The sequence below is a fragment of the Lissotriton helveticus genome, chromosome 5_1 (genome assembly GCF_964261635.1).
Source record: "Lissotriton helveticus chromosome 5_1, aLisHel1.1, whole genome shotgun sequence".
Lineage (NCBI taxonomy): Eukaryota > Metazoa > Chordata > Amphibia > Caudata > Salamandridae > Lissotriton > Lissotriton helveticus.
The window spans coordinates 1,659,999,671-1,660,071,759 of NC_136065.1; positions in this window are offsets into that span (position 1 = coordinate 1,659,999,671).

The window sequence follows — 72,089 nt, forward strand, 5'->3', positions numbered from 1 at the left end:
CTGCATTACCCCTAACATGTTTTAAATGTAACCGGAAAGTACATTTTACTACAGTATGTAGATCTTCGCAGCTGCACAAGGTGGTAGTATCCACAGTGGATGATCAGAATGTATGTGGTAGTGGTAGTGATGTTGTTCTTTTCATTGAGGAAGAGTTAGAATGTGACGATGGGGATTTGCAAAGTATATATTTAATGAAGGCAGTCTGGAGAAAGTCTTCCTAAGGTAATATATCTACTAATGGTATGGAGGTTCGAATAAGCGCTGACTTTGGGTCACCATTTACTTTAATAGGTCCTGACACCTTTAAAAAATTTAAACCGTTAAATTTGAAGAATTCTGTGGTACAGTTGTTTTCCTGTGGTGGCACAGAAATAGAGATAGTGGGTGAATTTAAAGCTACCTTGTAATTTGAAGGAAAAAATGCAGTTAGTAATATTTATGTTGCAAAAGAAGAGTCAGATTTATCAGAGGTTATTTCCACTAATAAAATGCACAGGGTATCTAGTTTGTAAAATACGCATGGATTAGTACAACGGGTGTGTAGGGAAGTGCCTTTTTTGACATGGTCACCCTCACTTTTTGCCTGGCACGTGATGTGATTTTGACTGAAAGTGCACTGGCTTCCTGCTAACCAGGTTCCCAGTGCCAGAGCTCTTTCCCAAAACAGTACATCTGTCCCCCCAATTGGCAAAGCCTTTAGCACCCTCTGTAAGTACCTAGTAAAACACCCTCTGCATGATCTTCAAGTGGATCCCCACCGAAACTAGGAGGACGGTCACTCAGGCCCTCGTCAGCAGTAGACTGGACTACGGCAACGCACTCTACGCATGAGCCCCGGCCAGACTCCTAAAACGGCTCCAACGCATCCAGAATGCCTCCGCACGCCTGATCCTCGACAGCCACATCACACCCCACCTGAGAGACCTGCACTGGCTCCCCATCAACAAGAGGATAACCTTCAAGCTCCTCACCCACGCACACAAGGCACTCCACAACACCGGACCTGGTACCTCAACAGCTGACTCAGCCTCTACACCCCCACCCACCATCTCTGCTCCTTAGACTGCGCCCTCGCCACGGTCCCCGGCATCCGAAGAGTGACAGCCGGTGGCAGATTATTCTCCCACCTCGCCGCCAAGACTTGGAACACCCTCCCCATCTGCCTGCGGCAGACTGAAGACCTCCTAACCTTCAGGAGACTCCTCAAGACCTGGCTCTTCGAACAGTAGCAGCGTTCCCCCCTCCCCCTAGCGCCTTGAGACCCTCACAGGTATGTAGTGCGCTTTACAAATGCTATGATTGATTGATGGATTTTTTACCTAGAGCCTGAGGTGCTAAAGATGGTCCCTATTGGCTGCAGCACGAATTGTAACACTCTAAGGGACCCTTCACCAAGCACATGGACGACTGCCATTGCAGGCTGTGTGTCATGGTGCAGACAAAAGTGAAAACACAACATATCACACATCCCTGTGTGTCATCTCCCCTACCACTGCATGTGATATTTGTAAGCCACCACAACAGGCCTGACAGCTCTATAGCAAGGTGCTTGAAATTTAATGTGAGGGCATACCTGCATGAACAGATATGCCCGTGACTTGGTCAGTTTGATTATTGCCAGTGCAAGTGAACAGGAAAGCCATTTTAAAACATGTGCTGGGCACTGGAGAAAACGAGTTCCCCAACTACATGAATGCTTCACTAAAAATAGGGATGTTCGATATCAAGCATCTCGTTTTGAGGAACCCACACTGACTGAGTCCAGTGTTGTATTTATCACTAAATGTACCTAGAGGGCACCTCAGAGGGGCCCCCTAAAACCGTACCAACTGCTGGTGGGCTGAATGACTGGTATTAGCCAGCCTAACGGCAGAGACAAATTCCTGACCACCAAGGGATTTTAGTCTCTAGAGTCTAGAAACCAGGACAGCTCTGGCAGGGGATGTCTTCCACCCCCCCCCACCCCCCTCCCACGAGATGACCTGCCGATTAGCCTGCCAAGGCAAGAGGGCTTTAAAGCAGCCCATCTGCCTTTGGTATGCAACGCTGGTTTCTCTCATAGGAGAGGAGGCCAATTCCCACCCGTCCCCCAGGCCTGGTCCTGCCCAATATTTGGCGGGAGGACAGGTGGAAAAATGCGTTAGATTGGGAGGGGTGCCCACATTCGGTCAGCACCACCCCTAGGGTGGGGCATGTAATGTGGTCCATTCTCTTCAGATTCCTCCATCCTGTCATGAAGAGAATAAAACAACCAGGGTCAGGGTTATGACCACTTCCTAACTGATATGAGAGTGAAGTCACCCTAAAGATAAGTAACCCATTGGCTACTACATGGCACTCCCTCTAACGCCCCTAAATTCGGTATTTAGAGGAGCCCCTAGCACGACAGAAGCAGATCCTGATGACCTAAGCAGAGAGAAGACACAGAGAGCTGCAAAAGCATAGAAGACTGACTTAGCCCCAGCCCCGCCGCCCTGTCTGCAGCCCTCGTCAAAAACTGCGGCAAAGTCACCTTGTAATGCAGCTGTGACTCCAGAAACTTGGGAGGGCTGCATGCCGTCGAAAAAGACTCAAGACCTCCTTTAAACAGTGGCCCTGTGCAGCAGAAACTCCAAACAGAAAGCTCTGAGGCCTGTGGAACTGCCAAAACCCGACACCTGAAGCAGCCACTACACCGATTGCCTCCGGCCCCAGTTTCAATGGGCCAATGGTGCCAACAAGGTTCCCCGCCCTCCAGAGCTCGAGTCCATTGTGGTTTCATCCCTCCTGGACTTTCTGACATCAACTGCAGCCTCTGCACATAGGCCCCCTCTACTGCGACTGCTCTGGTAACAAGGTGTCCCGCATATCGCAAGGCCTGAGCCCATTTGCTGGTTTACTCTGACTGCCATCCTGGCCAGAGCCTGCATCCTCTTTTCACATTGACCAATCTCCATTGAAATACATTAGGCTACAGACGTTGTTTTACACCCTGCACCCGGCTGCCCTCTTGCCGGTGGTGGTGCTCTGTTGATGCTGCCTTGTACCTTGCCCACCACTCACCTAAACTCCTGAAGATTGGTCTTGTAAATCAGTGTACTATACCTGTTTGCATCACGTGCTCTTCCTTCCGTAGGATAACATTGCAAAACTCAGAATTTGCACAGTGTCCACTTTTTAAAGTGAAAAAAATTATATTTAAAAATGTACTTACCTTAATGATTGTACTCTGATGCTTAAACATACATAAAGATACTTGCTATTTATATAAATTGGTGTGGCTCTCCTTCTTGAGCCGTGTTGTCATTTATTAATCATTGTGTGCATTTGCAAATGTCTTAAACTCCTCTGTGTTAAGCCTAAGGCTGCTTGACCACACTACCCCCTAAAAGAGCACTTTGGGATTGTATAGCAATCCCCTGTCCACTAGTAAGGGAAACCCTGGACTCTTTACATTGTATATCAGGTAATTGATATAGCACAAAATGACCCAGCTTCCTACACGGTGAGTCAAGGACTTCCCTGAGGTGTTCTCTGAACCTCTAGGTAGGCTCAGAAGTTTTCAACACAAAATCATCTTAAAGCATGGTGCCACTCCTATGGTCCATAAAGTAAGGAGAGTTCCATTATGTGTCAGAGATGAATTATGGAAAGAATTGAAGAAATTATGTGACATGGATATAATTGAACCTATTGAAAGTTAAGACTGGCATTTCCATGTAGTTTTGGCATGTAAAAGTGACAAGTCACTTTGTTTGGTTGTTGATCAACTGGATCCAATCGTAGCATTTGGGTTGACCGGTCCTTTTGCCAAATATCTCGGAAATATTAGGTGCAATTAAAGCAGCTGTGATATTCACTACCCTCAACATGTCTGTGGTATATCATTAAATGCAGCTGACTGAAAATTCTAAATTTCTTTCCTCCTTTGTTACACCAGAGTGTGCTTATCGCTACAAATGCATGTCATTTGGTTTGGTATCTACATCCTCAGTGTTACAAAGAACTATGAGACTTATCTTCAGGGATGTTGAGGGTATCCATTGTTTCCAAGACAATGTGTTAGTGTACAGTATGGATGTAGCTGAAAATGTTGTTAGGTTGTCGGGTGTATTGAAAATGTTGAGCAAGCATGGATTGACCCTATGTGTGCATAAGTGTAAGTTAAAAAAAGATGGTGGGACTGATGTAAGTCACCATATTTCCCAAAAGGGTATGGAACGTAAAACGAACGTTTTGAAAGCAATTGAGAGGCCCCTGCATCACTGGATAAAGAACAACTTAGGTCATTCTTCGAGCTGACTGAATTTTGTTCTAACTTTGTTCCGCATTTTGCTGACAAAACTTTTCCTTTCAGAAAATCGCTAAAAAAAACGTGAAATATGATTGGAATGATGAGTGTCAGTTTGCTTTGAAAAGAGTGTGTGGAGATATCATTCATGCTAACTTGCTCAAGCCTTTTGACACAAGAGACCAAAGCATCATAGTCACCAATGCTAGTAATGCTGGGATAGGTGCTGTTTTAATGTAGAAGATGAGTGATAGCAGGGGAAAAGTGGTGGCCTTTGCCCTTAGGCCACTTTGAGGTTCTGAAGTTTACTATTCCACTATAGAAAAGAAAGCTTTGGAGCTGTGGTGGGGAGTGTAGTATTTAACAACATATATTTGGGGTGCACATTTTACTTTACAGACAGATTACAAGCATTTGGTGAATCTCTTGACAACTATAGGATGTGGAATGCCACACTGCCAATTGAGAAGTGGCAGTATTATCTGCAAGAATATGATTGTGAGGTTCCAAATGTCCCTGTCCCATAGAAGAATGTTGTGGCAGATTTTCCTTTGCGTTTATTGTTGGATGATGTTTCCTGCAGTATTGGACAGAAGGGGAACATATATGTTGTTTGTGCCACTGAGTGTCTGTCAGTAGTTTCAGAGGGAGCTTTGCTTGAAGAGGAATTGAGGAGTGCTTTGGAGAGTGATGCATTGCTTATGCAGGTGAGAAATTGAGTGGTGTTGATGGCCAAGTGCTAAAAGTGTAAAATATGAATTTTCACCATACCTTCAAGTTTCTCACAAAATGACGTGTGAGCAAGGGCTGTTGTGGTGGGTCCAACGGTTGGTAGTACTTTTAAGTTTACATAATAGGGTGTTGGAATTAGCACATGAAGATCATGTTATTATCCCTGCAATGTATCAGAGGCTACTGGAGTAATTCTGGTAGCAAAGCTGTGGAGTATTGTGCCAGAGTGCGGTGTTTGCTTTTTAAGTAACAAATCACAAGTAACACATCTGTTACCTGTAACTCTTGTGGCAGTCCCATTGATCCCTTGGAACAAATTGGCTTTGGATATTTTTAGTCCACATACAATGCTTCTGGAGACATCTAAATATACTTTGGTTTTGATAGATTATTTGACAAAGTGTCCTGAAATGAAATTCGTAATTAGCGTTAACACCCAAATAGTCATTCAATTTGCTCAACGTGTTTAAGAGAGAGGGTGTGTTACAGACAATAGGACTCAGTCGGTATCTTGTGACATGAAGCGATTTTTGGAGAAGCCTGGCATCAAGCATGTGAGAACTGCCCTTTATTATCCCAAAAGCAATGGTTTGAGGGAAGGTTTTAACTGTACCTTAAAAAGGCAGTTGCCATTAGCCTTTATTAACATACTTGACTGAAAATAAGTAAGTGGGAAGTGATATGTTGTGGGCAATAAGGACTACTCCCAATTATAGCACTGGAGTTTCCCCATTTGTTTTGTTAAGGGGACGAGCGCTGGGCACCAAGTTGAATACAGAATGGATAGGTGTATCCGCCATTGATCCTGCACGTTTACATGGTATAGAAGGTGTCAGGAAAGTGTGCAAAGGAAGTATGATGGTAGAAATTAAATGAGTGGATGTGATGCACTCAAGAAGGATTTTGGGTATCAAGAAACTAGGTCACATTATATCTGGTGGATCCAAGTTGACATTTCCTATTCAGGTTGTGGATGTATGGTCTTATAAAGTATGGACTAGTGATGGTAGATTGTGGGACTAGAAGAAGGTAATAGTTCTGGATAATAAAGCTGATTTTGTACAAAAGATCTGTCAGGTACTGGTTGGCAGGCTTGGAGAGAGGACTACTTGTTTTTTATCAACAATCTCTTCTAAGCGTTCAGCCTATCTACAGACTTTATGTGGCATGATCCCACATCAAAGAGGAGAGAGGAGTTGGCCTAACGGCAAGGGCGCTCTACCTCGGACCTGGGTACCTGGGTTCGAGTCTCGGTAACGACGCCAAAACCTCCTGTGATTCTGGGCAAATCACTTAATCTCCCCGTGCCTAAAATGAATGTGTGTCCGTCCTCATGTAACGTAACTGGTGCTATGTAAAGCGCTCTGATACCTGATTGGTTCAGTCTAGTTCGCGCTGTATAAAACTCTTCAAAAAAAAAATTCGTAGACAAGTTGCCTGTGTGCCAAACCGTGCTGACTGGACTACTTCAAACTCATGTTCTCACATATCAACCAAATTCTTTTTGTTGTCAATGAGGTAGGGATTCTCTCAAGATGGCACAGGAGAATACTACAGCCTAACAACCGGTACCTGATAGACCTGGAACACTCTACCACATTCCACCCTAAGTGTTGCATGATGTATTGCACCAAGGAACCTTTGAGAGTCACCACAGAGCTTGGTAGGTACCGCATATCGTTTTAAAGGTGCCTCTAAATTTCAAGGGTAGCCATCTGACTACAGCAAGAATATGGAATATTTGTGGTCATTTTTTTTATTGTTTTTGACAAGAGGTGTTGATGAGTGAATAACCACTTTCCGAGGATTTAATCATACTTAAGGTTAGCCAGTGAGCACACCACAGTCTGTACAATCAGTTTTAAATTAGACTTAGAATGGAAATGTTTAATTTCATAAATCAGTTTGGGTAGGATTCAAGCAACCATGTCCATGGCTTTAACATGGGAATTAAGGTATAGCAAACAGTAAAGAGTGAAAGGAAAATACTTAATTGTAGTACGGCTTTAAGGCTCCATATTCAAAGATTTAACATTATTTCGAAAGCTAGAGGGAAGATTACCATTAGATGTGGGGAGAGCAAGAGGAATTCATGCCCGTATTTTGATTAGACATGGGGACAGAGTGAAAAAGTATTCAGCCAAGCAGATCCTCAGCTTCACCAAAGTGCCATCAGCATACTGGAGAAGATAACCTCAAGGAGCCATTTTGGTGCCAAGAGCTTCCACATAGTGGTTAAAAAGTAAGGGGGTATTATAGATCCTCAAAGGGCACCACAAGGAACACTGGAGGATTCAGGTATGGAGTTCCCTCTCTTAATTTGTTGGGAAGGAAATCCTTGAACAAACCTAAAACTGCACCATCAAATCCAATTTATTTTATTGAGTAAATTCAGATGGAAGTCATGAGTAACTATGTTGAAAGCAGAATAAATATCGAATAGGCACGAATCCAAGCAATCGAAGCGTGAATGACCTTTGTCAAAAAGTTGCTGGATGGCATTAACAATTTGAAGGAGAATGTTTCTGTATTAAGGGCACATCACAAACCTGAATCGAACTTGCCCAAGGGATGAAAGTATGTGGTGCACTCACTCCATTAGTTAGCAATACACATCCCATGCATCATAGTAGGGAAGCGTTATTCAGTGTGAGTTATGTAATTCTCTAACGTCAGGATCAAAGTCGTGTTTTTAGCAGTAAGCTGACATGCCCTACTTTTTTAGGATTCAAGAACAGGTTCCAGAGGAGCATTGATGATGGGCAATCAATGCAAAGAGTGGACTGACTTGGTGTGCTTGGCTAGGTAAAAAAATATCAGATCAGCTGTGTGTTCAGATGGTTTGGTGTCCAAAATGACTTTGATCAAGATGGCGGGAATGTGAGTGATATTCCGGCAGGACGCAGAAGCATTTTTTCAGTCAATTTCCCTCGGTCAGGCAAAGGGGGAAGGAATCAATTTTATTTGTGATATCCAGTATTTTGGTAGAGAAATGTCCTGCAAATTTGTTAAATATACATTGGCAAAGCCAATAGGTCTCACCATTTTGACATATTGGCTTTGCCAATGAGTTTTAGCCACGCTGCACAGCATCCTGAACAGGAACGGACTGGGACAGAAAATAGGCATAGGCACCAAAATTAAATTTGCCCCTATTAGTGAATTAGAAAGCGAAAAAGTGGCCCATGTTTGGAACTTGGGGCAGTTTTGAACTTGTAAAAGACACGCTGTATAAGTGTTTTGCAAAGCATGGAAGACTGCATGGATTTGAGTTTGTGCAGGTAATGTTTGTTTTAATTTCAGGGAAATCAACAATACAAACCAGTCCACCAGCCCATAAAACATGAACACAACCAGCCAAAATAAGCATTGGCACATCCAATAGGTGTCACCTACGGGAGAGCTATTGGCTTTGTCAATTTCTTTTAGCCATGTTGTACAGCATTCGTTGTCTCAAGAGAGACCTAAAAAGCCAAGATAATGGGAGGTGGTTTTGTCCAGACCTGCAAAAGGGGTGAAAGGCCTTTAGAAAGAATGTAATCTCCTCCCAGGCTTTAAACAATCCTTGATACTGTGTATGAATTTAATTGTGCCAGATGGAATAAATGTATGAAATTCTTTATTCTGACGCGAGTGCTTTCACATCATATGTTTTTTTTCTCCAAGTCACTCCAGGAGTAAAGGTAAAAAGACATACAGTTGAGGACAAACCCTGAAGAAAGGCTAAAAAAAACTGTTCTAGGCCAGTCGAGACTGCATGAAATAGCTGTGCAGTCAGCTACTGTGGAGGGGACTTTTTTTAATTTAATATAGTTTCCTTAAGTTCGCTGCTAGGCCTTTTCCCCTCCTGTGCTAAGCCTTTTTTGAGCTATTTGTGGTAGTGCGCGCTTAGGCCCCTGTAACTTTTTGACCACATAAGGTATCTACGCCAATTATGCGTCCTTTTCTTCCAACATCATGGGGATTGTAAAGGTACCCAGGGTTTGTTGATTCCCTTGGAGGGGTCCCAGAAATTAAGCAAAATACAGTAACATTTTTGGTTTTTTTCAGAAAAATTGGAAAAATGGGCTGCAAATGAAAGCCTCTGGGTTTTTAACTGCAAATGTTATCAATAAAGGGTTTGTGGGACTGAAATCACCATTTTCCCAGCTTTTAGGGAATGACAGTCTTTTGTTAGAGAATCAACATTTTTCACACAGTTTTGGCATTTTTCTGGGACATAGTCTATTTTTGCTATTTTTAGTGCTTTCAACCTCCTTCCAGTTAATGGTAAAAATGAGTATGAAAGCAATAATAGATCCTGGAAAGCTATACATTTTGGAAAAGTAGAAAAAATTCTAAATTCATAAAGGGGTCATTTGTCTAAATCCATGAAGGTTTCTTTATAGAAACTAACAGTTAAAAATTGGAAAAATTGAAAATTAGTTGAAAAAACAGCCTTTTGTGTCAATGTTTTCACCTGTAACTTCTTGTAATTATGACAGCTCTTTGAAAGCAATATACGTTACATCCACTGGACCTTCCTGGTTGTGTGGATATATAGGACTATAGGACGTGTAGGTTCACCAAGAACCCGACGAACCCAGAGGCAAAAACTGAGCAGCAACTTGCAATGGTATTTTATTATGTTATGGGTTTAGAGCAATTATTCTTGGAAAATGTATACATGGAAAAATCGGTATGAAAGACACCTATGTATTTCTGAAATGGGTACAATTTATAGAGTTTAGAAACAGTATATATTTGCACATTTTCAAAATTGGGAATACTCATACTAGCATGAGAATTATTGGTCATTTTTCAAAATGACTTCTTTTTTACACAATGTCTTTCATTTGGAAGGGTGAAATGCATGAAAACTCAATAGGTAATAACAGTTGATTTACAAATAATCTGAATTACTCTAAGTCTCCAGAGAAAAATAGTACCTCACTTGTGTGGGTCGGCCATATGCCCGCGACAGGAAACGGCGCAAAACGCAACGTGGTCACACCTCAATTTCGCAGTGAAAAATGACCCTTTTTTGGCACAATGCCTAGCTGTAGTTTTTGCACCCTAACTCTGCCGGCACCTAGGTAAACCTAGCAAACCTATAAATTTTTGAAAAGAAGATACCCTGAGGAATTCAGGATGGTGCGACTTGACTACCTCCCATCAGGTTCTGTGACCCAGAATCCCTTGCAAACCTAAAAATGTTTTTAAAAAAAACAAATTTTTCCTATATCTACATGGTGGAAAGTTCTGGAATCTGCGTGGATCCACAAATTTCCACCCACCCCGCATTCTCCAAAGTCTTCTGAGAAAAATGGTACCCCACTTGTGGGGGTCGGCCTAGTGCCTGCGACAGGAAACTGCGCAAAACTCAACGTGGTCACACCTCAATTTCGCAGTGAAAAATGACCCTTTTTTGGCAAAGTGCCTAGCTGTAGTTTTTTAACCCTAGCTCTGCCGGCACCTAGGGAAACCTAGCAAACCTATACATTTTTGAAAACTAGACTCCCAGTGAAATCCAGGATGGGGTGACTTGACTGCCTCCCACCAGGTTATGTTACCCAGAATCCCTTGCAAACCTAAAACATTGACAAAAAAAACACATTTTCCCCACATTTCTGTGGTGGAAAGTTCTGTAATCTGCGTGGATCCACAAATTTCCACCCACCCCGCATTCTACAAAGTCTTCTGAGAAAAATGGTACCCCACTTGTGTGGGTCGGCCTAGTGCCTGCGACAGGAAACGGCACAAAATGCAACGTGGTCACACCTCAATTTCGCAGTGAAAAAGGACCCTTTTTTGGCAAAGTGCCTAGCTGTCGTTTTTGAACTCTAGCTCTGCCGGCACCTAGGGAAACCTATATATTTTTTTAAACTAGACACCCAGGGGAATCCAGGATGGAGTGACTTGACTGCCTCCCACCAGGTTCTGTTACCCAGAATCCCTTGCAAACCTAACAAATTGACAAATAAAACACATTTTCCCCACATTTCTGTGGTGGAAAGTTCTGGAATCTGCGTGTATCCACAAATTTCCTTCCACCCTGCGTTCCCCAAAGTCTTTCGAGAAAAATGGTACCCCACTTGTGTGGGTCGGCCTAGTGCCTGCAGCAGGAAACGGCCCAAAACGCAACGTGGTCACACCTCAATTTCGCAGTGAAAAATGACAGTTTTTTGGCAAAGTGCCTAGCTGTAGTTTTTTAACCCTAGCTCTGCCGGCACCTAGGGAAACTAGCAAACCTATATATTTTTGAAAGCTAGACACCCAGGGGAATCCAGGATGGGGTGACCTGAATGCCTCCCACCAGATTCTGTTACCCAGAATCCCTTGCAAACCTAAAAAATTGACACAAAAAACACATTTTCCCCACATTTCTGTGTTGGAAAGTTCTGAAATCTGTGCGGACCCACAAATTTCATTCCACCGCGCGTTCCCCAAAGTCTTCTGAGAAAAATGGTACCCCACTTGCATGGGTCATTTGAGTGCCTGTGACAGGAAACTGTGCAAAACGCAACGTGGTCACACCTCAATTTCGCAGTGAAAAATGTCCCTTTTTTGGCAAAGTGCCTAGCTATAGTTTTTTTACCCTAGCTCTGCCGGCACCTAAGGAAACCTAGCAAACCTATACATGTTTGAAAACTAGACACCCAGGGGAATCTAGGATGGGGTGACTTGCTTGCCTCCCACCTGATTCTGTTACCCAGAATCCCTTGCAAACCTAACAAAATTGACAAAAAAACACATTTTCCCCACATTTCTGTGGTGGAAAGTTCTGGAATCTGCGCGGATCCACAAATTTCATTCAACCCCGCGTTTCCCAAAGTCTTATGAGAAAAATGGTACCCCACTTGCTTGGGTCAGCCTAGTACCTACGTCAAGAAACGGCGCAAAACGTGACGTGGTCACACCTCAATTTCGCAGTGAAAAATGACCCTTTTTTGACAAAGTGCCTAGCTGTAGTTTTTGAACCCTAGCTCTGCCGCCACCTAGGGAAACCTAGCAAACCTATACATTTTTGAAAACTAGACACCCAGGGAAATCCAGGATGGGGTGACTTGACTGCCTCCCACCAGGTTCTGTTACCCATAATCACTTGCAAACCTAAAAGATTGACAATAAAAACAAATTTTCTCCACATTTCTGTGGTGGAAAGTTCTGGAATCTGCATGGATCCACAAATTTCCTTCCACCCTGCGTTCCCCAAAGTCTTCAGAGAAAAATGGCACCCCACTTGTGTGGTTCGGCCTAGTGCCTGCGACAGGAAACGGTGCAAAACGCAATGTGGTCACACATCAATTTCGCAGTGAAAAATTACCCTTTTTTGACAAAGTGCCTAGCTGTAGTTTTTGAACCGTAGCTCTGCCGGCACCTAGGGAAACCTAGCAAACCTATACATTTTGAAAAGTAGACACCCAGGGGAATCTAGGATGAGGTGACTTGACTGCCTCCCACCAGGTTCTGTTACCCAGAATCTTGTGTGGGAGGCCCAAGTACTCACAACGGGCAAGGGTCAAAAACATTTTTTATTAGGCAATGTCGATGTTGCCTCAAAATGTTTTGGGCCCTTGCCTGTTGCTGGTACTTGGGCCTCCCACACAAGTGAGGCACCATTTTTATTCGGAGACCTGGGGGATCGCTGGGTGGTAGGAAATTTGTGTGAGCCCAATGAAGCCACACTTTCCCACACACAAATGTGTGAAAAAACAGATTTTTTCAGCTAAAATTGAGGTTTGCAAGGGATTCTGGGTAAGAAAACATTGGGGGATCCACGCAAGCTATACCTCTAGGAAGTCCCCAGGTGTCTACTTTTCAGAAATGCATGGGTTTGGTAGTCTTCCCTAGATGGCCGTCGAGCACGGGGCCAAAAACCCAGGTGACCCCCTTGCAAAAGCAGGTGGTTTTGACATAGGCAATTTAGAAGTCGCCTCACTACGTATTGGGCCCTTGCCTGTCGCAGGTACTTGGGCCTCCCACACAAGTGAGGCACCATTTTTATTGGGAGACCTGGGGAAAAGCTGGGGGGTAGGAAATTTGTGTGAGCCCAGTGATGCCACACTTTCCCACCCAAAAATGTGTGAAAAAACTGATTCTTTCAGCTAAAATTTAGGTTTGCAAGGGATTCTCGGTAGGGAAACGTTGGGAGATCCACACAAGCCATACCTCCTTGGAAGCCCCCAGGTGTCTACTATTCAGAAATGTGTGGGTTTGGTAGGTTTCCCTAGATGGCCGTCGAGCACCGGGCCAAAAACCCAGGTGACCCCCCTTGCAAAAGCAGGTGGTTTTGACATAGGCAATATAGAAGTCGCCTCACTACGTATTGGGCCCTTGCCTGTCGTGGGCCTCCCACACAAGTGAGGCACCATTTTTATTGTGAAACCTAGGAGAACGCTGGGTGGTAGGAAATTTGTGTGAGCCCAGTGATGCCACGCTTTCCCACACAAAAATGTGTGAAAAAAACTGATTTCTTAAGCTAAAATTGAGGTTTGCAAGGGATTCTAGGTAAGGAAACGTTGGGGGATCCACGCAAGCCATACCTCCTTGGAAGCCCCCAGGTGTCCAGTTTTCAGAAGTGTATGGGTTTGATAGGTTTCCCTAGATGGCCGCCGAGCACAGGACCAAAAACCCAGGTGACCTCCCTTGCAAAACCAAATTGTTTTGACTTAATTATGTTTTTAGTTCTACAGCGTGAGATTTTTGGGACAATATTGCATGGAAATTGTGACAGACATTTTCAAGTTTGCAGGACATTGTGGATAAAAAAATAACTTGGAATTCACAAGAGAGACATCACCATATACTCCCATGGTTTAACAATAATATCTACATTTAGTAAGTTATTCTTAGCTGTAATGTACACCTTAACAGAGTTACTCAAAAGTCAAACATTCCAGCACAGCTATCTATGCCTCAAACACAAACACATACTGGTTGGATTTGGCACGAGGGTGAGTGATGGTTCAGTACATAAAATTTTATTAACAAGAGATTTCACACAAATGAAATGCTCAGTCAATAAATAAATGCATAAAAACCGAACCAGTGACTCACAGCTCGTGAGCTGTAAAGCCACGACAAGGCACCAAACGTTTTACAGGCCATTCACGCACCTTTCATACCTGATACACACCAGACCATTCACACCATCTGGGAGTAAAAGCAACACATTACAACATTCACAAAAAGGGACAAGGTACACCCTGCTTCAGAAAGAGAAAAAAAGACAAATATTACTGCACAGCCATCTAATCCTCAAGCACTCAAACATACTGGTTGGATTTGGCACGAGAGTGAGTGATGATTCAGTATATACAATTGTATTAGCAAGTCATTTCACAAAAATGAAATGCACTGTTAATAATTGAAAGGATGAGAAACTGAACCATTGACTCACAGCTCGTGAGCTGTAAAGCCACGTCAAGGCACCAACCTCTTTACAGGCCATTCATACACCTTTCATACGTGTGACACATACAAAACATTCACACCGCCAGCCGCGGGCCCATCACATTACAACACTCACACCAGCAGACAGCGCCATTCAAGGGCCCATCTCTTTCACACGCCCACATTCCTGACACAGCAACTACACAAAGTGATGGACTGCATGGAGTGGCACTCAGCTAGCAGTGTGTGTAGTGACCAACAGGAAGTAACTACTCACACACCGCCAGCAGAGCACCAGTCCACCCACATCACCATCAAAGCACCAGGCCATGCACCCCGCCAGCCAAGCGCCACTCCACGCACACCGCCAGCCAATCGCCACTCCACGCACACTGCCAGCCATTGCCACTCCACGCACACCGCCAGCCAAGTGCCACTCCACGCACACCGCCAGCCAAGTGCCACTCTGCGCACACCGCCAGCCAAGCGCCACTCAACGCACACCCCCAGCCAAGCGCCACTCCACACACACCGCCAGCCAAGTGCCACTCCACGCACACCGCCAGCCAAGCACCAGTCCACGCACACCGCCGGCCAAGCGCCACTCCACACACACCGCCAGCCAAGCGCCACTCCACGCACACCGCAAGCAAAGTGCCACTCCACGCACACCACCAGCCAAGCGCCATCCTACACACACCGCCATCACATTTTGATTTTTTTTACAAAAGGAACACAAACAAATTACATCTAGTAACACAAAATCTAAAACTAAATACATTGCACAAATGCCAACCTTAAAACAAAACACAAATTTAAAAAAATACAGACAAGGCAGTTCATTTTACCCCTCATGAATACTCCCAAAAATTATTTTGTTTGTGGTAAGCTCTATAACAAGCAGGCACACAGAGTCCAGGGTTAGGAGGACACCTAGGGCAGGAAAGATGAGTCTCCTTCTGCAAACCTCTTCGCCAACATACTCTACATCTCCTAGTGGGAAAGTCTTTTGTAGATGTGGGAGGAATATAAACAGGAAAGTGGTGATCTTTTAATCGAGCCACATCCTCCACCACTCCAAATCTAGGAACACTTACTTGTTCCACAACAACAAGGCTAGATATCACAGAGTGCTGAAACTGAAGAAATGTCAACTTGGACGCAGGAGAACACTCCTTGAACACAATAAAAGCATTGAAAGTTGCTAAGTTGAAAAAATGGATGGCCAACTTCTTATACCAAACATAAGCCTTCCAAATAGGAGTGTAAGGTTCCAACCTCTGATCTAACACCACCCATGTGCTTATTGTAGTCCAGAATGCACACAGGTTTGTGCACATCAGCAACCTGACCCCAAACAGGCACAGATGAAGTACTCTCATCATGGATGGTAGTCAGCATGTACACATCCCTCCTGTCCACAAATTTCACAGCTAGTAGTTCTTCACTACGCAAGGAACTGCACTGACCCCTCTGAAGTTTTTTGCAAACAAGCTCTTTCGGAAAACGTTTGCGGTTAGAGCGGATTGAGCCACATGCAAAAGTGTCCACTTTAAACAATTCCTTAAACAATTGCACAGCAGTGTAGAAGTTATCAATGTACAAATGGTGGCCTCTGTTGAACAGTCTTCTAGCAAGATCCCACACAATTTTCTCTGAAACTCCAAAGGTGGACGGACAACTAGGGGGGTCAATAGTGGAATCTCTACCAGTGTACACACGAAAATATAAAACATATCCTGTCTTACTCATATACAGTTTAATTCCACAGCGTGCCCTCTTGCTAGGGATGTACTGCCTAAAAACCAAACGACCCTTGAACAAAACCAGACTCATCAATAGATATTTCTTTCCCTGGAATGTAAATCTCTGAAAATGGATCAGTAAAGGGATCAAGAACAGGCCGAATCTTAAAAAGACGGTCACAGTCAGGGTGCCTACGTGGCAACGCCAAAGAATTATTCACAAAATGCAACATGCGTAGCAAAAGTAAATACCGATCACGAGTCATAACAGCTGGAAATATGGCTGTTGCCATCAAGGGATTGCAAGACCAATATGAAGCCAGGTTCGGCTTCCTTACCAAACCCATCAATAAAGTCAAACCCAAAAACTTCTTCAGCTCTTCCAGATTTGTGAGAGTCCACCGGGTAGCTCTAGAGTGGGGCCTAAGTTTGTCACTGCTGTCCCTCAAAAACTGTTCAGCATACAAATTAGTCTGCTTAACAATCTCACCCAAAAATACATCATCCATAAATAACTGAAAATACTGTATAGGCAACAAAAATTCACAATCCACTCTACACCCTGTATCACCGCTAAAGGCAGGCAACACCGGCTGCACCATGTTAGGATCAACCCAGAGTCCAGCACTTCCAGTCGGAAGCCTAGCAGCCTCAGGCTGCAATCCAGATGCCTCTTGCATCATCGGCACATCAGTATCCTCCTCTAAAACAGGCCCTTCATCTGCACTGAGAGAACCTTCATCATCTGATGATTCCATGTGGAGAGAAAACTCACTGCCAGAATCTTCCCCTCCCTCCTCTCCCTCAGACGCACTGTCAGTGTCATAATCCGGCTCAGAGGAAGATTCAAGAAGCATACCAACCACCTGCTGAGCAGTCATTCTACGGCTAGCCATAATGATTACTAATAAAGGTAACTTGTCACACAAGTCAACAACAACAAACACTATGTAAAATAAGCAATTAACAAAATTCACCTTTATCAAAAATACCTATACACTCCAAAATGATACCACTCACTTGCCAGAAGCAGCTAAACTCACCACCACGTATTCTGCACAGACACAGTATGGATCAACAATATCCCACTAAAAAAGAAAGAGAATAGAAAATTACACATAAGACAATGCAAAACACATCCCAAAGATTTTCATGCTCAAAACACTAACTAAATGCCACTATGACACCACTTACAAATAAAAATGCATACATTGCAATATTACTCATTTGGAGTACACACAACAAAAATGTTTTTCTTACCTAAAAAATGCAACTACACAAAACTGCAGAACAACCACTGTCGAAACCGCAAACAGGAATCAAAAGCTTTACACTAGATTTAAAAAGAAGAAAAAAACATTAGAATCACATACACAAAAAATGCACCAGTTCACCTGCCAAGCTAAGGGGTAGGTGGGCCTAACAGTATAAAATCAATAGGGGATCAACCCTTGCCCTTGAGGCCACCCCCACCAAAACAAGAATTTAAAAAACTCTGATGTCTAATGGCCTCTGCCCCCCTTGGGGACAGATGGGACTAAACACATACTGCTACTCTGCCACTCAAAGAGGGCAGAAAAGGCCACAATCATCCTCCCATAAAGGGGAACGACCCATGTCCAAGGGGCGGATTCCCAACATAAAAATAAACCCTGGTGCCCTAGTGGCCCTACAAAAAAACCCAGCAGAACTGCCCTCCAAGGTGATACCAAAGGGAATGATGGACGGAGCGCTTGAGCAAATCTAACACTCACCCCCAGTCAACTGATCTTGGTTTAATCCATCATCATTGTTTAGCTCACTTCACCACCCCAGTACAGACATGGCCATATGCAAATCAGACTGAGCCTGTGCACTTTGATTGCCCTAAGTTGGCAGACATGGGTCCCTTGCTTACTTTGCCAGTGGACTCAAGCTAACCTGGGTGATGACAGCTGATTAGCCAGTAACCGATCCCAGTATGGTTGTTTCCGGGCCAGGGAAGATATGGCTTGGCAGTTCAGGCTGGACTTCTCCCATCAGGCATAGGGTCAGACTAATTTGCATATGGCCATGTCTGAACTGGGGTGCTGGAGTGAGCTACACCAACTAAATCATGGGTATACCAAAATGGCAAGGGAAAATATATGCACCAAAAAAGGGGAGTGACCCTTGCCCAAGGGGCCACTCCCCACTACATTTAGTCAATTGGCACAGTGTGTCAAATAATTTTTTTTAAATTGTAATCTGGGGGCGTGGCCAAGATGGTGACGGAGTGAGACGTGTTTTCGAGTCCCTCCGGCGCCACGCGAACTACAGCCTTGATTAGCAGCCTCTTGGGGTTTCAGCGTCCTGTGCCCCGCATTGCCTAAGCTCCGGGGTCTACCTGAGGTGCCTGGAGGTCCCGGTAGGCTCGCTGGGACGCCGAGTGTGGAGATTGCCGGCGCGGCCTGTCTGGCGGCAACTGCGGGTCCGGCCTAGCAGCGGTGGAGCCTGACTGAGGTGTAGCCCCGGCGCGGGGACTACCCAAATCGGCGTGGTCGGAGGAGCCTGAGACCCGCATCAGAGGTGGTCTGCCTGGTCCCTGACAGCTGGCGGATTGAAAACGGGGAGGTGAGACCACAGCGACCAAGACGCCGGGGAGGAGCTGGGCAGCGAGAGGGCGGCCGGACCTGGCTGCCGTGACGCGGGCCCCCCAGCAAATCAAGGTCGGGCTTCTGGGCCTCGACCAAAATAGTGACCGCACTTCCAGGCTGCTGCCGCTGAGATTGGCGCCGGGGCTCAAGGCGGGGGGGGGACTTTTGGAGCCCGGCTGCGCTGCCGGTGCACACACGGCACCGGACCCCAGATCACGGACTTTGCTGCGGGCCCGGGAGTACAGCGGAAGAATACCCGGCCTAGTGGCGCTGAGCCCAACAGTACATGAGGTCTACCTGGCTGCCAGACGGACGTCCACAGGGGGTGAGGCGGCCAGTCGTTTACCCTCAGGCATTGGGGGTGCATCTGGAGGAACTGTGTAGGGCAGCCCAGGGCAGGATCGATCTGTGAGCCCCAGTGGCAGAGAGGCTGGTGACTCACCACGTGGTCCGGCCTAGCACAGCCCACACGGGGACTACAGTCTCTGGAGCACAGCTGTGGGGGGCTTGAGGCATGGGGGAGAGCACGGACCGCTCTAACCAGCAGTGCAGACACCTCCTGGACCGGCACTGAGGCCCCCGGGTATGTAGCGGAGAGGGGCCAGGAGACGCACCTAGCGGGCCACGTTATCGGCGGTCGGTGCGGGTCCACTCCGGGAGGTCGCGTGGGCGTTGGACAGAAGCAGTGACCCTCCCAAAGACATAGCTTTGGGGTGCATACCGACTGGCATGGCGTCCAACAGGGCAAAAAAGGACAAGCCTGGGAAGGATGGGATCCCAAAAGGAGCGGCGAAGCCCGCCTCCCCTGCCCCCGACAAATCCCCGAAACAGGGTGGAAAGGACAAACCCGCGACCAAGGCCTTTATGATTTAGCTCTTCACGGCCATCAAAGAAGATATATCAGAGCTGCGCTTGCAGCTGGCCTCGGACCTGCGTGAAGTGCGGAGAGACGTGGACGGCATAGGGGAGCGGGTTGCGACGCTGGAAGAATACGACGTGGGGACAGCAGAGGACATTCATCGCCTTCAACAAGATGTGATTCGCCTGACTGAGCAAAACCTTGATCTGCAAGCCCATACCGAGGACCTGGAAAATAGGTCGCGTCGCAACAATGTCCGCATTCGCTCGGTGCCCTGGAAAGGAGAGGGGGCGGACTTGAGGGAATACGTTGAGTCGCTGTTCAAACAAATCCTTGAGGAGGAAGACGTCAGGACCATTAGAATGGACCGGATGCACCGGGTAGGATTGCCGCGGGGACCCGAGGCTCCACCCCCCGACATCCTGGTGTGTGTCCATGATTTCCAGTTGAAGGAAAGGATCCTCAGGAAAGCACGAGATCTGGCTCCCCTCCAATTTCGGGATCATCGCCCCCTGCTCTATCAGGATTTAGCTGCCTCCACATTGCAAAAGCGCAGGGACTTTAAGCCCGTCACTACATACCTACAGGAGCAGAAAGTGCCCTACTCCTGGGGGCACCCCTTCCGCCTCATCTTTCGCTGGCAGAACAAGTTGGTCCAGGTGCGTTCATTGGAGGTGGAAATGGATCTCTTGGGCTTGGAGTGCCAGGACCCGGCACCCCGGGACGGCGGCTCGGCTGGCAGGCGATGATGGCGCTCAGCAGAGTGGCAGAGAGTGGGCAAGCCTGTGCAGACGGGGGGACCGGACCTGTCGGCCAGGCTGCAAGAACGGGGTGCAGCGGTCGCTTCTGTGGCCCAGGTCACTGACGCAGCAACAGATCACGGTGAGGCGGCCTCATGACCCCGAGAGGACCATCTGCAGGCGCCGGAGGGGGCCGCCACTGTGAGGTAACACTTGTGCTTTCTCTTCATGGTCGTGAGGGCGCCCGATGACACGAACTGGAGGAGATATGCCTGGTGCCATGTCTCCCTGTCTTTCAGACTTTTCCCTTTTTGTACTTCTTACTGTGTTTTTCTTCTAGGAGTGTTTGGGGGGTGGGAGGGGTGGGTTAGGGTGGGTAGTGGTGGTAGCAGGGGCTTGCACGTAGATTGGCTTCAGGGGTACTGGCGAGCGGGATGGGTCGGCCGAGGGGAGGTGGGGTGGTTGGGGCGGGGAATCCCCAAGAAGTGGGTGGGTCCTGCCATGGGCGTAGGGATGCATGCTGTGCTCGGGTCCGGGAGGGGAACTGGGGACGGAGGTTTCGTTGACTTGGCTGCTCACCATGGGGGGCTGGAGCAGACGGCATCTGCGGAGTTGTGTCGTAGGAACTTCTCATGCTGCCTCTAACCTTAGGAACATGGAACGTTAAGGGGCTGAATTCTCCCCAGAAGCGCCAAAAGTTTTCTAAATATATTGCTGATCATCACTTAGATATAGTGGGCCTTCAGGAGACCCATCTGACCAAAAATGAGGACTCACGCCTTAAGCACAAACGGTTCCCGTTAATCTATAGATCCTCCACTAATACGAAACAGAGGGGGGTAGCCCTTATGTTCCGCTCGACCCTACAATTCCAACCCCTGGGTGTACAAAGTGATAGGGAGGGTCGCTGGATCATGGTTAAGGGCCTCTTGTGGGGTAGACACTGCACATTTCTTGTACTGTACGCACCTAACACTGGGCAGAATGCCTTTCTGCATACCCTGTTGAAGGCCGCTGTTGACTTTGTGGAGGGGCCGTTGATCATCATGGGGGACTTTAACTTGGTGTGGCAGAAGGACCTGGATAGCACACACTCACAGTGGTCAGTCACAGGCACTTTCTCCTCCGACACGCAACAACAGATTTCTGACTTGGGCCTTTTTGATGCTTGGCGCTTCTTATACCCTCAGTCCAGGGATTTTACCTTCTTCTCCCATGTCCACCGCACCTACTCTAGGATTGACCACTTCTGCCTAAGCCAGTCACTTCGGGGGGATCTCAGGGAGGCCAAGATCTTCCCGCTGTCTGTTTCAGACCACAGCCTACTTGCAGTGGGCCTCCAGTGGGATGCGAAAAGTAAGGGTGGTTCCAGGTGGTATTTCCCAGCTTCCCTGGTCAGGGACAAACCCTCCTGTACCAAATTGTGAGGCCTTATCACCAAATCTTTTGCTCTCAATGCTCCGGAGGACACCTCGGTCTTCACTACATGGGATGCTCTCAAGGCTTGCCTTCGCGGGCACTGCATAGCACTGAACGCTGCTCTTAATCGGCAGCGCGGGAGGGAGCGAAAGCAACTAGAGGAGGAGCTCTCCTCCTTAGAAAAGGAGCATAAGGAGAACCCCTCCAGATTGGGGCTACGGCAGCTAACGGCCGTCAGAGGCAAGCTCCGAGCCCACTACAATAATAGGGCCGAATATACCCTGCTAGAAATGTGGCGCCTCTCTTAATCCCAGGGCACCAAGGTGGGGAGACATCTTGCCAGGCAATTGAGGGACAAAAGGGAATGGGAGTACGTATGTGGAATTCAAGATGCTCAGGGAGGAGTAACGCATCAAGATGAGGCGAAGGCTGAGCTATTTGGAGCCTTTTATAAGACCCATTATACAGGGGATCAACTAGACGCTACAGCTCAAGCCGACTACCTGCAAGAACTCACACTGCCCCAGGTCTTGGCAGAATGGAACGAGGCGCTCTCGGCCCCCTTCTCCAGGGAAGATGTGCTGGCTGCCATTAAGGCTCTAAAGCCTCATAAGGCTCCGGGGGCAGATGGGTATACGGCCATCTTCTATAAAACCTTTGCCTCTGAACTATGCCCATACCTTGTCCGGCTGTTCTATGGCATGGTGGAAGAGGGTGAGACCTCCTGTACAATGGCAGAGGCGCTCATATCCATCATTCCCAAACCCGGTAAAGACCCTAGTAAATGCGCTTCCTATAGGTCGATTGCCCTCCTAAACTTAGACGCTAAGCTCTACTCCTCCATCATCGCCCAGCGGCTCAATGACCTGATGCCGGCCCTCATAGATCCGGATCAATCAGGGTTCATCAAAGGGCGCCAAACCCATGATAACACGAGGCGGGTGGTACACTTAATTGAGAAAGCCAATAAGTTTAAAATCCCAGCTGTTTTGGTGGGCCTGGATGCCGAGAAGGCATTCGACAGGTTGGACTGGGGCTTCCTGTTCCGTACGCTGGCCGCCTTCAGCTTCTCCTCCAAATTTATAACGATGATTCGGGCAAATTACCTCTCTCCGCGCTCCAGGGTAGCAGTGAATGGTCAGTTCTCTTCATTTTTGTAACACTCCCGAGGCACCAGGCAGGGATGTCCTCTGTCGCCCCTGCTTTTTGCCCTTAGCATTGAACCATTGGCGATAGCGGTGAGAGCCAACCCCAACATCCGGGGACTGCCTTTCACTGGGGAGTCCCATAAGATTACTCTCTTTGCAGACGATGTGCTTCTCTCCCTCTCTGATCCGGCCCACTCTCTTCCTTATGTGCAGGCCACACTGGAGTGCTATGAAATGGTAGCAGGGTTTAAAATTAACTACGACAAGTCGTATGTCCTTAACCTCACGATTCCCCAGTCGGAACTCCCCCATCTTAAGTCGCTTACTCCTCTGCCGTGGACTGACTCATCTATTCAGTACCTGGGGATCCACCTGACTCCCACGTTGGGGAAGCTGTACTCTGCTAACTTCCCTCCGCTCCTTGCTAAGATTCAGTCCGACTTGGCCCAATGGAAACCCATGTTCATCTCCTGGTTAGGGAGGATACACGCGATTAAAATGACCCTCCTCCCCAAGCTCCTATACCTATTCCAGGCCCTTCCAATAGAGCTTGACAGTGAATTATTCAGACGGGTGAAATCCATGATGCTGCGTTTCATCTGGCAGGGAGGCCGGGCACGCTTCTCCTTCGCCGTCCTACGCAGACCTAAGAAAGACGGAGGCGTGGGGCTGCCTGACATTCATTTATATTACAAAGCGGCTCAACTGCGTATATTAGTAGAGTGGTCCCAACAAGAATCCGAAAAACATTGGCTACATATGGATAGGAGCGTGGCTGGGAGAACGATCTGGGACATGGTGTGGAGGCCCAAGTGCGACAGGCCCAAGAATGCATATGTCAGTACCCCCACTAGCACTACCCTGAAGGTTTGGGACTCTGTCTCCAAACATTACAGCTGAACCACCTTCCCCTCCCCTTTCACGCCCATACACTTCAACCCCGCTTTCCCCCCAGCGTCACTCGAGGGCCCCTTTAGTTTGTCTAGCGCTTACACATCTATTGAACAATTATGACCCGCTTATCTTTGAAAACTGCAGGAGGGATTATGGGGTCCTGGAGAGTGAGCGTTACCATCACGCCCAACTGCTACACTGGGCACTCTCCCCCCGAGTGAGGGAGGCGGCAACTCGACCCCTCACGAAGTTTGAGGCCTTCTTGACCAGGACCTCTTCCATGAAGGGGGCCATCACTTTCATCTATGGGCTCCTCCTTGCCACTGCACTATCCCCTAGGCCCCGGTATATGTCCATGTGGGAGGGGATTCTCCAACAAGATATTTCAGACGCCGAATAGACTCATTTGTGGTCAGATATTGCCAAGCTTAATCACTCCGTGGAGCTCAGGGAGGCTCATATGAAAACCATGATGGACTGGTACTTACACCCCGCCAAATTGAAACTGATTTTCCCGGGCACCTCGGATAGATGCTGGAGGGGATGTGGCCTTTTAGGGGACTTCCAGCACATTTGGTGGGACTGCCTCGTGATTCGGCCGTACTGGGAGGAAATTCTAGCTCAAATTAAGGACATGTTGGGATACCCTATTCCTACCTCGATGGCCGCCACTCTGCTGGGTCTCCGTGATCCTGATCTCGAACACCAGACCAGGGCGGACAAGAGGAATATGTGGCTCAGCATTGGCGCGGCCAAAATTACCCTGGCCGCAGCGTGGCTTTGGAAGCTGCTAAGTATGGAAAGGATGGGGGATATCTTTCTTGATGCTTTTAAGAATTTTGAGTTTCGCTGGGGCCCGCTGGTGGCATTCCTCTCTAGGGGTCTGCCGTCCGCGGTCTGTCTGCCCAGTGCCTGAGTGCTCCACTTGTTTCAACTCTGAATCCCTGCCGCTGCTCATAAGGCTCCCTGTCCTGTGCTTAATGCTACCACCACTGGGGAGGGGGGTGGGGTGGCGGGAGGAGGGGGGGTTCTTGTTTGCTCACTTGTTTCGTTATGACATCTCTCTTAAATGCTCAATTACGTACAGCGTGTAGAGCGACATGGCTGCAACGGGGACTCTTAGCACTACTGCCAGCTGTTTATGATCACTCTGCAGGCAGGATTGGCCGCTTGAATGCACCGTGGTGACTTTGAGCAGCTGAGACTCCTAACCAGCTTTTGCCTCCACTGCTTTCCGAATGCTGGTGCACGTGGTGGGTGATCTGTACTTTCTAGGTCGCTATGTTATGTATAATAGGCTTGATCACATGGACCCTCCCCTGGTCCTCCAGGTTGTTTTTGGACGAACGCTCTGGCTACCCCCTGCGTGGGATGAAGTGTGGGATTGTCGCATGTTTCTTTCTACTGTTTCTTATCAAATGGTCAATAAAAATACTTTTGACAAAAATTGTAATCTGCCCCCCAGGGAGGTAAACAAAGCAAAAAGGATGGCCCTCAAAATCGGAGCAACCTTTACCTACGGGGTCGCCACCCAAAACAAAAACTAAAGATGTGGGCTTCCTAAAATGGCCCCCAAGGGGAGTGACTCTTGACCAAGGGGCCACTCCCCAGCACATCCTAACATTTACAAAAAATGTGCCCCCCCCCCCCCAAAGGAGGCAAACAAAGCCTTTCAAATTGCCCCCAAGAGGGGAGCGACCCTTCTCTAAGGGGTCACTCCCCTAGACAAAAAAAAATTGTGGGCTCCCTAACATGGCACCCTAGGGGAGTGACCCTTGCCGAAGGGGCCACTCCCCAGCACATACTAATATTTATGAAACAAAGGTGCCCGCAGCCTTATTACTTGCCCCCAAAAGGGGAGCGACCCTTGTCCAATGGGTCGCTCCCCAAAATAAAACAAAAACAATAGGGCTGCGCAAAATGTCCCCCAATAGTAGAGTGACCCTTACCCAAGGGGCCACTCCCCTGCGCATTGCCCCAGTGCCTCGATATTTTTATGAATATTCAAAATCTGCCCCCGCAGAGAAAGCCAGCGAAAGGGGCTGCTCCCCGAACCAACATACAATGCCATTTAAAAAAAATAATAATCCCTGGCGTCTAGTGGGCATTCCTGCTGCACGATCGCACAATCGTGCAGCAGGAATGCTCAAAAGAGGCATTGTTCCCCCGATGTCTCTTTAGTTTGAATCCCCCCTCCCCAATCCCCAAGCTTACCTGTTTCCCCTCCGTCGCGCAGGAAGCAAATGGCTTCCCTGCGCGTCGGAGGAGAAAGGGAACCTCCAATGACATCAGTGCGCCTCGCGCGCTGACGTCATTGATGACGTGGGCGGGGGGAGGCAGGCGAAGTAGATCGGGCACCCACGGGGGGAGCGCCATCGCTCCCCCGTGGGTGGGGCTCATGACGAGCTGAGCTCGTCATGAGCACCCGAGCACTGTATGCCATGACGAGCTCAGCTCGTCATGAGCATACAAGGGGTTATATAAAGAATTCTTTTATTCCAATTTGTTTTTTTCAAATTTCTTAAACTTTTTAAAAAATAAGTCTGGCAACTGTATATACTACTGAGAATAACTGTTTGTTAAACAGTTGTATTCAAACACCTTTTGCTTACATGTACATATGGAAAACAAAACACCATATATTTAAATTAACTACGTTGCTCGCACGGAGAGCCTCTGCCTAAGTGACTGTCATTTGCTTTTTAATTCTAAACAGTTTTATTATGAGACTTAACGCTAGGCCCTAACAGCCAGTTTTAAACAATTAAGAAAAAACTCGAAATCGACAAAAAATGTTTTTAGCTAATGACAATTTTGTATTCCTTAGTGGAATCACTTATTAACCAAATGGTACAGCTGATGTCAAGTCTTGTATCCCAACGCTGCACCACCAATGTAGGAATTAGTCTCTTTATATTTCAAAATGAGATCTATCGTGCAAAGAGTCCAGGAGTTCCCTTATAAGTGGACATGGTCTTGCTATGGCAATCGGAAGGTGCTCTTCTAGGAGGTATTGTGGTCAAGCAGTCTTAGGCTTATCTGAAGGACATCTGAAAATACACAAACTGCTCAATAAATGAGACACACAATTCAATAAGGAGATCCACACCAATGTATAAACATTACACATATCTTTATATATGTTTAGGCACCAGAAACAATTCGTTCAGGTAAGTATGTAAGAATGTTTTTTAATAGGAATTATTTTCGATTCAAAAAGTCGATACAGTGCAATTTCTAGAAGCTGCAATGTTATCCAATGGGATGAAAAGTCAATGCGGCATTCATGCACAGTACAACGACTTATGGAACCAAACTCCAGGAGTTAAGGTGAGTGGTGGGCAAGGTCCAAGACTGTACCAGAAGAACATCACCAGCAGCACGAGGGCGGCCGGATGCAGAGGTGCATAACAGCGTTGGGTGCCCAATATTACTCTACAGCAGGGGTCTTCAAATTGTGGGGCGCGACCCCCAGGGGGGCCGTGGAGCGATGCAAAGGGGGTCGCGCCTTCACAGTGTCACTTCTGTCCTGGCCTCCAGGGCTTCAGCCCCCCTCCTCCCCCATCCTGTGTCTCAGCCTGGGCTGCTGCAGTGTAGCTCGCGCTCCTGGGGCCTCGGCTGGGCAGTGACTGGAGTCTTATCTCCGCAAGTTTTTTTTTTTCACAACAAAATTTTATTTAATGATCAGAGAGAGGCAAACATGTGGCTCTCCACAGTCAGGAGAGTGCCACCAAATATCAAGACATGTTTCTTTAGCAATTACAAATCTCAAATAATTATACAGGTAAAGCAAACCCCCCCCTGCCCTCCACCCCCATCCCCAACCACCCAACTTCCCAACTACCCACCCCTTATCCCTCCCTAACCCGTTGCACGTGATCATAGTAAACCTTCATCAGTTGGTCTTAATGTGTCCGGTACTGTGTACTACCTTAGGTCTGCGGGCCACTCGCCTCCTGCCATTCATCCTCCTGTACCGTCGGAGGGTCTAGGAACAGTCCCCTATACTCCGCCCACCTTTTCCAGATCTTATAATGCTTACGGGGGCATCCCCTGGCCTCAAACACCGGGCGCCCCAGCCCCATAAAGTAGTCTAAGCCAGCCTTCCAAGCACACAGTGGGGGGGCTCGCACTCCCTTCCATGCCCGTGCCAGGTCCCTCTTGGCCACCACCAGTCCCAGCAGTAAGAGGTGGCGCTTGTATATATTCCCCCCTACACCCTCTAGTACATGAAGAATCCCTAATAGAGGGGTGCGGGGCAGGTCCCATCCCAGTACTTCAGACAGACAATTCCAGACACCACTCCAAAATCTGGTAAGGCCGACACAGGACCACACAGTATGCAACAGCGTACCTCTTTCAGTTCCACAGCGCAGGCACTCTGGGGACCCAATCAGGCCCGCCTTCCACAAATGCTCCCGGGTGTAGTAGGCCCTGTGTAGGTATTTGAATTGGATGAGGCGGAGTCGCATCGTAATAGCAGCCCCTCGCGGGGACTCCAGCGCCTCCCTCCAATCATCCTCGTCCAAGGGTCCAATGTCTTTCTCCCAGGCATCTTTAAGGGGGAGTAGGGAGGAGGAACAGTGAGTGACGAGTGTTTGATAGATTCGGGATACCTTCTTATCGCCGAGGTCTCCCATGAAGATTTTCGCCTCCACCGGACTGAATTCCGGCAGCGACTCCAAGCCGGCAATGTTAGGTGCCAGCGCATGGCGAAATTGGAGATAGCGATAGAATTGGGTCGTGGGCATATGGAACTCAGTTTGGAGCTCCTGAAATGATTTCAAGGTGACCCCGGACAGTACATGTCCCAGTGACGAGATCCCGATGGCATCCCATCCACTGAACCCAGTCAAAGAGGCCAACCCCGGGAAGCCGTCCATTCTGCCACAGTGGGGTCTCCGCCGTAAGCCTGCCCCACCAGCCCATGCGATGCAGCGCTTGTCGCCACACAGCAAAAACCACACGTGTGACACACGGGAGCTTTCTTCGTATTTTGGCCGAGTATAAAATCGTGTGTAGCGTGCAGTCACCCATCAGGGAGCGCTCCAGAGCATAAGCCGGGTCACCCCTATCTCCATACCACCATTCATTAAGTACAAGTAGTTGGGAGGCCTGATAATAAGACAGGATATCCGATGTGGCCAAGCCACCACAATACGTGGATAGGAAGCAGGTCCGCAGCGCCACCCTGGTAGCACCCCCAGCCCACAGGAAGCGACCTAGGACCGAATTAACCTGCCGAAACCACTGGGGAGCGATAGGGTGTGGGTGATTCTGCAGTTGGTACAGGAGGCGCGGAAGTGCGACCATCTTGAAGATCGCAGATCGACCGAAGATAGTAAGGGGCATCCGGGACCATGTCTTAACATTTGTCTGAACCCTCTCCCATACCGGGACCACATTACGTTCCCAAGCAACAGCCGCGGAGTCGGAGAGGAACACTCCCAGATACTTCAAGCCCCCTACAGCTACCTGCAACTCCGACGCCCAGGAGTCCGCCACACTCCTGCCACCCAACACCCACAATGTGGATTTACGTGGGTTGAGACAGAGGCCCGACACCTCACCGAAGATACGCATAATCTCCAAGACTCGAGGGCCCGATCTGTTTAAGTCCGTAAGGAAGAAGAGGACATCATCTGCATATAGTGCAATTCTATCCGTGGGGGCACCGCCCCATTCAAAGCCCCGCATTTGTGCGTCAATACGCACCCAGGAGGCCAGGGGCTCATAGTGAGCGCAAATAAATATGGGGAGAGTGGGCACCCCTGGCGAGTCCCCCTGCCGATGGAGAACTTCTCAGATATCGCACCGGAGATACGGACAGATGCCGTGATGTCCGTGTACAGGAGTTTGATGTAGGAAATAAACACCGGGCCCAGATTGAGGCGAGGCAGGAGAGCGAACAGATACGTCCAGCTAACTGAGTCGAATGCTCTGTCGATATCCGCTAGGAGGAGAGCTGCCCTCTCCCCCGTGTCACCAACTGCATCGATCGCCGCCTGCGCCCGTCTGATATTGTGCCGCGTTGCCCTATGTGACATGAAGCCGGCCTGGTCCGGATGGACCAAGTCGGTCACATATGGGAGAAGGCGGTTCGCCAAGGCCTTAGCCAGCAGTTTAGCCTCGATATTCAGCAAGGATATTGGGCGATATGAGTCCTGTCTGTCCGGGGGCCTGCCGGGCTTTTGGAAGACCACAACCTCGGCGTGTCGCCAGTCAGCGGGCAGTCTACCCTGCGACCGAGCCGCCTCCAGCGCACGGAGGTAATGGGGCCCCAATTGGAGTTGGAATCGTTTATAAAATTCGCTCGGGAAGCCACTTGGATCTCCGCGAGTTTTTCACAGGTCTTTAAAGACCATTAGCATATTTACATGCCTTTGTTAACTGATTACCAAAGCTTAGTTTTTTTATGGTTCCAGTACCCCCTGGGCCCCCACTCTGCCTATTCCTTACATTTGTATTTTTACACTTACTGCTGTAGTGTGAGAATGCATTTAATGAAAAGAAATATAAAGTTGGGTTGCCAAAAGAAACATGCCTGCTATGTGTTGTTTAAAGATCCTGCAGAGACCTGCTCTTGACACTAAATTGAGTTATAAATTAAAAAAAAAGTATGTATTAATTAGTTATGTGACTTTTCTGATATTTATTCTCTTTAATTATTAGTCATGGATCATTGAGGCATCCCTAGAACACAATTAAAAGTGCTTTCTATTTATATTTGCTGTTCTAAGTATTCACAGATAAGTGCACAAAATACAGCTGTAGGTGACTGCTTATTTCTGGTCCATCAAAATAATGAGCTGGTAACCCTAATCATTAGACTGGAAGTTTGTTGCAGTATCAGCACATTATTTATTTCCTCCACCCTCGAACCCTGATTAATGCCATTATAGCAATAGTTTAACTTATATCTGAAACCCTGCGCTTCAAGTTTCTGGGAATGCACCCTGCTTTCAGACTACTCACTTCTCATTCTCGCCTTCACTTCCACGTTCACCCTGCACTCTCAGCGATCACAATGCACTCACACTGATCACCATGCACTCATAGCGATCACCATGCACTCATAGCGATCACAATGTACTCACACTGATCACAACGGACTCACACTGATCACCGTGCACTCACAGCAATCTCAATGCACTCACACTGATCACCATGCACTCACACTATTCACACTGATCACCCTGCACTCACACTGATCACCATGCACTCACACTGATCACAATGCACTCACACTGATCACAGTGCACTCACACTGATCACCATGCACTCACAACATTCACCCACTCACCCTGCACCTACAGTGATCACAATGCACTCACACTCATCACAATGCACTCACATCATTCACCCGCTCACCCTGCACTCACACTGATCACCATGCACTCACACCATTCACCCGCTCACCCTACACTTACCGTAATCACAATTCACTCACACTGATCACCATGCACTCACACCATTCACCTGCTCACCCTGCACTCACAGTGATCACAATGCACTCACACTGATCACTATGCACTCACACTGATCACAATGCACTCACACTGATCACCATGCACTCACAACATTCACCCACTCACCCTGCACTCACAGTGATCATAATGTACTCACAGTGATCACAATGCACTCACACTGATCACCAGGCACTCACAACATTCACCCGCTCACCCTGCTCTCACAGTGATCACTCTGCACTAAAAATTTGCTTGCATTGTTCACTCTGTACCTCACCCTGCAGTCACACGAGCACACTTCTCACCCTCCACTCATGTGACACTTCACTCACCTGTCCCCCCCTTACTGCTCAATCTGTAGCTCACTCAAACAGGGCCATCACTAACCATGCACTAATTCGTCCCACTCTGCACTTACAGCCGAACCCAAATTCATATGGTCACCTCACTCAGCCTGCAGTCACTCCTTTTACCCTACTCTCACACTGTTGCATTGCTCACCGTGCAGTCACATGGGCACTTTTGTCACCCACACAGTGCAGAAAGTTAAAGTGCCTGGTACAAAGAAGATGTACCATGCACCTCACAGAACTGAGTGTGAGTAAACTATGAGTAGCGCTATAAAAAAATGAAATGTTTGTCAGACAGGTGCTATAGAGAGATGTGGTGTATTGTTGGTGAGTGGTTGTGAGGGAATTCATAGAGAAGGTGGAAAGACTGTTGCACCATGTGCGACCAGTGCTTGGACAAGCCCTGGCTGGGAGTGTTAATCCCCCCCCCCCCCCGAAGTTCGGGTCTAGTGGATCCCCTGCTTCTGCCTATTATTTACATTTGTATTGCGCTACTGTTACCAAAAGGTGTCCTGGGGCTAATAACCATCCGCCTGCAACGTGAGAGAGGGATCCGGGGTTGGGAGAGTAGAGAAGAGAGGGATGGAAGGAAGGGGGTGAGAGGAAAGGGGCATGGGTAAACTGCTTAACTCTGCACAAGACCGCCACGGTTTGAATGCACTCTTGCAGCACCCGGCCATGGCCAGGTGAGCTTCTAATGTGGCAGCGTGTATTCCTGCGGATTGGGAGGCCCTTCATAGAGGTTGACTAGACATCTTTCTGATGTAAATTGCTGTATTTTGGTTATAAACTGGTACTGATGGGGTGAAATCTTTCCTCAGTATTACTGTGTTTAAAAAAATTCTAAATAATAAAGCAATGCTACCCCAAAATACGCAGCATCACAGAACATTATTTACATTTTCTACTCACACAATTTAGTCGAGCCTGTCGCATAATTTGGTCCTCACCTTCCTCATAACCTAGAGGTTTAGACATTTTTGTCAGGAGGGGGTCCTTACGCTTGAAAATGTTGACAGTGGGGTCTCGGCATCCAAAAGTTTGAAGACCTCTGCTCTACAGGGATAAGTCTTCGCGTAAAGAGACTGCAGGCTCAGACTGGGAGGCCAGTTGGGATAAACCAACTGGTGGGCTCAGGTCTTACGCTGCTCTGGGACATAGGGACACCTTTGGTCTTCTTCTGAACGGCCCAGGGGCGACAGGGGCAGAGGTGTCTTTAAGCGTCAGGTTTTTCCTACCAGAAGCAATCATGGTAGAGGGGGGCCTGCGTGCAGAGGCTGCAGGGGACATCGGAGACTTCACTGGAGGCGAAACTATGGTGGATTCAGTCTCTGGAGAGGTGGGGACCACGATGACACTGTTGGCCCACTTCAACTCCAGCTTGGAGCAACCAGTGGAGTGGTGTCTTCAGGTGTCAGGTTGCTGCAATCACGAAGTTCTCACAGGACACCTTGGATACCTGCAGGTTGGAGGGAAGTAGGTCTGCTACTTTTCCGGAGGTCTTGGGTCATGGGTGAAGTGCTGGCAGGTCTCCCGGGCTTTGGGGACTCAGCAGCTGCAGGACAAGTCGACTATTGCCGCAATTGTCAAAGTAAGCTAGCAGGCCAGCAGGATGCAACTCTTCACTTCCTCCTTCATCCTTCAGGTCGTCAGGATCTGATTTCCTGGTGCCAGGGGTTCCCCTAAATACTGAATTTAGGGGCATATGGGGAGTGTATGGTGGTAGCCAATGGGCTCCTGACCCTTTGGGTCACTACGCCCCCTATATGATCACTTCCTGTGGGAAGTGAGCATAACCCTGTCCCAGAGTTCCTAAGTGTGCCAACACAAAGTTGACCACTTCTGAAAAGTCGTACCCACATCAGGTTAGGCCACCTTAGCGGTGGTACTTTCCTGGGAGTGGGCATGCCTACCTGGCTTGCTAATTTCCTGCCTGTCCAGGTGGCAAAGGGCTCCGGACAAAGGGGGCATCTGCCTTATTCCTGTTAGGGGAGCCAGATTTGCATTTCAAAGGCGGGATCTTCTTTGAAGCTCGCTTGCCTAGGAAGGCTAATCGGTAGGTCATCCTGAGGTAGGGGGTGTGAACACCCTCTACCTGTGCAGGCTTTGTTTCTGACCTCCTGCAAGCAAAGGCCCTCACCTTGGGAGGTCAGAAATCTGCCTCATGTGACAGGTTGGCAGAGACCAGGCAGCCAACACACCAGACGCTTGTAGGTTTTCCAGGGGCACATCTAAGGTGCTCTTGGTCAGCATCTATTTACAAATCCACCCATGGAATCAGAGTGGATTTGTGAATACAAGAGGTCTAATACCAAAGATCCCTATTTTCAGTGAAGCCGTCATGTAGCGGGGGAACTTGTTTTCACAAGTGTCCGGGCACATGTTCTAAAATGGCTTTGCTGTTCGCTTGTACTGGCAGAAAGAGAACTGACTAGCATAGGAGCAAATCTGCTCATGCAGGTATTCCCTCACATGTGACATTAAGCACCCTGCCTTTGGGCTGTATGGCCTGCTATAGGGGTGACTTACAAATGCTACATGAGGTGCTAGGGGACATAGCACCCAGGGATGTGTGTCAGATCGTGTTTTCACTTTTGTCTGCACCAAAACACGCAGTCTGTGATGGCAACACGGCATGAGTTTAGTGAGGTGTCCCTTAGGGTGGCACAATTCGAGCTGCAGCCCTTGGGGAACCCACTTCAGTACCTCAGGCCCCAGATTCCAGGATACCATTTACTAGGGATTTATGGGGGGTGCTAAAGTTATGGACAATTGGGGGAACAATGGTACAGTTTTGGGAAAGAGATCTGGCACTGGGGAGCTGGTTAGCAGGAACCCAGTGCACTTCTAATCGAAATCTCATTATGTACGAGGCAAAAAGTGGGGGTGACCATGTCAAAAAGGGGTACTTTCCTACAGTCCTTAATTCTCTATTAACCTTTCTCCTCACATTCTCTATCGCTGAAAGCTTGACAGCTTTCCACCAGACCCTCCTACGTATGAACTCTGTCCAGATAATGTGCCAACCCGACCACTGACTCTGAATCGCCCGCAAACCCTCCTTTATTGCCCTCAAAAAAGCAACCCCATTTTCAATAACTAAATCATTCTCACCCACGTGCAGCAAAAATGCCAGGCAGCTCCTACCTGTCATCAATCTATTCAAACATGGTAAAGGTTCCTTCCACTACATGCCCCCTCTTCCATGCCATCTCAATTGAAACTGATGAGGGGCAAATCCCAAATTAGACCCAAGTCTACTCTGCTTCACCGGCCTTTTGGCCCACTTAACAAACGAATGCCTCACAATCCATATATATACGATCCAACAACATGTGGGCTTGGAACCAAACCTGAAAAAGAATAAAAACACATCAGAGAAATGAAATGGCTTAGCAATCCCCTTCCCGCACATTAAGTTGAAAACAGTCAGATGCCCATCACCCCAGGCCCATGATGTCCGCCCTGCTCCATTCCCGCCTTCCTACCTCTATTGCCATGCCTATCCGAAATGAATGTGCCGAAAAACCCCTTGCATCAAACTTCCATCTGGATCAGCCCTTTCCCTAAGACACACAGTGGTTGGAAAGCTGGAAACCTAGCCCAACTAGCCCAACCTCGCCTGACGACCTCACCCACTTCACAGGGCAAAACTATCCACTGGATACCTCTGAAGTCAAACAGACCTACCTTGACCCCTCTGATCTGTTTTGAACTTGTGCAGCCATTCTTGCAAGCCCAACACATGTGTGCACTTCCACCCAAATAACACAATGCATCCCCTAACCTCCAATTGCACAGACACACGAAATGCCCCAAAAAACACTCACATCATCAGAGTTCTGAAGAAAACTTGTTTGTGTTCACTCGTGCATATCCCCGGTAAAGTGCTGATTACCCCAGATAATGAATCCAAAGTTAAAAGTCTTTTCCTGAGCCCTGCTCGTCCAGCCTCCCTGGCCCATCCCATCCCTCCAAAATCCTAGTTCCCAGCTCCCCTGCTGATGGAGTGTAGCCCCACAAAAGCTTTCACATTAATGTAAAGCCTGCTAGTGTAACTGCAATGGTTACTCTGGACTGTCTTTTCTAAATCTACCTCAAAATGAACTGGACATCATCTTCTATCTGAGCCCAATAATCCCCCCTCTTCTGCACCCTACTATCTACAAACTCATAGTTTTGGACGATTGTGGAAGGAACGTGGGTTCCTCACTTCTCATGGAACTAAAATTCAGCATGGTCAGTTGGTTAATGAGCTTCTTGAGTCACTTACTTTGCCGAGCTGCGATTGTGAAATGCAGTGCACATAAGAAGGTTACTGATGACGTTGGTCGCGGTAATGCCTTTGCTGATGAAGTTGCGAAAGAAACGGCAAGAGATGTGATGAGTCGAGTGTACGTTGCGGGCCCTGCAAGATGGATTGGTGACGTTGGAATGTGTGAAGATACAATAGAGAATGTGAAGTCTATTCAAGCTGAAGCTACAGAGAAAGAGTTGAGTGTGTGGAGAGAGAGTACGGGTAAATTAGACGCGAATGGTTGTTGGGTTGAGTTGTCAGAGCATCAGCGATGGTTGTTACCCGATGCGTACGTGCTTGCAGTGGTTACGATGGCGCATGGAATGGCTCATATCAGTGTGAAAGGGATCTGTAAGTTGCTGGCTCCAGTATGGCAAAATACTGGAATTCCTAAGTGTGCAGAGAATGTGGTCAGGAATTGTATGGTTTGCCTGAAGTACAATCCTGGCAAAGGAACTCCAACTCCAGCTGGTCATTTTGCCCCTCCGACGTATCCGTTTGAGGTTCTGCAGTTAGATTTCATTCACATGGAGAGATGCAACAACCTGAAATACGTACTAGTGGTTGTTTGTGCCTTCTAAAGATGGGTAGAAGCATATCCCCTAAAAGATAATACTGCCTTGTCCACAGCTAAAGCCCTTGTCAAAGAGTTTTTCCCTAGGTATGGTTTACCGAGAATGGTTTGGAGTGATAATGGGAGTGAATTTGTGGGTCAAGTGATGAAGAGAGTGTGTGAAGGGTTAGGAATCCGCCAAAAGTTCCACGCTGCAAATCACCCCCAATCAGCTGGTCTAGTGGAGTGCTATAATGGCACCCTAAAATTGAAGTTGGCCAAGATACAAGCGAGCTCTGGTCTTAAATGGCCTGATGCTTTGCCATTAGCACTCTTGTCGTGCATTCACGAGTGGGACTTAGTCCTTACGAAATAATTTTTGGTCGCCCGGCAAACATATGGGGAGTGCCGAGGCCGACGAAATTTAGCGAGATTGAACACCCTGTATTGCTTGACTATCTGTATGATTTGACGGCTAAATTGCGTGTCTTACACCAACAGGTTCATGATACATTGCCACAGGCTTCTGACGATCCAGGACATGCCATCGATCCCGGTTCCTGGGTGCTGATCAAGAACTTTCAGCGGACAAAGAACGACCAGCCCCGCTGGATTGGCCCCTATTTGGTACTCTTATCAATGCGATCTGCAGTGCGAGTGCAAGGAAAAAAGAACTGGATCCACGGCGTACATTGTAAGAGGGTTCCTTTGCCTCTGCCGTACGACCGGTGGGTCCAGGAGGGCATTCCTGATTCGGAAACTGAAACTGTGCCTCGTTTTCTGCCTTTTAGCGATGCACGTTTAATGGGGACAAGTTCTGAGCGTGAAAGCGACGATCTTCTGCAAGAAGCTGTGCCACCGTCAGTTCGATTGGACACTACCGAGCCTGAACTCTTATTCCGAGACCAGACATTACCTGGAAAAAGCAGTTATAATTTGAGATCAAGAATTATGGACAAATAAAAATAAAAAATCTTTTTTTTGCTATTTATGAAAGTTTAGCTCTCCCATCTGAGAAACTGTTTTGACCGATTTTTGTTTTTCGAGCTGCCATCCGGGCTCAGCTGTAGGGTCGCGGCGTCAAGTCTTTGGAGTGCAAGCCGAAGACACAAGGTCGACGGTTCTGGTTGGTCCTAGGGCGTTCCCTGGACTGACAGACGCATTCCTATAGCACAGAACACCCTACCTCCGCGAGCAGCACGGTTAGAGGATGGAGTTTTTCGAGATGGAGAGACCTGTTGAAGAAATGAATTTTAGAGCCAAAATATGTGAAATAATGAGTAGAAAATGTTTTTTAATATTATGCCTTTTCATGTTGCTTAGCTTAATGATGTTTTTAATGGGATATGTTATATTCTCTTTTCAAGTGACGTTTGCACCCACTACACAGCCCATACCTTCTTCTACTGTTTCTTCACATTCTTTTCATCCTCTGCCTGAACATGAGTCCATTAGGAGATTGGAATTCGTTAATAACTCTTTCGTTCAGCTTCTGCACCAACACCAATTAGTAGTGAACACGACTAACTGTTGGGTGTGTGGCCTTATGCCTCATACTACTGATAAAGGTATTCCTTATCTGGTCCTGCCATTCAGCTACAATGGTTCTGTGTGGGCATACAGAACGATGTTCATCTATGCTCGTGAAGTCCACCCCCTACGTTCTGTGAAAGATAATCCAAAGAATAGTGCTCTAGTTAAGGGAATAGTCAATATGATTAAGGGAGCTAGCTCCTATGAGACTATCCCGAAAGTTGAGACACTAGCGTATATTGGATGGAACGTGACTGGATATGGAGCGAGTCTGAGCGAGAACCAGCGAGCAAAAAGATCCTCTCCGATTTGGATTGTACCCCATCAGGGTCATCTATGTCTGCAAGGCGAAGGCAAGAATCCGAGAGCTCAGTTAGGGAAGAGTATCTGCACTGAGAAGTATGTTTTTGCGTCCCAGACTTCCCCATCGTTCCTGGCAGCTAAGGGTACCTATTTCATCTGTTATGATAGAGCATACACATGGTTGCCCCCTGATTTCTCGGGCACATGTTTTGTCTCGTTCCTGTTGCCTCCCACCTACACAGCTGCGGCAGATTACCACAAGACGAGAGTCGTTAGAGGTGTCTTCAGTAAGGAAGACACTGCAGGACAAGAATTAGGAGATTTCTTGAAGGGTTTTCTGCCGTTTTGGGGACCTATGGTGAACAGCAGGAACATACGGCAATTGACGAGAGTGGTTGAGTCCACCGTAGTTGAAACTGCCGGTGCCCTTAGTAACTTGACTGCTGAGCTCCAGTCGGATCGTCTTATGACCCTCCAGAACAGAGTTGCGTTAGATGTCATACTTGCAGATCGAGGTGGGGTATGTAAAGTGATCCAATCAAGTTGCTGTGTTTTCATTCCAGACAATGCTCCGACAGTGTACCAAGCCATTTCCAAGCTGCACAAAATCTCCGAGTCTATACATGTGGACGAAGGAGATTGGTCGCTGATGGGATGGTTCTGGGTACCGTTATCCACATGGGGATGGAAGATTCTGATGGTCATTGGGATGATCTTAGCCATCCTTTTCCTGTTCTGTCTTTGTGTACAGTGTGCTCCTGCTATATGTGGCCTCTGTGCTACATCGTGTGTAAGGAAGCCTGTATCAAGAGACGTGCTAAGTAATAGGATGATGCTACAGCAACATCTTGATGGTCTGATGAGTATAGACCTGGACTCAGACTGACATGGGTTTAGGTTATTGCCTATGTAAGGGCAAAAGGACGGTCTGAGGTACTGAGATTCCGAACCCATCTCATAAAAGTCGTCGTATCATGACGATTTTGGTAACAGCAGACCGAAAATGGCGAGTGTAAGATGTACGAGTATTTTCGTCATGTTCGAGTGACGAGATCACCATGAAATCAGGGATTCCGTTCTGAACCCTTGGGTTCCATTTTGTGTACGGCAGCCATTTTGTGGTTGCCCTCACATAGGCCGATGACAGTGGCCGAACGAGTCTTCAAGCACACGTACACTTTAGCTGACTTCTGAATGACCTGAGCGAGCGACCCTCTTGCCCGAAGCCAAAACTTGTTAGGCCAGTTCCTTTCCCAGTAGCTGATCAAGATTACGAAGTAAGGCACAGGGCACCATAAACCTTTTCATTGCACACAACTATGTCCTATCTTGCTCACACCTGTCTCTGCTCCTTTCTTTATGGTCCATTTACGATGGGGATGTGCCCGTTTTTATTATGGGTTCGATCGACCTGTCTGATGAAGAATGTTGGGTTTGGCCAATAATTGATTATGGGCTGGACAAACTGAGAAATGGGCTTGTCATCATGCTCTTGCTGTTTCTTTGTCGTGAAAATATGTGAGTGGCCAACTGTAAATAAGGAATGTTTGCCTGAAGCATAATATTTGTTATAAAAGGGGATGACTGGCTTTGTAAATTTGAGCAGTCTCTTGAGAACATACACCGTGTTGTACTTCTAGGATCTCTGTTACTGGCTGCAGCTAATAAAATTGATCTTTGACGTCACGAAGAAGTACCCCGTGTCTCTGTACTCTAAGACAGGTGGACCCGGAGACTAGGGCGTTTCCGCAGGCGCCGCTGGGTCTTAAATAACCCAGTTCTTCAAGGGTACCTCTGCGGCAGACTGGTACAGTAAGGGTAGCTCTGCCTGGCACAGTAAGGGTGCCTGAGCCAAGGACCTGGAGCCGCAGGAGGTTCTGGGAAAACGCGACGGCGCCCTGTTAGTCCTTCGGGCGGTCGGGGGACCTGAACCGACCGGGGGTGTGCCATACCGCTCTGCCCTGACAGGGGGGGCGGGAGTATAAGATAAGGATCTACAAGGTGCTGCACTGTCCGAGCGTCGACTCACTGTGCTGGCTGGCTCATTAGGCAGGCGGGACAGTGAGGGGCTGCCTGCCTTGGATCGCCCGTAAGATAACCCATCAAATGTCATACGCTTGTTGTATGAAAATAAACCTGCAGCAGTTCTCACCCAGAAACAATGTGTCCAGTGTAATTATTATATGGGCAAACTGTGTATGATGTTGGGTGGGAGCGGATGACGGTGTGGGTACTAGGCCATAATCTGTCACCCGCATTTTCATTCCCAAGGCCATGCCTACATGCACAATGCCCTTTGGGAATATATGCTGTAACCTATCCCTCACACAGAATTGGAGAAACCTGTGCATCCCCTTCAAAGTCTGCCCTGGCCATCAGTGGCATTCTCTTGAAAGAGTCCAAAAAAGTAGTGCCACCTTCTTAAACCCTTTTCTGTCCCTGCTGACAATCCAACGTGGTGATGTGGCAAGGGGAATCCTTACAGTGACATCCCCAACCTCCTACTGAATATTTTCCCTGCCCTCACCACTCTACAGGTGCCCCAACAGCACTTGAATTTCCTTAACCACAACTTTTGTTTTGCCAACATGGCATCCAACAACAATTGCATTGACAATATTCCCCCCACCCCACCGGTAGGCAGGCTTCCAGGGTCTTCAGATCCATTTCAATGTCTACGAATGACAGTACCATACTGAGTCCCTCTGTCTTCACATTGTCACTTTGTCTCAACAATTAAGCAGTCTTCCATTGCCACTGCCGCAATTTCAATGCCCAAGCATTACAGTGACATATTGGGTCCCACTGTCTTCTCATTGTCACTTTTGTCTCTCTGTTAAGCAGGCTTCCATTGGCACTGAGTCAATTCAGTGCCCAAGCATCACAGCACCGTACTCGATCCCACTGTCTTCTCATCAATAATTTTTTGTCTCCACCGGTAAGCAGGCTTACATTGCCACCAAATGAATTAACATTACCAAGAATGACATTACCATACTGGGTCACCACTGTCTTCACTATTGCACTCCTGGGTCCCCCATGAGCTTCTGGAAACTCACCAGCATCCCTGCCAGAGAAATAAAAAAGATAGTGCGTCACGTTCCATAAACCCCATGTGATTCCCTCTCACAAAAGCCTGGTGTCTTCCTTCTGTCCCTGGAGTGCTAACTGCAATTAAGCCAGTCTACCTAAGTTGGCTACGAGCTTCTGCCCCTAAACCCGGAAACATTACTAAACTGCTGACTACCTCTGGATCCCTGCTGCTGCTGCTGCCAATATCCTGACGAATTGCTGGACTGCCCTCCCGCTCTGCAGCAAATTAAAAGGGGATGTTTGCGGGCACATGTTGAACATTCATGCCGGAAATTTGCAATATTCCCTGGTGCAAGCTCCTTTGTTAAAATCCCAGCTTGCACCTGTGTACCCAGCCTGTCCTGCTGCTATCACCCCTCCCGCGTAGGGCACCTTTGAAAGGACTGATAAACAATAGGTAACACACTGGTCTACTTTGTCATGTTCTGCGGCATCGGGGGTGAGCGGCTATCGGAAGAAACGGGCCGCCGGCAGGAAAGACTACATTTCCCTGCATGCCGTGCATACGTCAAGCAACAACGTGAGATGCGCGCGCAGCCCGGGAAATAAAGGGCGGATGCAAGCGGCGGTGAAACGCCGATAATTCGTTACTGTGGAGGCGTTTTGGTACAGGATCAGTTGGCGGTAGGATCTCTGACTTGTTTCCCAAGTCCTACTAGTCCGTGAGTAACTGTCCCCTTGTGGGTGTGAGGCGTTGGTTCCACCGATCCCAACAGCACACCCAGTCTGCTGCTTTCGTTTTGGTGGGTTCTCTCGGCTGAGAGAATCACGAGTATCTCTGACTATCAGTAGAGATACCTCAGGGTTGGTTTGAGCAACCGGGGCCACAGGGACAGAGACCCTTGAGGGTGTGTGGCCAAACACTACTAAACTACTTGGTTCTATGTTGTATATATCTGGTACTTTGTTACAAAGATAAGTGGAGTGTGCGATAGGACTCATACTGGTTAGAGTAAACACTGAGCCTCGCAATCCAACTGAACGGAGCCTGGGCACTCAGAAGTATTGTGTGTCCAAACTGACACGGGGAAGTGCATCCATTGTGTGAAGTAGTCATAAGGTGCAAACACGAAGGAACTTTCCCTCCTGCATCATCTGTGTGGATTCCTTTGACATGCAGGGTTCATTATGATTTCCTTATCTCGTTTATTTCAGGAGACATGAGGGGTATTAAAGTATTGGAACTGTGAAGTACCCATACAATGGGATATGATACCTAATATCCTGTTAAGCTGTAACAAAAACAGTTTGAATGTTACTTGTCCTACCTTTACAGGGAGGGATGCTGGGACATTCATAGACCATATTCTGTTCTCCAGCACAGGAGACTTCATAAACCTGTGTATCAGAGAGGAAAGTCTAAGTGACCACAACAGCATCTGCGTTACCCTTCCGGGACGAGGTGCTACACTAGCGACTGGAGAAACTTGTTCCACTGATTTAGTACCCATTAGACCAAATGGTCTGAGGATCAGATGGTCTGGAACAAACTCTATGGCCAAACAGAGGGAGGTCATAATTAGTTGTAAAACGGAAATTAGTTACTGTTTAAAAAATGTTATTAACCCTGACTTCCTATTGTCACAATTTATCAATATTAACACCATTATAGAAGGTATTTTTACCAAGACATCCCCATCTAATAGAGCTATAAAGCGGGGATGGTTTGATAAAGCCTGCACAATCGCCCTAAAGGAATTGAAGAAGGTACTATGCATCAAACCCCGAGACAGTAATGGAATAAAACAATTAAGGGTCAACTACAAAATGGCAATTTTTAATAGGTAAAAGGTTTTACAAAGTGAAGCTTGGGATACGCTAAAGGAAGCAGCTGAGACCAAAAACTGTAAACTTTATTGGGAAACAATTAACAGCCCCTTTCTAAATACTGATGGTATCCCGGAAATAACTTCCTACGTTGCATGCAATGACTGGATCACTCATTTTACTAGTATTTTTAACCCAGAGGGGACACCCCTAGTTGTATCAGCTAGTGAGGCTTCATCCTGGATACCTCTACCCCTGGGAATAACCCTGGAGGAGGGTCATGATGGGCTCTCCAAAAGCAAGGGGGGGGAGGCCCCGGGCCCAGATGGGGTCCCCATTGATCTATTAAAAGCAGAACCGAATTTGTGGGCTCCTATTTTGGTGAGGACTTTTAACTGTGCGGCAGAAGGTAACATCCCTCCCTCCTGGGGCCAATCAGTTATTATTCCCCTATTCAAAAAAGGTAGCAAATCTGAGGCTTCCAATTATCGTCCTATTTCTTTGCTGGACGCCTCAGTAAAGGTCATGGACCTATAGATTATAGTGTTAGATCAAATCCAGAATGAATCAATGTTCAAATCAAAAAGCAACAATAATCAGTCTGCTATCTGTAACTCAAAGACTATATTATCTTTGAAAAGAACCTTACACCACGGTTAAAGAAAATATATTCCTGTTTAATATTTCTCTGTATTCATTTTTTACATTATTTTTGTCGATAAAAACGTAGGTTGCCCCAAGACAGGAGCGTGCAAAAGAAAAGATGTGATCCAGAAAGTGAAAACAAGTGAAGAGGAGAAAGGAATTACACAGTAGTGATTAAGAAATGGTTTGCATAATTTTACAATCAATACTGGACACAAAGTTCACCGTATTGAACACCTGGCCAACAACGTTGTTCATATAATTGTGATCAGCACCATTTGTAGTACATAAACATAGATGTTCTCAGTCTTGCACTGTCTACAATATTGGCAAATGAATGGTCCTAGGTGTATATATTGAAAATGTCGACGTTTCGACTCGATTTATTCCCAACCGGTGATTTGGACCTGGGGATGGCGAGTCTTCATCAGGACAAGGGGTAAACGAGGCAACCAAGGGATATTAAATAACCCTAAAAAAGAGAGGAATTGTGGAATTACTTTCCGTGGTGAAAAAAATTTTTTTTTAAAGCCTGTCCCCCACATGGGGTTTGGCAGTTTCTCTTACCCTTCGTGATAGAGAAAACGATGTAGGGTGATCAGAATTTACCACATCTCAAATGGAGTCCTATAGAGACAAAATGGAATCCAGAATGTATCTAGATAAATTGATGTACAAATTCGCCGATAGTAACAATTGTTACAGATTTAAGGTTTTACCTTCGATTCATATCTTGGTCCATGTCCGATTGACACTAATTCATATTTGACATGGTGGGCGGTACCTAAAATTAATTAGAGTAGCATAAGTATACCCTGCATATACTGGCTCATAGTTACTACTGTGTTTCCCTACAGGGCGGTGTCAATTACCTTATTGCTGTCAAAATCAATGCCCCCAAGTCGGTAATTTTGTGAACTTCCACTCCGGAATTCAACGAACACTATAAAAATGACAATAATTCGTCATTATTATATGTCACTAGGAACACTCTATGGGATTGTTTACAAGATTCAATCAAGTGAACTTCCAAAAATTTTTTATTAAGAGGCTTACCTGGATTAAAATATAATGTTTTTCAAATAATTATAGGCAGTAGTACTCCAATTCAATTTGGAAAAGGCTGTATTGAGGGAGACACAAGATCAAAGATTCAGGTCTCACTCGGGATATTAACGTGGTTGTGTGTAAAGTTAACACTTTTTTGGAAGCGTCCACACCTACCCGCTATATTGAAGATATCGGCGTATACATCCGAGCCTCACGGTGCTCCCGGATGTCCAGGCATGTTAATGTAAAAGATGCTCCTACTCGACTTCAGAAAGCTGTATGAAAACACATACAAGGAGCTTGTTTAGATTATCACTCGGGACGTGGACTAGGTGGAACAAGAGTCGAGCAATAGTGTTCAAATGGTCTCCACCTACCCGCTCTGCCTTACGAAAAAAATCGTCTGCATCCGAGCCTCACGGTGCTGCAGGATGCCGTCGGTAAGACGCGAAAGTCCTTCCGCGTTGGTAAATACCCAGATTGCACCACACAGTCTGTATAGAAAGAGGACTTACTTTGTTTGTACTTGGAGTATATTGCCTCGTTCAAAAGAATATACTTCTTATATGGGTAAAACTTTCTATTTTTTTATTATTATTTTGACTATGCTAATCACCTCGTGTTTTGAAAAACGGCGAAATCAAAAAAAACATAATTAGGAAAGAATTCCTATTGGAAAAACGGGGTGCGGTATTCACATTGGACCGACACTATAGATTGTTTTTTGCGGTGGATAGAATCAAAATTTATCAAGGGCAACAATTAAACAGTACTCAATACATCTTGAGGAATGGAAATGATTCAATTGCACACTGCTTGATAGAAATAAAATTAAATAATTAAAAAAGGGGACCAAAAGATGGAATGTGGACCCCTGAGAGCTCTAAGGTGCCACAAAATCAGTAAACACATAGAATAAACACAATGGGCAGATACATCAATACCATCTAGGTAATACATTGGTTACATTAGTGAATGGCAACACAATCACAAACATTGATGCATTTTCATACCTTATGCAACTCCTTAAGTACAAATATTCACTCCCCATGCGACAATTGTAAGAGTCTCTCATAGTTACATCATGTGTCATTTAAAGATATTATGGAAAGCATGGTACAATCTACTGAAATAGATCACATGGTGCGATCCAATGCAGAAACATTTGACGTTTCAGGATATTGCAAAACTTATTGCCACCCACTGGTATGAATTCATATTCCCAACAGTGCCACTTGTTTGTTCATTTCCTCTAATTCATTCAACCCCTTATTGACAGTATTGAGAGTGTGTATTCATTTACACTCTCTTCTGTTTAGGATGTTATGTAGGTCACCTCCTCTGGGGTTTGCTGTAATTTTTTCAATAACCCACCACCGTAGGTTATTCTCATGGTGGTCAAATCTACTAAAGTGATCAACCAAAGGTGCACCCTGTACTTTGCACCTTATGCGGCTCATGTGTTGCAGGATCCGACATTTTATTTTTTGTGTGGTCTGACCCACATACAAAAAACCGCACGGACATGCAACCGCATAGACTACCCAAGATGTGTTACAGTTTGTGTGGTGGGTGAGCTTATAAGTTCGCTCATTGTGATCGAACTTATCGCACTCTAGTGTGAGGGGACAAGCCTTACAACTCCCACACTTTCTGTGGCCTTCTACCGGTGGTGCACCCCAGATAGTCGGTTGACTTGAAGGTAGTTTTGGTGGTAAGAGTGCTTTCACCAGGTGGTCCCGGATGTTTTTTTCCTTTACGGAATGCATGTAAAGGTGGCGGCATACCACCCAGTTCACCACTGATTAAATGCCAGTGGCGATTTATACATTTTTTGATATTGTTACTTTTTGTATTAAAAGTCGTGACGCAAACTAGCCTGTCTTCTTTGGGTTTTTTAATGGTATGAAGTAAATGCTCTCGGTGGTTATGCCAGGCCCGTTTTTTAGCTTTTTTAAGAAGCCTGATGGGATACCCGCGCTCACTCAGTCTCGTTGTCAGGGCGGCGGACTCCTCTAGGTAATCGTCCTTTTTGAAACAATTTCGACGCAACCTCGGGAATTGCCCAAAGGGCAAACTATCCCTGAGGTTGCGTGGATGGTGACTCGTATACCTGAGGAGAGTATTACGCTCACTGATTTTCTATGCAAGGTGGTATACAGTTTTCCATCTGCAGTTTTTATTTTTAAGTCTAGAAAGTTAATAGACATTGAATCACATTCCAAAGTGAATTGGATATTGTTGGAGCAAGTGTTAATCCAATTATGGAAATCCCTAAGGTCAGAATCACCACCGTGCCAGATCAACAGAACGTCATCAATATACCTTACCCACAATAAAATATTATTGAGGTAAGGATTATATTGATTTTGGACAAATCTGCTTTCATATTCACTCATATAGATGATGGCAAGATTTGGAGCAAAGCTAGCCCCCATTGCTACTCCACTTGTTTGTATATAGTATTCATTTTGGAAAACAAAAAAGTTTTTAGTCATTGCGATTTCCAAAAGTTTAACAATGAAGTCGGTCGGTACTCTGTGGGGGGCAGATCTCATATTAAGGGCACGCTCTACACAGGACAATGCCTCATTTTGAGGGATGTTTGTATATAAGGATGCGATATCCATCGCAGCCAATATACACGTGTTGTAGTCATAGTTAAAGCCTTCCACCAATTGAATGGTATGTGAGGTGTCCCGTACATATGTTGGGGTGGCCGTGGCTAAGGGCTTCAGAAACACATCGATATATTTACACAACGGCTCCAAAAGGGACCCACACCCTGATATTATGGGTCTTCCCGGGGGGTCTTCTAACCTTTTGTGCACCTTGGGGAGCGTATATATAGTCGGTGTTCTGGGGTTCTTGTTATTTAGAAACTTGTATTCATGTTTATTAATGATCCCTAGTTCCAATGCTCCTTTTGTTAATTTTTGAATGGAGTCGCTAATGGTTTTGGTTGGATCCTTCCTCAAACGAACATAATTTCCTGGTACGCCCAACTGTGTGTAGATTTCAGATTTGTAACTCTCTAAGTTCTGTACAACAATAGCCCCGCCTTTATCGGCGGGCTTTATAACGATGTTGCTGTTGTTTTTTAGTGTTTGTAATGCAGTCTGCTCGTCCCTGCTTATATTGTACGGAACGTACTGTCTTGTAATTAAGGTCTCATTGATGTCCCTTAACACTACTTGTTCGTAGGTCAATATCTTGTTATCAATCAAGTGTGTAGGGGGATTAAACTTTGATGGTGGTCGTAATCCGCTACCTGAGAATGTAGGATTAAGTGGAATTTTTGGAAAGTAATGCCTGAGGCGAATCTTTCGAAAAAATTGTTGCAATTCAACTCTAAGGTTGAAATCATTAGGCATATTAGTTGGGACAAAGGACAGTCCCTTAGATAGGACTTGTTGTTCAATAGGGGATAATTGGTAATCAGATATATTGATTATAGGATTGTCCGGTTCATTGTTCACCACTTGTATTGTTGCCTTCTCGTATTGATTTCCCCGTGGGAGTTCTGTTGGAAATGGGTTTGTTTTCTCCCCCGTCCCGTTCCCCTGTTCCACGGACGGGATCTCGAGCCCCTGGGCCTCCCCCAGGGGCGACCTCTTGTAGACGAACCCCACCATTGATCTTCCTCTAAAAAAGGCTGTTGTTCAGGGTAGTTTTGATTGTGTGGGGGGTCAGTGGCTGAACCGGTACTAGTACTGGGACGTTCAGAGTCACTGTCTGAACCACTGCCTCCCGATGAACCAGAGAAAGTATTATACCTCCTATAACCACCTCTTCCCCTACTGGACCAACCTCCCCGTTGGTCTTTTTCAAAATATCCCTCCTGGAGGTAGGGGTACGTGGTCTTTTTATCGTAGGCTTTTATGTCTTTTGTGACTTTTTCCAACTTAGTGCTTTGTGTGTATATTTCGAAGTCCTTGATTGTTTTTTCTAGCCTTTCTAGGGCTTCTTTGGCATTCACTAAGGCCTTGTCATCAATGATCTCTCTACGTAAATCTGCAATTTCCCTTGTTAGTCGCTCGACTTCTTCAACAGCAGTCTCTATGCCCAAAACCATCCAATGTCTGGAACACGTGTTGGACACAAAGCTGAAGTTCTCCTTAAATTTCGGACTTTCCAGGAAAATTGCAGGTTCGTTTTTTACTTGGAGACCAATGGGTATTACGTTCGCTCGTAGATATTTGGCCAATGTGTGGCCATGCAGTCTAGTTCTTATCAACTTTTTTTCTAGTCTCTCTAACTTTGAGCTTTTTTCATTAAGAGACAAGTCACCAGAGACTGTACTGCCAGCTATGAGAGTCCCCCCTCCCTCTTCTTCTAAGAGTTTATTGATATAGTCTTCACTATATGTGAGGGTTTCTTTCTCAGACATAGTCTGGTAAGTGTATTAGACTGATAAGAAGATTTTTCAGTAACAAGTTGTAACACATTTAACAAAAAACTTTAAGACAAAACATTTAGACAGAACCAACCCTCGCAGTCATGCTGCACAAAGGTAACCATTACATGAATGGGGTGGCCCATAAGGTAAGGACCTGGACAAATGTAATTATAAACAAACAGTGGTCCTAGACCTATAGATTATAGTGTTAGATCAAATCCAGAATGAATCAATGTTCAAATCAAAAACAACAATAATCAGTCTGTGAATTATTGTCATTTTTATAGTGTTTGTTGAATTCCGGAGTGGAAGTTCACAAAATTACCGGCTTGGGGGCATTGATTTTGACAGCAATAAGGTAATTGACACCGCCCTGTAGGGTAACACAGTAGTAACTATGAGCCAGTATATGCAGGGTATACTTATGCTACTCTAATTAATTTTAGGTACCCCCCACCATGTCAAATATGAATTAGTGTCAATCGGACATGGACCAAGATATGAATCGAAGGTAAAACCTTAAATCTGTAACAATTGTTACTATCAGCGAATTTGTACATCAATTTATCTAGATACATTCTGGATTCCGTTTTGTCTCTATAGGACTCTATTTGAGATGTGGTAAATTCTGATCACCCTACATCGTTTTCTCTATCACGAAGGGTAAGAGAAACTGCCAAACCCCATGTGGGGGACAGGCTTTAAAAAAAAAATTTTTTTCACCACGGAAAGTAATTCCACAATTCCTCTCTTTTTTAGGGTTATTTAATATCCCTTGGTTGCCTCGTTTACCCCTTGTCCTGATGAAGACTCGCCATCCCCAGGTCCAAATCACCGGTTGGGAATAAGTCGAGTCGAAACGTCGACATTTTCAATATATACACCTAGGACCATTCATTTGCCAATATTGTAGACAGTGCAAGACTGAGAACATCTATGTTTATGTACTACAAATGGTGCTGATCACAATTATATGAACAACGTTGTTGGCCAGGTGTTCAATACGGTGAACTTTGTGTCCAGTATTGATTGTAAAATTATGCAAACCATTTCTTAATCACTACTGTGTAATTCCTTTCTCCTCTTCACTTGTTTTCACTTTCTGGATCACATCTTTTCTTTTGCACGCTCCTGTCTTGGGGCAACCTACGTTTTTATCGACAAAAATAATGTAAAAAATGAATACAGAGAAATATTAAACAGGAATATATTTTCTTTAACCGTGGTGTAAGGTTCTTTTCAAAGATAATATAGTCTTTGAGTTACAGATAGCAGACTGATTATTGTTGCTTTTTGATTTGAACATTGATTCATTCTGGATTTGATCTAACACTATAATCATAGGTCTAGGACCACTGTTTGTTTATAATTACATTTGTCCAGGTCCTTACCTTATGGGCCACCCCATTCATGTAATGGTTTCAGTAAAGGTCATGAGCAGAATTCTGCTCAAAAGGCTAGAAACCTGGGCAACAGACTCGAATATTTTTACAAAAGTGCAATATGGCTTCAGGAAAGGCATGGGCACTCTGGAGCAATGCGTAAATTTGGACCTCATTTTTTAATAAATATACTGTAGCTAAAAAGGGCAATCTTTTTTTATGTTTTGCTGACCTGAGCAGCGCGTTTGATTTAGTTGATCACGCCATTCTTTGGGAGGTTTTGTTAGAGTCAGGGGCACCGAAGGTAATTGTCCATTTTCTGGCCAGGCTTTACGAGAAACTTTCCTGTAAGGTTCGTTATGGTACCCTAGGCGAATGTACACCGTTCCTCAAAGTTTCAAGGGGAATTCGCCAGGGATGCGTATTGGCCCCTCTTTTATTTTCCCTTTTCATTAATTGTATTGATCGTAACCTGGCCGATATCCCAGCAGATGCTCCCCTGATAGGAGGTAAACCTGTCCCAATCTTACTATATGCGGATGACGCTGTTCTCTTATCCCGCACTCAGCTTGGGTTACAGCGACTAATTGATAGTTTTATGCTGTTTATTCAAAACAGGAGGCTCCGTGTGAATAAATCCAAGACCTATGTAATGTTGTGCGGGCAGGCTGTAAATAAACTGAAGCATAACTTTTTTTTGGATAGCAATAAGATGACACACGTTAAATCTTTTTGTTACTTGGGAATTACTTACACTAATGACGGGTCATGGACATCCGAGTTCGACAACATCAGACTGAAAATGTTGCGGTCTACCAGTAGTATATTCCGATTTGCATCCAAGCTTGGATCGAGAAGTATCCCAGATATGATCAATATATATAACACCCGTTGTGTTTCTTCTGCATTGTATGGGGCGGGCGTGTGGGGTCATACTGAAGGCCCTTCGCTCCAAAAAGACGAAAACAAGTTTTTAAAGAGACTGTTATGTGTCCCTCCTTCTGCCTCTGTACAACTAATTCACGATGAGGTAGGGATCGAGTTTATCTCTGACTTAGCAGCCGTTCGGCCACTCTTATTGTGGCGCTCTATTTGGGCTAAACCAGAGACCCGATTCACTCAAGAGATTATCCTTGATTGTATAGGATTGGATTACTCATTACGCATACAGTGGTTGAAATACATTAATTTCTGGTACAAAACCTTATTTGAAATTGATGTTCTCCTTGACCCCGAATTGGCAGTTGCAATCCCCAAAAAAGAAATGAAACAAACATTTTTAAACTTTAAAAAGAATGAGCGAGATAAGGTGCATGGCAAGTTAGCCACCGTGAAGTTCTACAAGGAACTGCACTTAACCCCGGGGCTTCAAACCTACCTTGCGAACGTGTCCCGTCCCTCCCATCAATTTGTGCTAACCCGAGTTAGACTGGGTATTGTACACCACCTTGTTGCATTCCCAAACCAGAAAATAAGATCTGAAACTCCCTGCCCGTGCGACATTTCACGACAGAGCTGCTGTCATTTTCTACTTTTTTGTAAATTTTATCACTTTTTAAGGGTAAAGTATCTAGAACCCATCTTTTTAAAATATAATATCCGATCTTCAAAGAGCGCTCTAGTACTATTATCTTCCCTAGAGAACGTGGATATTTGTTTCTTTGCTGCTACTTTTATTTTAAAATGTACAGCTGCCAGGAAGAGCATAGTGCAGCTATAACTTTATATATTTCTGCCTGTACATTAATGTCCTTGTTTATGCTGTATTATGCCCATAGTATGTAAACGTATGGTCCTTTTTACATATATCAAATTATCATTCCCGTGTTTGCCCGAGCCATATTTGATTTTTTGTTTTAAAATGTACAGCTGCCAGGAAACCACTTGGTGTGATAAATATATGTATTCCTGTCCGTACATACATGACCTCTCTTATAGCTTTTTAGCTACGTTTTATATATATCTTTTTTTTTAAATTATATTGTTGTCCAGTGTATGTCAGTATATGTTCCCTTGTATTACTCCTGAGTATATTTTGAGTCATTTTTAGAATTATTATATATGCAATTAATTGTTTTTAGTTGTTTTGCTTGTATGATTTGTATTTCTCAAATCGAATAAAAGCTTATGACTTGATACCTAATATCTGGTATGTGTATTACAAATCCACAAACGTTATTCTAATAATTGGTATTACCTATCAGAGGGCATTGAGTGTGTATTGTTTTGTTTTCACAGCTGGGTACAGTTCCTAATACCTCCTCAAACATCTGTCTCCATTGGATTTGGTCTTTTGTATTTTCCTTTACAGGTATAGCCACATCACATTTTGGGTGTTTCTGTTATGGGATGGAAAGAAGGTGACCATACTAGGTTAAGGGAGATAGGGTATCTAAATCCCTGTTCTTTGTCGTTACAGATCTCCCTCCCCACTGTCCCCTTCCTTTCCCTCGCCCCGCTGGACTATCTTGGTTGTCTGTATCTTTGTATTTGGACTCTGGGGTAGTCCAAAGGGGACGGGTATTGGACTCTCAGCACAGCCCCGAAGAAGCCGGAAAGCGGAGCCTGATAGAATTATGGGCCCAAGAATTTTGCCTCTTCTTGGCTGTGCGGAGAGCCTACCATGACTACTTTAGAGGATGTCATGGCTGCTTTGGCCTTAGTCCAGGTAGAGCTGGCGGCTTCCAATAGAGAGGTAGCTGCCTCGAGGGCTGAGAATGCACAATTACGAGCCAGGGTGGATAGATTGCCCTCTACTACTGCATCTACGGGGGCAGCGGGTGGCTCATCCCCTGCTACCTCCGTGGTGGTGGAAATGCCTGCACAAATCCCTCTAGCTCCACCTGAACGTTTCTATGGGGATAACAAAAAGGTACAAGTATTCATGACGCAGGTCCAGTTGCACTTTATGTGTAAGCCCAAGATGTTTGCTACACACCAAGCAAGGGTTGCTTTCCTTATTTCTTATCTAGGGGGGGAAGCAGCACAATGGGCGGTTCCAATAGTTAGATGGGATGACCCACTCTTATATCACTGGGACAATTTCCGGGAGGAATTCGAAAAAACATTTGATAGGAGAGCCGAAACCTTTACGGCAGACAGGGAGTTGTTGAAACTCAAACAGGGAGATGCCGATCTGGTTACCTATCTAAACAATTTCAGACGACTAGTGGCCGAAACGGATTGGCCCGAAGCCAAGAGAACAGCCTTATTCTATCAAGGCCTTAGTGAAGAAATGAAAGACGTCCTGGCCCACATCGACCCACAACCCCGTACATGCTCCGCCCTAATAGATCTCGCCCTGCGCTTGGACCATCGTATGAAGGAACGGAAAGGGGAGCATAAGAAGAAAGAACGAGCGGTTTTGCCTTATGAACAGACGAATAGCGGAGACAAAACGGCTACATCCACAGAACCTATGGATATTGGAGCGGTGCGAGCCTCTTTAACCGCCAGCGAAAGGGAACATAGGCGCAAACAAGGACTGTGCTTATATTGTGGGAAAAAAGGACACTACCTACGTGAATGCCCGGTGAAACCAAAAGGTAACCGGTTTCGGGGTGGACAAAACCTGGCAGGAATCACAGACAAGGAGACGGAAAACTCCACTGCTTGATGGTAGATGAAGGGAGACCCTCAAGCACACATATCATCCCTTCCTTCACCCCGAAAACAGTAGACGAGAGGAATCACCTCTTTTTGGACATGACCATGTTGATTGATGAGGTGAAGCAAGACATTCAAGTGATGGTTGATTCGGGGGCTACCGGATGTTTCATGGATATTGCCGAAGCCCGCCGGTTGGGAGTGCAACTGGTCCCCAAAGAAAGTCCCGAAACGGTTTACGCAGTCGATGGGAACGAACTGCAAGCAGGACCCATAAAATACCATACGCTGGAGTATGAGGTTACTCATAATCACACCCACCATGAACACCTGGCGTTTAACATCATAGAGGCCCCACAATATGGGATCATATTAGGACTTCCATGGTTACAAAAACACGATCCTGAGATAAGATGGACCACGAAGACCATCCAGTTTCTTTCTCCCTATTGCCTAGAACACTGTCTCTCGAGGGTCTGGAGCCCGGCACAAACATTAGCATCTCTGCAAACGATTGCCACGGCAGCGGAAAAAGAGGTGTCCCTTCCCTTGTGTTACGCTGAGTATGGAGCGGTTTTCAGTGATAAGGAGGCTGAGGTACTTCCACCACATCGCTCGTATGACTGCCGCATCGACCTCATCCCTGGCTCTGAAATCCCCAACGGGAGAATATATGCGCTTACCCTACCCGAAAACGATACGTTGCGAGCCTATCTGGATAAGTATCTGGCTCTTGGATATATAAGACCGTCCCGATCCCCTGCAGCGTCTCCGTTGTTTTTCATACCGAAGGCTAATGGTGAAAAAAGGTGCTGCATCGACTACAGAGCGTTGAACTCCATCACCGTGAAAAATCAATATCCGCTGCCCTTAATTCCTGTGTTGCTGGAACAGGTCCGTGCAGCGCGCATATACACTAAGCTGGATTTGCGTGGTGCATATCACCTTGTTCGCATTAGACGGGGTGATGAGTGGAAGACGGCATTTAAGACGCGGTACTGGCTCTATGAGTATTTGGTCATGCCCTTTGGGCTCTGTAATGCCCCGGCCGCTTTTCAATTCTTCCTTAATGAAGTGCTTTGCGAATATCTGGATCATCATGTAGTTGTTTATATTGACGACATTCTCATATATTCGAATTCGACCAAGGAACACGTGACACATGTGAAATCCGTGTTGCAAGCGCTACTGAAACACCATCTATTCTGTAAAATCACCAAGAGTGAATTCCACGTGACGACGGTGGAATTTCTCGGGGTAATGCTTACTCCATCGGGGCAGGTGATGGCTGAGAGAAAGGTGCAGGCTATTGTGGGGTGGCCTCGTCCAAACAACATCAAAGACATCCAGAGCCTGTTGGGGTTTGCCAAATTTTATAGACGGTTTATATCCGGATTCTCTGGAATGGTTTCACCACTCACTCGGCTCACGAAAAAGAACGTATGGTTTGTGTGGGATAAAGAAGCTCAAACCGCTTTTGACAAGCTAAAGACCGCTTTCTCCACCGCACCGGTATTGACCCATGCCAATCCCGACATCCCTTTCATCGTCGAGGCGGATGCATCTGAAATAGCTCTGGGGGCTGTGTTGTCGCAAAAAGATGTCTCTACCGGCACGCTTCATCCTATAGCCTACATGTCGCGTAAGCTCAGTCCCGCGGAAATAAATTACACGATTGCCGAAAAGGAGCTGTTAGCCATTCGAGACGCATTCGTGGAATGGAGACACTGGCTGTTGGGAGCTAAGCATCTGGTCACGGTCTATACTGACCATCGAAACTTGCAGTTTCTAAGGGCCGCCAGACATCTGTCTCCCCGACAACTCCGATGGATGATGTTCTTCGAGGAGTTCCGCTTTGTTGTTACATTCCGGCCTGGTTCTAACAATAGAAAAGCAGATGCGCTAACAAGAAGGGAAAATCTCCTGCTTCCCTCAGAGAAACCCATCCGGTCTATCGTAGAACCGGCCAATGTCATAGGAGTAACGCACACCGACGATTTTTTGTTAGGAATCAGAAGAGGAATACTGACCTGTGTTTGGCGCACATGGCTTAGACACCATCCGGAATGGAAGATGAACAATGGCATACCTATGAGAGGAAAGCAGGTCTTAGTACCCACGAATACGTTGCGCAAAACAGTGTTCTCCTGGTGCCACGAAGTTCCAAGTGCTGGACACATGGGTTTTATCAAAACGCTGGAGAAAACCCAGAGACAATTCTGGTGGCCTTCCATCAGGCCTGATTTGAGCCGATGGGTGGCGGAATGTGTCACCTGCAATCGGATGAAAACCGACAGACAAAGACCTCAGGGATTACTGCAACCTCTGCCCACTCCGGAGTATCCGTGGGAGAGATTTTCAGTAGACTTCATAGTGGGACTTCCGAAAGACCAAGGCAAAACTGCCATTGTAGTGGTTGTGGATTTTCTGACTAAGATGGGCCATTTCATCGCCTGCACCCATGTGCCCACGGCGGGCCAGTTAGCTCATTTACTCCTTGTGAACGTTGTACGGCTCCACGGCCTTCCCAGGGACATTGTATCCGATTGAGGGGCCCAATTTACTGCCCGTTTTTGGAAAACTTGGTGTACCACATTGCGCATAACTTCTTCGGTGTCCACCAGTTTCCATCCGCAATCGGATGGACAGACGGAGAGACTAAATCAATCCCTGAAACAATATCTCCGATGTTATGTGCAGGAAAGCAGTGACTCTTGGGTGAATTGGCTGTGGGTGGCGGAAGTGGCCTATAACAGCACGCAACACGCATCCACCCAACACACACCATTCTTTTGTTTGTATGGGCATCACCCTAGATTCACCCCTATGCTGTTACCGAATGACAATGTGAAGCTGGCAGAGGCGAGGGACAGATTGTTGCGGGTGCGAAAAGTGCTTTTGGATACTCGCAAGAATCTGGCACAGGCCAAAGCAAGATACAAACATCAAGCTGACAAACATCGGAGACCCAATCCGGTGTATAGAAAGGGGGACTTGGTGTGGTTGTCCACCAAAAACATCAAGTTCAGGAAACACAGCGTGTTCAATCCCCGGTTTATTGGGCCTTACCGGGTGTTGGGGCACGTAAATCCGGTGGCTGTTCGGCTGCGTTTGCCTGCGCATTTGCGCATTCATCCAGTCTTCCACGTTTCCCTTTTAAAGCCCTCCAGGTGTCCTGTTCGTAGGGCTCCTTTACCTATCTGGGTACAGCAAGATAGTGAGTACGAGGTGAGGGGAATCTTGGACTCCAGATGGGTGAGGGGACGACTGCAATATCTGCTCTCTTGGAAGGGGTATGGTCCGGAGGAGGATTCATGGGAGCCTGCGGGTGCTGTTCGGGCTCCCCGGCTGGTGGCCAAGTTTCACCGAATGTTTCCGGAGAAGCCGCGGGTGGGGTCGACCCCCCTTGTGAAGGGGGATGTACTGTCATGTTCTGCGGCATCGGGGGTGAGCGGCTATCGGAAGAAACGGGCCGCCGGCAGGAAAGACTACATTTCCCGGCATGCCGTGCATACGTCACGCAACAACGTGAGATGCGCGCGCAGACCGGGAAATAAAGGGCGGATGCAAGCGGCGGTGAAACGCCGATAATTTGTTACTGCGGAGGCGTTTTGGTACAGGATCAGTTGGCGGTAGGATCTCTGACTTGTTTCCCAAGTCCTACTAGTCCGTGAGTAACTGTCCCCTTGTGGGTGTGAGGCGTTGGTTCCACCGATCCCAACAGCACACCCAGTCTGCTGCTTTCGTTTTGGTGGGTTCTCTCGGCTGAGAGAATCACGAGTATCTCTGACTATCAGTAGAGATACCTCAGGGTTGGTTTGAGCAACCAGGGCCACAGGGACAGAGACCCTTGAGGGTGTGTGGCCAAACACTACTAAACTACTTGGTTCTATGTTGTATATATCTGGTACTTTGTTACAAAGATAAGTGGAGTGTGCGATAGGACTCATACTGGTTAGAGTAAACACTGAGCCTCGCAATCCAACTGAACGGAGCCTGGGCACTCAGAAGTATTGTGTGTCCAAACTGACAAGGGGAAGTGCATCCATTGTGTGAAGTAGTCATAAGGTGCAAACACGAAGGAACTTTCCCTCCTGCATCATCTGTGTGGATTCCTTTGACATGCAGGGTTCATTATGATTTCCTTATCTCGTTTATTTCAGGAGACATGAGGGGTATTAAAGTATTGGAACTGTGAAGTACCCATACAATGGGATATGATACCTAATATCTGGTATGTGTATTACAAATCCACAAACGTTATTCTAATAATTGGTATTACCTATCAGAGGGCATTGAGTGTGTATTGTTTTGTTTTCACAGCTGGGTACAGTTCCTAATACCTCCTCAAACATCTGTCTCCATTGGATTTGGTCTTTTGTATTTTCCTTTACAGGTATAGCCACATCACATTTTGGGTGTTTCTGTTATGGGATGGAAAGAAGGTGACCATACTAGGTTAAGGGAGGTAGGGTATCTAAATCCCTGTTCTTTGTCGTTACAGATCTCCCTCCCCGCTGTCCCCTTCCTTTCCCGCGCCCCGCTGGACTATCTTGGTTGTCTGTATCTTTGTATTTGGACTCTGGGGTAGTTCAAAGGGGACGGGTATTGGACTCTCAGCACAGCCCCGAAGAAGCCGGAAAGAGGAGCCTGATATACTTCACCCAACTGTGCCTCAGGGTCTATGGCCATACACGCCTTAAACTCACCATTGTATTGGGCCCAAGCATAACCCCCGTTATTAATCTGCGCTTTTCTTATGGTATCAATATATTTAAAAATCGCAGCACATCTCTTGGGGTGTTTTTCGCAATAAACCTGGCATCATTTAGAAATGCCGCCATCCAGTAGTTCTTGGTCATCATAGGGACCTTATAGAGCTTGGCTAACTCGTATTTCTCCTTCTTCAAGCCCTCCTCAGCACTCAGTTCCATAAGAAACAATTTTTACATCTCCAAATATTCCTTGTTCCATATTTTCTCCTTTGTGACCAGCATGAGGTGCTCTCCAAATGGCTTGGAAACCCCCATATATGGAAGCTTCTTAATTTGTAGGTGAATAATCTCCTTGCCATCCATTTTGCCCCCTCCCTTCTCTGCCAACTCACCCCTGCCACCCCTCTACAACCTCCTCTTCTACATTGACTTGTGGCCCCTGCTTCTCCCCTTCCTTGCCTTCCTTGACCTCAGTCTTCATAACTCACGTCCAGGTCTTGCTCCGTCCCCTCCAGCTACTTGCTACACATCAATGCCTACCCCAATGTCTGATACATAAGAACCTCTGCACAACTGCAACGTGCACCTAGCCTGCAACTTCATCGCATTTACCCCCACTGACATCATTTTTGTTAACCTGTGCTCTCGATCCTTACCTGGTGCCAGGGTCGGAGCCCATTCTGGAACCTACAGTTTCACCACCTGCCTCCTCCTATCCGGCTCTCCACGGCCTCCCAGTTGTTGCTGCCCAGCTAGATGACTCTCCAAAACAGTATCCACAAACTGATGAGTGCCCCCCCTCCCTTGCCCACCCTCCACGTGTCACCAATACCATGCAACTTTCTCTTACTGCATGTACTCCTCTACCAGTTCACCTTCCTTTAAGCTCTCCTCTTCATAATTGAGTTACTTTTCCGCCAAGTACCATCAACTACAACACTTGTGGCAGGGTTTGCCACCTGCCACTGCGGCATGTCCATTTTACCAATGTCTATGACTTGATCCTGGCTGAGTTGTGGGGCCGTACCATACCCTCCCAACTCACCAACTGAAGTGGAACGCCGTGTCCTGTGCTGACATCCATCACAGGCAGTCCTGTACCCGCTGGCTGGTCGCTCCGCTGAAGCTGTTATGGGCCTTCTTCGACAATGATCCTGATGTCCCTCACTGAGTTCCAGCTGCCCGTACTGGGCCAAGCCTTCTCTTTCCCTCAGAGTATTGGATCCGCACGAAGCTCCCGCGAGTCCGTGAAGCCAATGGATCAATCGCCCTGTAAAGTAGATGAGAAACCCAGTGTGCTTGTCGCTACCCTCTAACTAACCATTCTTGCCCCTGTGTCCAACCACCAACCACTACTGTAGAGATCCACAACCACCTCTGACTGCACTCACACCAGTGCACCTTGTGCTCCTGCCCCACCATAGCCCTGCTCCCCTTTGCCATATACCCTTCTGGGCATCCCTCCTAATTCACCCAGCGACTTACTCCAGCCTCAAACTCTTAATCCACATCCAACTTCTCAGCCTGGCCCTCCTCTTCTCCCTTGTTCCACTCCAGGCCTGCCACCATAGCTGCTGTTACAGATGCCCAAGGTGCCTCCCATGTGCTAATCAGTAACAAACCCTTCTACACCCTTCCCTGCTCCGCAGCCACGTGCTTCCTCTCCCCCAAGACGACATGCGCCAAGCAGTCCCTTGCATGTGCCGGGATCTGTGCAAATAGGCCTCCCCATCCAATGATATATTCATGGCAATCGGGCTCTCTTTTTCCAGGGATCATCCCCCTCTTTTCTGCTCATTCCCATACTTGACCGACCTCCTCCTGACTGGCCAGGCATTCTTAAAGCCTCCTCCAAAGCTGCCTTAAAGAGGTCTTTCGCACCTTGGCTCTTCCTCTCCTTTCCTGGGTCTGCATCTAATGTCACTCCCTCCCCAACCACCTACCCTTCAGCTGTTATCTTTGCAGCTGCTACATGCCCTGTTTTTAGGTCTCGGCCTAGCGTACGCTGCGCAGCAGTGTCGCGCAGCCAGAGTCCTTTTCTCGAGGGTTTTGAAAATGGACCTGGAAATTCCACTCAGCTTGTGCGTGTTATTTCCTAGGACCATTTTCATTGGCCTTTGTGTGCGCCCATGGCCTATTGGTGTCTATTACGTGCACCAATAGCCATATGTCTTCAATTATCGCGGCCAGACACGGCCGCGATAATTGAAGACATATGTTCGCAGTGGCGCGCGCGCGCACCACTCGCAAGCTTCTTTGTTTTTTGGGGACTCGTTTGGTGTGTGTAACCCAGCCGGGTGTGGTGGCTCAGTGGACTAATGCATCCACTGCAGGGGCCTGTGTTCGACCTTATGGTCACAGGTTTAAATCCTGGTGGGTCCACTCAACCTTTCATCCATTAGAGGTCGATAAAATGAGTACCAGTGAGTTGGGTAACAATATACATCTGTTATTTCAGCGCCAAGATGCCCCGTTGCTGGGGTGAACGTGCGCTTTACAAATACACCTGTTATGTTATGTTGTTATGTTATGTTATGTTATGTCAACGCCACTTTGTTCGTAAATGACTGATTTTCGGATCATTATTGCTAAGTGCATTTCTTCACTCCCTGCTGGAAGCTGGAACCTGTGGCTACATTTGCAGTCTGTGGAAACTTCCAAGAGTTCCAGACAGACGAATAATCAAATTGTTCGCACAGTTTTCAGGAACGCACAGAGCCACAGGCACACAGACGGTGTAAGATGTTCTGACAGGCTTCTGAGGCGAGGCCGGCAGGGCATGCAGCGCGCCCCCGGCAGCACCACCACCATTACCGGCGGTACAGGAATCCATGTCAGCGCACGCTAGGGTGGACGTCAGTCTAAAGATTCCCTGAATAAACCACTATTTGAGACTGAATACCGGTGCCCGTTACATGAGTCTTTGACAGACGTCTTTTGTCCAGTAATTACAGTAATTATGGCAAGCAGGGCTAGAGCTGTAGAACCAAAGTGCTTACAGCCAATCAGCTATGCGAGAACATATCTATTCGTGTTGGGGAAATTGCAGTTGCTCAGGATTTATTTATTTTAAAGTTTTATAGAGCGCGAACTTGACCCGTGAGGGTATATAGGAACATTTTCCAGAATAAATGGTCATACATTGACACAGTGATCTTTACAGAGTCAAGGATCATACAATAGCACAGGGTATCATACAATAGAACAGGGTATCACAAAGGTAATCAGTCTCTCGGTGCTTGTGGAGCAGGTTAGCCAAGGAATTTGGCCATGAGGAAGGATTTGGCCTCTTTTTTAAAGCGTGCCAAGGAGTGGATACTTCTAATGTCAGGCGGGAAGGCGTTCCATATTCTTGGAGCAGACCCGGTGAAAAAGCGATTGTATTTATTTTTTTCTTAAAACGTGCAGGCCGGAGTAGGAAGGTATTTGCCGATCGAGAGTTTCTGCTTCCTCCGGATATTGCGAGCTTCTGTGCAACATATACGCAGGGGAGTTGGTGTGTAGGGCCTTGTGCGTGATGCATGCCAACTTGAGGTGAATTGGTTTGGAGAAAAAAAATTTCACTGGATTGGTTGGAGAAGCTCTTTAAACTGCGTATTGGTTGGGGGCGCCAGCAATGGGAGAGTACACTAAGATTGGCCGTGAATATAGTTGTTGAAATGCTTATTGGCTGTGAAAACATCGAAAGAACACTACGACACTATTGGTTGGGGAACGTTTGTTAGTTGTCCATTGGTTGCGAGCCTCAGTGATTGTATATACCCTAGTCACAGACCTTACTTTTAGCGGCTGACATCCCACTATCCTTTCCTGTCAGAACAGTTTGATTACTCTTGTTGAGTGTCGGAATCTTTGGGGCAGTCTGCAGGTCCGAGTTTAGAATCCGTTTAGAAATTGTGAGAAAACGTGTACTATCCGTGTCCTTGTGTAATGTAACTTCGCTGCTCATGTAAAATATTCCAGTACCGAATTCTTCGCATAGTTTTCATGTACGCACAGAGCCACAGGCACACAGACGGTGTAACATGTTTGACACGCCTGCATATACAAAGACGCGACACAGAGCAGTAACTGCATTTCTATGCAGGCGCGTGAAACATCTCACACCGTCTGTGTGCCTGTGGCTCTGTGCGTACAAGAAAACTATGTGAAGAATTTGATTATTCGTCTGTCTGGAACTCTTGGAAGTTTACACAGACTGCAAATGTAGCCACAGGTTCCAGCTTCCAGCAGGCAGTGAAGAAATGCACTTAGCAATAATGATAAAGTCATTTGGGAACAAAGTGACGTTGACAGCATCCCCTGCTGCGAATCGCACAATTTATTAGGCGTGTGCCGGGAGATGCCGCACAAGCTGTGGCCCAGGGAGAGGCAGTTTGTCTTCAGGGGTATCCTTTTTGTATGTGTTTTTGTCATCTAGTTCATTAACATAATTAATAACTGATCACCGTGAGTACTGGGATAGGAGGGGATATTTATATTAACATACATAAGAAACGTGCTCAAACCTTTCCTCTTGCACGTGGTTCTCACACTTCCCCTTTCACGTGCTGTTCACTAATCACTGTTGCTGAGTCAGTAATATCACTTACAAAACATGCATCTTGTGTCCCCAAATTCCTGATAAGGGGGTTCGACATTGAACGTTTGGAACTTTAAAACAAGTTTGCAATCTAACATAAACTCACACGTGCCCGCAGCTGACAGCAGCGCTTTGCACGAGGTTGTAGCGCCTTTCTAGATATTGTGATGTATTTCTATGGGTACTGTATCGATCCCCCTATTCCTGACCCTGGTTTGGTTAATAATTAACTAGCAGCCATCTAACGGCGCAAAAACCCGTTATCTGATTAAGCCACACCACGGCACAGAAGCGCGTTATCTGATTAAGTCATAACGCATGCCATCTAATTAGGCAAGCGATATTCCTCCAGCCCCCTGATAGGCATACGGAGTTCTCAAAACAAATCAAACCTACAGCGACCTGGGAAAATCCCCGCAGCCATTGTTTTGATTTCATCGAGAACTTCAGTAAAGAATGTGCGAACGAACCCGTTCGTATGACATCCTTATTGAAGTATTTATGTCCATTCTTACGTCAATCTCGGCACCTTTCAGGTATAAATATTACCGACATTGCCTTAAGCAAACACACGCGGTGGTGACGAGATTGGAGCAGCGAGACTTGCCGAGAAGCCCAGCTGAGAGCGAAGCCCACAGATGCTGCCCCTCCTTCCTGACGCGCTGAGAGAGAGACGCTGCTTTTCTCCTGCCGAGAAATCCAGCTCCGGCGCTTCCAAGCCGCCCTCGCAGGCAGCTGGAATATCAAGACCTGGGAAGAGAGATACCAGCCCTCCAACCTTCTAGATCCCAGGTATAGAACTGAATAACCCCTTGCAGAGAATTCTTGAGTCAGTCCCTTGGCAAAACAAACTTAACTTAAACTGCTACTTATCTACTCCCGCCCACGTATTAGGCTTAGGTCAGGTACACTGGGGTAGGCGTGGTTAGAAGCACCAGTTGAGTACGATTAGTCAATGTATATATGTATGTATCTATTTTATCCATTTTAAAGTATCATATGGCTCAGAAACCATATCAATGCTTTTACAGTATTATTTTATAATTCTGTCTTTACTGTATGCACTTCACTTAACTATAAGTATTGCAATAATAGCGATTCATTTCTCTTGTACGAGAAAAGAGACTGATCAATAAATAACATCTTTTATTGAACACGCCCATCTCTTCCTTTCTCTACAAACTGGTGAAACTAAGAATGCACTGAACTGACTGAGTAAAATAAGTTCTCTTTTGTTTTCACACGACTCTAGAGATACACTCTTGATTAGGGGAGAGCAAAGTTGTCATGTTCTATGGTTGTCAGAAACTAAATCCCTTCTTGTCTATCCAGGGAGGTTCAGATCCTCCTTGCCTATTCGAGAAAGTTTCTAGTGAACTCTGAGCTAGCTGGCAAACACAAAACTTTAAGTCTAATATCGTCGGTAGAAGACCTAGTTAACCTCTGCCCTAGGTCTATACTATTGAAGATATTATTCCAATGCGCAGAGCCTATTGGGATAATAGGAACTACACTACATGGCGCCCAACCGTTTGGATAGCGTGAGTATAAAAGGGGTAGGCCCTTAAGAACTCAGGACCTGGGTCCATGGAACAGTACAAAATAGGGTTGGTCCGAGTTGTAAAGTTTGTAATAGCATATAGTACACAAAATATTTAATTGAACACACAGTCATCAACTTAGAAGTGATTTACTGGAGGTAAGGTTGTTTACAAAATTAAACTATTCAATTCAGTTTCATTGGCATTTATTCATGCAAAGTCTTAATCAAATTGCAGCCAATAATCCATCTTTTAAAAAGCAAAAATTACAATGTAATTGTGAAATCATTACATTCAATTCTAGAATCAAGTGCTCTCGGTGAAGAAGGGAGGGGTAAGTGAAAAGTGAGAGGGACAGGGTAAAGGTGTAGTGACATCTTCATACCATCATGTTACAGTTGTAAAAACCTTTACAATCAAATTAATGAGCAAAGGTTCCCAAAATACATCACACATAGAGAGCGAGAAACAATCTCATATTTAGATCCTATGGTGTGTGGAGAAAAGGCGTAGTTCTACGTTTCGACCCCTGATTACGCTAAAGGGTTGGTTCAAGCCTCATGTTGGGGTCTTCATCAGGAAGGTAGGGAGAGCCTATGGGATAACGTGAAAACTGACTTTAGTAACTATAGGTGATTGTGCATAATGTGGTAGTGAAAACGGGGATGTGGTGGTACCTACATCAAAGAACGGTCGGCATCTGTACCGTCTGTGAAGGGGCCTTGTCAAAGCTCCAGAGGTTTTCTGAAATGAAATAGGACTGCACATAAGGGCGCTAGTTTAGAAAAACTGCCCGGGGTGGGGAGACTCAAAAGTAGGGACTTACTTGTGCGAAGCGCTCGCAAACATTAGATCGAAGTGTGCTGTGGGATCATTCCTCACGCCTTGGACCATGAATGGCTTCTTACTGTAATTAAAAAAGAAGCACGCTGAAAATCACGATTGCGGGCGTGGGTAGTTACCAATTGCGAGAAGAACAGAATTAGCCGTTTAGTAATTAGTCCACCTTGGAGGAGACTTCAAGAGGGTTGGGTTTTGCGTTTACCTTGTAACGGGACCTCCATTAACGGGTTACCGCTCAGCCGGCGAACTGCATCCGTGTGAGCTCGCGGTGCAGTCGCTGGATGCCGATAAACGAAAAAGGGCTTGTCTCTGAGGACCAATCAGGAAGTCGGAATGACGTGTGCGCTCGAAGGCTTAGGGAGCGTGTGTCACAAATCCGAAGGTTTGCTTTGAGCAATAACGAAAAACAGGGGATGCCTCTAAATTACCCTATTATGTATGAACGCACCAGAGGTTGGCCATGGCTGGAAGTCGGAGAGGGGGCGCCTTAGTCTGAAACATGAGGATGTTAGATTAAGTGTTAGTTTGACCCACAATTATTCCGAAAGTACAGTTAAAAGTATACTTGAACCACATGTTGTTAGCGACATCCGCTAGGGCCATGTATAAGCGTTAAGAACAGCAGACACATTAGGAAAGTTAAGAACAGCAGACACATTACTACAGTGAATGGATCGTGCCCTGAGGATGGTCTATACATAGAAAAGGGAGCATGTCAAAGGGCCCTATTCTGAATGTATACTGTTTATTCTGGATTAAGTCCAGCCATTTGAGAGAAATTAGCATCGAGTTCATTTAATCCCCTCCTTATGGTCTGAAGTTTCTGCATCCATTTACATTCTCTAATGTTGAGGATGGAGTTCAAATTGCCCCCCCGTGGCCCGAGTGAGATTTTTTCAATTACTAGCCATCGTAGAGACTCAGGTGTGTGGTTTTTGTCTTGGAAATGTTCAACAAGGGGTGCCCCCGTTGTGGAGCAGCGAATTCTGCTGCAGTGTTGGAATATACGGTTTTTGACTTTTTGCTTGGTTTGTCCAACATACATGAGGTCGCACGGGCACAGAATCGCATAGATAACACCACTGGAGTTGCAATTAGTTAGAGACTTGAGATTGATTGTGAGGTTGTTACACTGTATTTGTTTAGTCTCCCAACACATGGGACATGCTTAGCAAGAAGTGCATTTGAAATGTCCAACAATTTCCGGCAATTTCCATAGGCTCTGAATCGTGGGTGCCTGTGGAGTATCCAGCAGTGATCGTACCACCATGTCTCTGACATTTCTGGCCTTTTTGAAGGCGTGCATGGGAGGTTCAGGGACTTCAAGGATGTCAGCTACTAGACCCCAATGTTTGTTTACAATTTTTCGTATTGTGTTACTCTGAGTACAAAATGTGGTAACGCATATCATGCGTTCCTGTGATGGTGTTCGTTTCTTGGGTTCGAGTAGGGTTGATCTGTCCTGGAACCAAGCTCTCTTGCGGGATCGCTTAACTAAGCGTTTGGGATAGCCTCTGTCTATCAGACGATTGATAAGTTCATCCGATTCCTTAAAGAAATCTTCTTTGAGAGAGCAATTTCTTCGAAGGCGCAAAAACTGTCCGAAGGGTAAGTTGTCCCTCAATCCTCTTGTGTGGTGGCTGGTATAGCGTAGGAGGGAGTTTCTCTCTGATGATTTCCTGAAGAGGGTGGTATATAGGTATCCATCTTTCTCCTTAATGCTGACGTCGAGGAAGTCGATCGACTCTCTGTCCAGGTGCATTGTGAATTTGATGTCTTGTGATTGGTTGTTAAGCCAAATTAGAAAGGCATGCAGGGTGTCTTCATCCCCAGTCCATAACATGAGGACATCGTCGATATATCGATGCCAAGTTGTGATCATCTCCCTGTATGGGTTATGTTGTGAGAGGATGCAGTTTTGTTCCAATTCCGACATTGATGTCGACACCCAAACTAAGAAATTAGACAAACTGGCCAAGGACATCCAATATTACGACCGCAAAAAGACCTATCCCTACCTACAGCCAGACTACTATAGGCAAGACAACCAAGGCCGTTTTTCCAATAGAGGAAGAGGAGGATACAGAGGTACAAGAAGGTACACAAACTTTTCGGATTCATCCTACAGTGGGGACAGCGAGAACGACCAGAGCTCATCCAGTACTAACTACCACCAACAGGACCAATGGTACCAACCACCACAGCAACCATTGCACGAACAACAACCGGCTTTTTTAGGGGACAGCCAGTGGAGACCACCGAGAGGGAGAGGCCGAGGAGGATCATGGAACAACCGCCCCAATCGAGGCCACAATCAACAGAATTGGGACCGTGGGAGACAGCAGGGCAACACTCCCAAACAAGTACGTTTCCAACAGGAAGATCACGGGGAGAGGAGCACGAGGAGGAAGACCTACAGATGGTAACTAAGGCACCTGACAGGAGCGACCCTATAATAAATCTATCCAAACACACACTCACGAAAGATGAGAGAAGTATACTATGCAAAGGCCTCTCGTTTGTACCGACCTCCTACCCTAATAAGTTCAACATACAAACTGAACTCACCAGGTTTTTCAGGAAACTAAGGTTGAAATTTTTCTTCAAGAACAAACCTACACCAGCCATGACGGCTTTCACAAACTTACGACCACCGTCCACCATTATGCCCTAAATGGCATCAGTATCCCATGAAATACTAACATATGAAAGTGTAGTCATGAGGGATGTCTTCAAAACCATCAACAAGAAACACTATGTGAGACAAAACATCAGCAGTGGCGAGAGGAGTGCGCTGGAATCCTTGAAAAACAACAAGTCTGTAGTGATAAAGCCAGCGGACAAGGGTGGATCAATAGTTATGCTGGATGTGGATGATTATAAGACTGAGATCCAATCACAACTTACTGATGGTGTCAGCTACAGACCAACAATGCGAGATCCCACCAGGGAAATACGAACAGACATTGTAACTATCACAACCAAAGCTTTGGAAATGGGATTTCTGTCCAAGAAAGAGTTCGAGTACCTCAACGTGGAACAACCTAGGACACCCACCATATACGTCTTACCTAAAGTACACAAGAACCCCAGCAAACCACTGGGGCGACCCATCATATCCGGATGCGGCTCATTGATAGAACCACTCTGCAAGTATATTGATATATTCTTGAAGCCAATAGCAGAAGCCACTCCGACGTACTTAAGAGACACCATGCAGGTCATCAATCTCATCGACCAGAAAGCATTCAACAAACATAATCAGATCCTGGTAACCATGGACATCGTCTCACTATATACCAGCATCCCCCAGAGACCAGCCTTGGAGTGTATGAGGAGAATACTCAACAGACGGGAACAGCCCATGTCGGTTCCAACAGAGTTCCTGGTTGAACTGCTGGAAATTGCAATGACCAAGAACTTTTTCATTTTCCAGAATAATTTTTTCATACAGAGTAAAGGAGTAGCCATGGGCGCTGCCTTCGCCCCAGACCTGGCCATTCTCTATATGTCGGAATTGGAACAAGACTGCATCCTCTCACAACATAACCCATACAGGGAGATGATCACAACTTGGCATCGATATATCGACGATGTCCTCATGTTATGGACTGGGGATGAAGACACCCTGCATGCCTTTCTAATTTGGCTTAACAACCAATCACAAGACATCAAATTCACAATGCACCTGGACAGAGAGTCGATCGACTTCCTCGACATCAGCATTAAGGAGAAAGATGGATACCTATATACCACCCTCTTCAGGAAATCATCAGAGAGAAACTCCCTCCTACGCTATACCAGCCACCACACAAGAGGATTGAGGGACAACTTACCCTTCGGACAGTTTTTGCGCCTTCGAAGAAATTGCTCTCTCAAAGAAGATTTCTTTAAGGAATCGGATGAACTTATCAATCGTCTGATAGACAGAGGCTATCCCAAACGCTTAGTTAAGCGATCCCGCAAGAGAGCTTGGTTCCAGGACAGATCAACCCTACTCGAACCCAAGAAACGAACACCATCACAGGAACGCATGATATGCGTTACCACATTTTGTACTCAGAGTAACACAATACGAAAAATTGTAAACAAACATTGGGGTCTAGTAGCTGACATCCTTGAAGTCCCTGAACCTCCCATGCACGCCTTCAAAAAGGCCAGAAATGTCAGAGACATGGTGGTACGATCACTGCTGGATACTCCACAGGCACCCACAATTCAGAGCCTATGGAAATTGCCGGAAATTGTTGGACATTTCAAATGCACTTCTTGCAAAGCATGTCCCATGTGTTGGGAGACTAAACAAATACAGTATAACAACCTCACAATCAATCTCAAGTCTCTAACTAATTGCAACTCCAGTGGTGTTATCTATGCGATTCTGTGCCCGTGCGACCTCATGTATGTTGGACAAACCAAGCAAAAAGTCAAAAACCGTATATTCCAACACTGCAGCAGAATTCGCTGCTCCACAACGGGGGCACCCCTTGTTGAACATTTCCAAGACAAACACCACACACCTGAGTCTCTACGATGGCTAGTAATTGAAAAAATCTCACTCGGGCCACGGGGGGGCAATTTGAACTCCATCCTCAACACTAGAGAATGTAAATGGATGCAGAAACTTCAGACCATAAGGAGGGGATTAAATGAACTCGATGCTAATTTCTCTCAAATGGCTGGACTTAATCCAGAATAAACAGTATACATTCAGAATAGGGCCCTTTGACATGCTCCCTTTTCTATGTATAGACCATCCTCAGGGCACGATCCATTCACTGTAGTAATGTGTCTGCTGTTCTTAACTTTCCTAATGTGTCTGCTGTTCTTAACGCTTATACATGGCCCTAGCGGATGTCGCTAACAACATGTGGTTCAAGTATACTTTTAACTGTACTTTCGGAATATTTGTGGGTCAAACTAACACTTAATCTAACATCCTCATGTTTCAGACTAAGGCGCCCCCTCTCCGACTTCCAGCCATGGCCAACCTCAGGTGCGTTCATACATAATAGGGTAATTTAGAGGCATCCCCTGTTTTTCGTTATTGCTCAAAGCAAACCTTCGGATTTGTGACACACGCTCCCTAAGCCTTTGAGCGCACACGTCATTCCGACTTCCTGATTGGTCCTCAGAGACGAGCCCTTTTTCGTTTATCGGCATCCAGCGACTGCACCGCGAGCTCACACGGATGCAGTTCGCCGGCTGAGCGGTAACCCGTTAATGGAGGTCCCGTTACAAGGTAAACGCAAAACCCAACCCTCTTGAAGTCTCCTCCAAGGTGGACTAATTACTAAACGGCTAATTCTGTTCTTCTCGCAATTGGTAACTACCCACGCCCGCAATCGTGATTTTCAGCGTGCTTCTTTTTTAATTACAGTAAGAAGCCATTCATGGTCCAAGGCGTGAGGAATGATCCCACAGCACACTTCGATCTAATGTTTGCGAGCGCTTCGCACAAGTAAGTCCCTACTTTTGAGTCTCCCCACCCCGGGCAGTTTTTCTAAACTAGCGCCCTTATGTGCAGTCCTATTTCATTTCAGAAAACCTCTGGAGCTTTGACAAGGCCCCTTCACAGACGGTACAGATGCCGACCGTTCTTTGATGTAGGTACCACATTATGCACAATCACCTATAGTTACTAAAGTCAGTTTTCACGTTATCCCATAGGCTCTCCCTACCTTCCTGATGAAGACCCCAACATGAGGCTTGAACCAACCCTTTAGCGTAATCAGGGGTCGAAACGTAGAACTACGCCTTTTCTCCACACACCATAGGATCTAAATATGAGATTGTTTCTCGCTCTCTATGTGTGATGTATTTTGGGAACCTTTGCTCATTAATTTGATTGTAAAGGTTTTTACAACTGTAACATGATGGTATGAAGATGTCACTACACCTTTACCCTGTCCCTCTCACTTTTCACTTACCCCTCCCTTCTTCACCGAGAGCACTTGATTCTAGAATTGAATGTAATGATTTCACAATTACATTGTAATTTTTGCTTTTTAAAAGATGGATTATTGGCTGCAATTTGATTAAGACTTTGCATGAATAAATGCCAATGAAACTGAATTGAATAGTTTAATTTTGTAAACAACCTTACCTCCAGTAAATCACCCAACCGTTTGGATAGGCGATAAAACGAACGCAAGACATTA